Source organism: Podarcis vaucheri, assembly GCF_965113315.1.
Source record: "Podarcis vaucheri genome assembly, chromosome: 15".
Lineage (NCBI taxonomy): Eukaryota > Metazoa > Chordata > Lepidosauria > Squamata > Lacertidae > Podarcis > Podarcis vaucheri.
In genome coordinates, this window is record NC_138753.1 from 39,249,868 (window position 1) to 39,321,956 (window position 72,089).

The window sequence follows — 72,089 nt, forward strand, 5'->3', positions numbered from 1 at the left end:
GTGTGGGTGTGGCTGGAATGTGGTTTGTTTGGTTGTTGTTGTTGTCTTGCTTTTGTTGTTTTAAGGGATGGCATCCAATTTCGTTGCACTTTGTGCAATGTTGCACTTGTGTAATGACAATAAAGAATCTATCTATAACAAGGGAGAGGAGGAGGAGGATTGCTGGCGGTGCTCACAGAATCAGCGGCAGGTGAAGGGGGTTTCTGCCCACGCCACTCGCGGCTTGCATGCCCTCCAAAAAAACCCCCACATCCCCCCCCCCCAAAAAAAAACCCGGCCTGGCTCCTAGACAGCCACCCAGGAGCCTCTTTCCCCCTTTACTGACTTATCCTCTCGCCGCCGCTTTCGCAACACCGGAAGAAGCCAGGGGAGCTTTTTCAAGAGGGCACACGCTCCTTCCGGGCAATCCCCATGGCAACGGGGCAATCGGGCCCAGACGCGCTCCAACGCTAAGCGGCCTCCGGAAAGAAACAAGGGAGCGCAGGACAAAGGTTCCGCCAGAGCCGCTCAGCTCGAGGGCGTTAGAGATGCGGCGAGGCGGAGCATTTGTGTCTGGACTGAGGGGTTGTCAGATCTCCGGGAATGAGCTGAAGTTCCAGCCTTTTAAGCTCCTTTTCTCGGAGTTTATTCTTGGAATTTAATAAAAAAGTTTAAAAAACCAACAACACCAGGAAAGCTGAAGACTTCCTTTTCCATCTTTGTAGTAAACCGTCTATTAGCAGCCTACCTTTGTCTCATTTTCACCCTATCTTTCCTGATCTTTCGTTTAAAATAAGTTCCCCTTGGAATACTTGTAGATTTTTGAGTGGGGGAGACACCAGCTCCTTCTGTAACAGGGGGAAATATTAATATCAACACTTAGGACTGGAGACATACTCTTCAGTTCTAGCCATGTTGACTCAGGTTGTAGCCTTAATCTGGATTCAACCAAAATCTACCTTTCTGTGACTTAAATCTAGTCTTGCCCTCTAGGGAAGCAGAGAGCAAGTTCCTGCCCTATTCTTTTAGGGTATTTCAAGAGTGCTATGTCAAAGTAATGTCATATTCTGGATAGAACAATCAGACCGATCATTTAGCACTTTGATAATAGCTTCAGTGCTGTGCAGTTGCGCATGCTGTGGTTGTGAAACTGGCACCACATTTCCCAGACCTGATAAAAATAATCCTAGCAGCATAATGCTTCCACTTTGGGGAGACTGATGTTTATTAACAGTCAAACAGCTAAAACCTAAACCATTTGGTAAACCTAAAGCATGGGTAAACAACAATTCTTGCAACAGCAAGCGGAACCTGAAAGTTTTACTGTGGGGATGTGATTGCACATCTGTGCTATGGGACCTGTGGCATCTCCAAGAGAAGTATTACAAGACACTCTCTTCCATTCCTAGCCTAACTTGCACAAGCCCTCAACCTTCAGCAACCCTCATAGAAAGGAATGGGGGACTATAGAAACTTACATATGCACACACCATATACAGTTATGAGCCATGCACTGCACACAAAGGAATTTAATGCTGCGTTATTATGAACAAATTATGGATGAGCAAAACTCAAACCAACAGATGGCGCCCTTACTTTACACTTGGTGCTCTCCCTAAAAGTTGCTACATCACATTTCTATACATTTGTCCATTGGAAAAAGGTGTTAACCAGCTTAAATCTGATTTTTGTTGTAGCAGGGGACCCCAAAATTCCAAAATACAGCTGAAGCTCTAAGATGCTGCTACACACAGCAACTATAAGAGTGCAGCAGTGATGGGCATTCAGAATACAACAACTTCAAAAACGTTCTCATTTAAGCAATGCTTGAAATCTTGGAGGGCAGGGGGACAAGGGACAAGATTTTTTGAGGTTATAGGTGGAGAAGCAGTTTTGCACCAGTCCTGGCCTCTTCTGATAAACAGAAGCACAATTATGCGAGCAACAACAAAAAAGCAATGTGTTGTATCCAACATTAGACCTGCTGAGAGTAGGCCCATTGAAACGAATCAATATGACATATTCCCAGCATAGCTGTCAACTTTCAGATTTGAAAATAAGGGATCAGCAGCCTCACCTGTCCCAGGCACTCCTGTCTTCCACTGCTTCCCCCAATTTGGCCAAACTCATGCTGGTAGCTTCGAGAACACTGTCCAACCATCTCATCCTCATGGTTCAATGTTACTAGTGAGCAAAGTTACCCAGTCAGGATTTGAATCTTGGTCCTAGCTTTTGGGGTTAAGTTTCTATTTAGCTGTCCATTAATACTGACAACCCGTATCTCCCATTCATCTCTCAGATCCCCTTGTAAATCTAAAGTACTGACATCCTGCGTAAAAAACTTCCCTAATTACACATTGTGTGAAGGTAAGTGTGTGAAGCTACAGCATTCCTATTATCCGCTTAAGTGACAGTCACTCTCTCTCTCACTCTCTCTCTCTCTCACACACACACACACAAACACACACACACAGAGTAGAGCCCCTCCCAGCCAAAGGCCCAAAGGCAGAAAGCCCATCCAGCAGTCAAACGAAGCCTCAAGCGGTGGTTCGCACAGCGCAGCAACCCGGCAAAGGGGATGAAGCAAGGAAAACCACCATCACCTCTCCGCTGGGAAGCGCTGAGCAAAGTCGAGTCCCCAGGCAACGCGGCCGGGCACAAGGCATGCAAGCTCCACCCGCCAGTCATTCTCAGACTCCTTACTGGTGAGCAACACAGCCGAGCAAAGCAGTTGAGGAGCCTCCCTGGTCAGCAGGGAGGGAGAGGAGCTGCTTCCTTTGAAATCTGGGAAATTTACAGGATATCAACAGTGGGAAACGGCGCTGGAATAAGGGAGTTTCCCGCCAAATAAGGGAAGGTTGACAGCTATGATTCCCAGTACTGTTTTTCTAGAAAATGAGGTGCTGGAACTCACCATGAACTCCTCCCTTGTTCTCTTATAATGCAATGGTGCTCACCTGAGAGGTGCCGGAACTGAGTTCCTGTGAGTTCCGGCTAAAAAAACTCCTCTGCATCTTCCTATAGAGAGGAGGACAGATCAGGTGAGTTGTGTAGCTGCTGTCGAAGTATTAACTGGTGCTGGCAAATTCAAGGCCTCTGCTCTCCCTTGTGGTTCATCATCTTTAATCCATGCTTAGAACGTGCAACCTTCAATTGGAGGCTTGTCCTCTCTAATGAAGCACACAGGGCTACTCTAGCCTGCTTAGTTTTGATGCCACAATTATGGAATGCCCCACAGCAGGGCAAAGGTCTCTTCAGTTCAATTCCTACTCACCTCACCAGGCAATGGAAGTATCTGCCAAGCCATTCAGGGAAAGGTAAACATTCTGCTGCTGTTAGATAGATGTTGAACATAGTGGACCATTTTTGAATCATGCTGCACCGTGAGCGCACCTAGCCCCAAGGAGGACAAGCAATTGGAAGTTTAGGTCTTTATTGGCGAAACATTCGATCACATCAGGTCCTAAGGTACAAGGGATCTATGCTAGGATTGACATATGTCCTCTTTTGGGGGTCCTACGTGGCCATCCAGGGCAGGGTGGGATATTACATTTTAAAGGAAATGTCCTGGATTTTGGGTTTAAAAAAAGAAGCGCACGGGCAGCTCTGGCTCTGGTGTGAGCTGCTCAGGCGCAGCGGCAGTGGAGGGCCGATCGGGCAATTGCCCTAAAAAATAAAATAGTTTGTGTTATGTTCCACACCCAGTCTCTAGCGGGCTTCTGCGGGCTGTGCGTATTTTAGTTCAGAACGAAGCAAAGCAGCCCAGCCTCCAGAATGCTTAAGAAAGCAATAGCTGCTGTTGCAGGGCTGTGCCCAAGAGATATTAATGAGACTCTCAGACATAATAGCTTGTAGTTATAGCTCAGTGAAGGGTGAGCTGGTTCAAAGCATGCTATTTTGACAGGGGTGGAGACCATGTTGACAGTTATTATATAATTATGTCGTCAGCACAAAGCACTTGGTTTCTGAATCATTAAAGAGATGTCCTAAACCTGGTATTCCCAAAGGTATAGTAGATGACAGGCTGGAAAATAATTGGAATGAAGCCACCATTGATCATTGACGTCGTGACTTCATTCTAGGGTATGAGTGTATTTCCTTCAAAATATGAAACTAGTGTGGGTTCTAGACCAGAGATGGCCCTCCATGTGTTGGAGTAGGACTCCCACCATCCCTGACCATTCACCATGGAGGCGGATTCGGAAGGTCCCCCACCCCAATCTAGACTCTGTGAATTAAGGATGCTACGTCGCAGACTGGCAGTATTCTAATAGACACAGGTTTGAGCCACAGATGCCTCTATTGGCCCTTGGAAACAAGCAATTTGGGCATTCGGATCATAGCTGCGATCTCATTTGAAGCATACCATGCTTCCCCTGCCTTTCCACCTCAGTGCTGCTGCATCAGGTGATTCCATCTTTTCCTGATCTATTAAGTCTGAATCACAGTCTTGATCCAAATTGGTTCCGGCACATTCCTGCTTCACAGCACAGGGAAGTGAGTGGTGCCAAAGCTCAACTGTCACAGGGCTTCACAAGCTATGTGCTTCTTAAGCTGCAATGAGCTACGTTTATCAACCTGCTCTAGGTTTCGTGGAAGCATTTAGGAGCCAAAGCTGCCTCAAATTGTGGAATTTGAGTAGTTGAAAAGATTTCTTCTGCAAACAGCCATCGCCCCGCCCCCCGCAAAAAACAAAACAAAAACACATCTTGCTAGATTATTACCGGTATTTTTGTGTTCCATTACTTTCTTGCAGGAAGAGGGAGCCTGACCTTAGCCCCTGCTCCATATTCTGGAGTGGGCTTCAAAAATGATTTTAGAATTTGCTCTCTAGATTTAAATGACCGCCTTTTGAGTCTTCACTCAAAACATTTACAAGGGCACCCTTATGGGGGTTCACATTTTCTCCTAAGCCTATTTAATTTCCACAACAGCTGCACGCTGTACACTTTGGATGTGAAGCCTTGTCATCAAACAACAGGGGCACTGGGGTGGGTCAGGGGAAGGAAAAAGGCAGTAGTAAGGAAAAAAGGTGGTACAGAAATTTAATAGAAGAAAGGCATGCCAGAGAGACAGATGGTAGGAAGAAACTGCAGAGTGGAAGACACGAGAGAAGGCAAAGAGCTACTGTTCAATGGTTGAACACGTTTTGCCTGCAGAAGGTTCAAATAAGGCTGTGAATGCCCCTTTCTTGAACCCCTGGAGAGCTTCTCCCAGTTGGCATAGACAATTCTAAGCTAGATGGATCAATGATCTGTTTAAGGCAGCTTTCTATTTTGCTAAGGGAGCACTTGCAAAGATTCTCCCAGTGCTTACTGACTGGTTAGCTAGGAGGCAGAAGGGGAGAGGAAGCTTCTATGTAGGAACATAAGAAGAAGTCCTGGATCAGACGAAAGGCCCATTTAATCCAGCTCTGTTCTCATATCGGCCTACCAGATGCCTATGGGAAACCCACAAGCAGGATAGGAACACAGTAATACTGGAATTTACCAGCCAAAATCTTTGCTGCAAGCCTCTCTCTCTATCAACTTGCACAATCTTCAGTGGTAATTAAAACTAGACTATCTAAACCCAAACCTAAATTAAATCTGGCAAGCCAGTTTTAAATCTTTTGATATTTTGATATTTGCCTGCTGTCTTTGCCTAGCACTTCCACTTGCTGGCAACTATATTCCTATAACTGGGCACAGAGAAAACACTGACACTTTCCTTAGTTTCTTACCTTTTTCAGGGGCTTGTAGAAAAGGTGATAGCATACAGAGACTGTAAGAATGTTGGAGTAATCGAAGGTTCTTTTCAGGTTCTTTCAAGCCTACCAATTCTAAGATCATTGAGGAATGTCTGCTTCTTAAAACCCATAAGGCTTAATGTACAAACAGCTCTCACAATAGAAGTTTCAGTTGCATATGAAGCCCTTTTTCTTTCACACTTTGGAATCACCATGATGGAATCCAGTCCTTGTACAGCAGAGAATCATTTCTATCAGTATGGACTAAGGAACCATTCTGATATAGCGTGCAATAATGTGGATTGTATATACAGCATTCTTCACTTAAAGTTTGTGAAGATAGGCAAAGAAACACAAGTGTTCTCACAAGTTTAAATAACTTTATTTTTAACATTTCACAAGGATGAAGGTCTTCGTAAAAAAACCAAAAACACAATGGGATTAAGTACCAAGAGTAACAAGGCAGAATATAAATATACATTCAAATACTTCAACATTAAGCACTGAGCAAATGTTTGCACAAGGGGAAATATCCCTCACAATGTACCACACTTTTCACAAAATTCAGCATTTCGATGTCAGGATTGCGTAAGTCACAGATACCAAAGAGAAGGCACAGATACCAAAGAGAAGGCACAGATTGCAAGGTATCCTTGCTGTGTATTGCCCAAATCTCATCAAAATGTATACAACTGAGCAGACCTTTATATGAAGAATGGTCAGCAGATTTGGGCCCAGTGAGAATACTCCCTCTTGCATGTGGCACATTGTGTTGCCAGCTGCAGCCCCGTGGTCCCTGGAGATTTTAGGACAGGTTAGAAACTAGAAGATTTTCACCATCTGCTGGAAGCTGGTCCTGTACTATTTCTATTAAAACGGTCAACACTATTTGTTACTAGATCCATTCCTACTGAATATGTATTAAACACAAATGTCCACTGTACTTTGGGACCATAAAACCATCAGAAATAAACATTTTCTAGTCCACAGTAAAACTGTATTTCAATAAAATACTTGTTCCCAAAAGCATGATCCTGTGTGCTTATGGCTCCAGCAGGAGCAAAGAGACATGAAGCCTCTTAAAATAAACACCACAGGCCCTGGAGATTTTAGATACGGTAAACAACAGTTCCTCCCCTTTCAATCACCTGAATTCATTGACCTAGTTGAGGCAAGGTGACAGCATCAGCCAGAGGATTTCATCAAGAGAATTAGCACTATGCAAGAAGATCGACAAATCTATTCAACAAGCACCACATTCCATGTAGGGCAACAGGAACATGGAGTCCAAGCTCACAGTCCAAGTCTTATATTCAAACCTTACAGTATTAATTTTTCTACCAACCTCCAAACTATGTACTTAGGGCTCTCATTGCATAAATATTGCCATGTCAAATGAGGAATAAACTAGAGGAACCACTTAGCTGTTCCTATTCTTTGGTGTTTGCAAATGAGATTGCACAGTATCAAGAGCAATTAAGAGTGCACCATTGAGAAAAAGTCAAGATGTATGGGTGATATCGGATCATGTCATACTAAGAGCAGGCCCACAACAATCAAGAGTCCTTAGTCATTGATTACAAGAGGTCTACTCCCATGTATGACTTGCTTAGAATCAACCCCTCTTTGATTACCTGAGAAGTTTATAATCCAGTGTTGTGACTGAATACAAAGGGAGGGCTGAAGAGATATTCAGTGCCAAGCTCATCCCTCTTGAAAGTGCATAGGCAGAAAATGAAGAATGGCTACAGTCAAAAGCATGAAAATTAATCCGTCCACGTCTTCAGACATCACTTTGATTGCTGTTTGGCTGCCTGCATTTGTAGCTCAAATTTTCAACAAAATATTTTTTTTAATCACAGTTGATCTGACTGGAAGCCAAAAGTGCATATACAAGCTTACGCTTGCAAAAAGCCATGCTTTACCTTATAGTTGCTATCTTCAAATAGTTCAATTTCCCATACAATGGTCAATGTGGATTTCACCCCAAATGCCTAGTGATGGTGGATGTATTGTTTTATTAGGAAACCTACAAAAGTTAATCCTTTGGAAACTTTAAACTCATATACTGGGCTAGTGCCCCATCCAGAGTAAGGGACCACGATGTAAAGGTACCCTTTAAAAATTAAGGGGCAGATGGAGATACTGAAATTAAGAATTCAATCTTCAACCCAGGAATAAGATCCATAAAAAATAAAATCAGAAAAAGTCTCCAGTTTTTTTAGTCTGCAGCAGAAATCATATTGCAGTAATTCTGACTATTCACATCTTCCAACAATTTATGCAGCAGCATAAACAGAATCTTTTGTAACTGAAGAAAGTGTCGTCTGTCTACAGAAACTGTTCTATCATACAGATACAGAAACTGGAACCAAAAGAGGCACAGTGAGACATTGCACACATACAGCTTTGTGCTAAGCCTCTCTTATGGGGTTGAGAATCATGTGGTCATCCAGATACCTCTGGGCTCCCAATGGCCATCCTTGAGGAGGATGGGAGTCGAGTCCAAGCACATTGGGAGGGCCAGATTCCCTATGCCTGCCCTACTTATTCCTCCTAGTTGGTTTCAGCTACAAGGCAATGCATTCAAAAGCTGCTCAATGTAGTCTTGCAGCTCCCGCACCTGCTGATCTCGCTTTGCAATGACATCTTTCAGCTTCAAGACCAGCTGGATCAGCTCGCTGTGTGTCAGCTGGCCATAAGCATAGGCGGGATCTGAAGGAAGATCATATTTCTTTAGGAAGGAAGCATGAACAGGTTAAAGTCATTTTGATATCAAGAACTGTTGCAAGGATGGCGTCAAAGGATCAGAAAGAAACTATAGAAACCTTTGGTTTCAGGGATTACTGGGGAATCCCAGGAATGATTTCAGAGCAAAGAGGTACCATATTTTTCGTCCTATAGGGCGCACCGGCCCATAGGACGCACCTCGTTTTTTTTTGGGGGGGGGGGAAATGAATTTTAAAAAATTATTCCCCGCCCCCCGCCGCGGCTGCCGCCCCAAGCCTTGCGCACACCTGCCCGAAGCACGGGGCACCCTCCGGAGGGCTTCCCGTGCTTTAGGCGACAGGCTGCCACCCCAAGCCTCGCACGCTCGGCGGGACCTCCTGCCGGGTGCGCAAGGCTTGCGGACACTCGCCGGGGCTGCAGGCTGCTGCCCACAAGCCTTGTGAGCTCACGGGAACTCCCACCGGGCTTGCAACGCTTACGGATAGCTTCCTGAAGCCTGGAGAGCGAGAGGGGTCGGTGCGCACCGATGCCTCTCGCTCTCCAGGCTTCAGCGAAAGCCTGCATTCGCCCCATAGGACGCACCCAGATTTCCCCTTCATTTTTAGAGGGGGGAAAGTGCGTCCTATGGGGCGAAAAATACGGTAACCTGTCTAAGCATCTTAAAAGCTACTGAAGATTCACAAAAAACTAGAATTTCAGGATTTGCCAGTAAGTACTTTTATGGCATGCAGACAAATGTGCACACAAGGTTTCTGTACACCTGCCTTCAACTATTTCTTCCCAGTAATAAACATGGAAAAGTGAAGATAAGACCCTCCTCATAACATGCAAAAAGTACTAAATAAATACAAAGCAGCAGCAGTAGTGGTTGTTTCAGTTAAGTGATAATAATTCAGGTTCTGTGCTCAAACACCAAACAGATCATTTGCAATATTAGTTGGAGGCACTAAATCACTAAACCTTGCTTATCTGAAAACAAAAATCCCTTTCAGGCCAAAGTCCTTTGGTGAAGATAGCAAGTTTTGAGCCTGGGGAATTCATACCCACTCACAGATCTAAACTTGTGTCAGTAAAAGGCTCAGAAAATTGCCCAGATGGGTAGGATAGCAGGGGCAGGGGGAATCGTACAACTAGAAAACTTGAACACATTTCTGTCTCCAAACGACTATACCCCTTTGCAGTTTGTCTAATCCCGCCAATAAATTTACAAGCTTCCTAACTCAGGGCACAGACCACCCAATTAGGTTTTAAAATATAGTATGTCTTAAATTACCTCTATATCGGCTTCATTTTGGTTACCCAAGATCTTTGATGTTATGCTCTGGTTTTTTGCAGATGATTCGCTTGTTGTAGTATGCGTTGGTTTCATAGGATGAAGTCTGAAAGAAGCACACACAATTAGTTCAGGCAATCCTATAGTACTTTGTACCTGAACAATTTTGTGCAGTTCTCCTTTTGGTCTGAAGGGTTAAACCACAGAGCCTAGGACTTGCCAATCAGGTCAGTGGTTCGAATCCCCGCGACAGGGTGAGCTCCCGGGGCTCACTCCCTGCTCCTGCCAACCTAGCAGTTCGAAAACACACAGTGTAAGTAGATAAATAGGTACCCTTCCGGCGGGAAGGTAAATGGCATTTCCGTGCGCTGCTCTGGTTTCGCCAGAAGCGGCTTAGTCATGCTGGCCACATGACCTGGAAGCTGTACGCCGGCTCCCTTGGCCAAAAAAGTGAGATGAGCACCGCAACCCCAGAGTCGGCCACAACTGGACCTAATGGTCAGGGGTCCCTTTACCTTTACTTTTAGTCTTGCATGAAGCACTGCATGCACGCATGTTCCTGCTTTGGCTTCTAAAAAGAATAAAGTACATTTTCCTCTTCTACATACCTCTATTAGTGCAAGTTTAGATTTTATATTTACTGTTAAAACAGAAGATTTATTCTGCCCTCCTCTCTACACTTCAAGACTGATTAAGAAGCTCTCAAATGAAAAGTTTTACTTACCTATTTATTTATTTATATCCCTTCAAGGACCAGATGTTTAGCAAGTGTGAAAAATAGAGTTTTCAACAAAGTTTATTGCAAAAGTTTGCCTTGATTTCTTTTTTAGTTAAATTACACCCGTGGAACACTTCAGAAATCTAGGTAACACAAAACCTGTGCCGCAGTAAATTGCACTGCACTTATGATCACAACTAACACCGCTTTTAAAAAAAGTTAAGCATTTATCCAATTGCTGCTTTCACTTATTTTGGCAGAACATGAAAACTATATTTAGTATTTTAACAGGACAGTGGGTTTAAAAAATAAAGTAAAATTAAAGGTATAATATGAAGTGCTGATTCCTGTTTATGATACCTTTATTGTCATGTTACAACAATGTGAAAATAGAGTCTGATTACTGCCGAAGCAAAACAAACCTTTGCTCAGTTTTATTCCTTCATTGACACTGCTACAAGAAATAGATACAGATCAACAGGGAAAGATTTTCACCTGTCCATAGGACACAAAATCCCTTACTGCGTTAAAAAGGGGAGGGAAGAATCAAAGCCATGCACAGTATAGCACTTGAGCCTTTATCTTTGCTCCCCCCCCCAATTCCTCTCACCTGAGCTTAGCAGGATGTGTTTCAGTCTGCCTTTCACCAGTCGCCTTTTTATTTGCTGTCAGCTCTCCCCCCTCAATGGAGGACCGTAACTCTGTGGAACCATCTCCACTCCTGGACAAATCTCCAGAAACTGCATTCTTTTCAGTACCCTGGGAATAATCACCTAGCTGCTCATCATCTGAACCCACTTCTGGAATAACAGAAAGGGTGGTGGGTTTGAAGTGAAGCTTGTACCGTCTGTATAAATAAAGAACAGCAAAGGTTCAGCATCAGGGGCTTAAATATTTCCTACCCACCCTTTTCCCACAAGGCCTCAGGGTGTGTTACGTATAAAATAGTTAATTTTCAGTTCAAGCTAAACAGAGTCAGGTTCTCCATGTAAGCAAAATGCCAGATAGGTCTGTAGACTGATATTAGTGGCATTTAGCCAGCAAAGTCCATTTTCGAAAAAGAAAAGAAAAAGTAAAGGGGAAGAGGAAGAGAAGAGAAGAAATAGCCTATTTTAAAAGGAGAACATGCTGTTATGAAATAATTTATCCATATTACCACATGAGTCTCAGAAATAGTTACTTTGTTTGTTTTTTTTTTTTTTTGAAAGGCCAAGGTTTTATTTTTTTTTTTATAATAATTTTTATTACATTTTTTACAGAAATAACAGAACAGTCAAAGAATAAAAAGAAAAGACAAGAAGAAAGGAAATAAAAAAGAAAAGAAACACGACCACTTCAATGACTTATTTCAAATTTCCATTGGACTTCCCCCGTCCCCCGCACAATGCATTCTTAACAATAAATTTATCAGCAAATTATACCCTTATTTCGTGTATTTCTTTATATTTTCAATTGCAATTTAGATTTAAATCTCTTGATCACCATATACTCTAAAAATATACCATAATATCGTTTTTACCCATTTAAATCTTGGTTCTTTCATAAATCTTATCAAATTTCATAAATATTCAAGTTTCATTACTGGAGCTAAGTTCCCAATCATACGACATCTTATGTTTCATATAACTTATAATACTTTTGCAAATAGTCTTTAAATTTTTTCCAGTCCTCCTCCATTGCTTCTTCTCCCAAGTCCCGGATCCTTGCAGTCATCTCGGCTAGTTCCATGTAGTTCATCAATTGCGAGTGCCAGTCCTCCAGTGTGGGCAAATCTTGGGTCTTCCAATGCTTGGCGATAAGAATTCTTGCTGCTGTTGTAGCGTACATAAAAAAGGTTCTATCCTTTTTAAACACCTTCTGGCCGACAATGCCCAGAAGGAAGGCCTCTGGTTTCTTGGGAAAGGTGTACTTAAACACCTTTTTTAACTCATTGTAGATCGTTTCCCAGAAGGCCTTCAGTCTTGGGCAAGTCCACCAGAGGTGAAAGAATGTCCCCTCAGCTTCCTTGCATTTCCAACATTTGTTATCGGACAAATGGTAAATCTTAGCTAGCTTAACCGGGGTCATGTACCACCTGTATACCATCTTCATAATGTTTTCTTTCAAAGCATTACATGCAGTAAATTTCATACCGGTGGTCCATAACCTTTCCCAGTCTTCAGACATAATATTATAACCAATGTCCTGGGCCCATTTTATCATTGCTGATTTAACTGTCTCATCCTGAGTGTTCCATTTAAGCAGCAAGTTATACATTCTCGATAATAACTTGGTCTTTGGTTCAAGCAATTCTGTCTCAAGTTTCGATTTTTCCACCTGGAAACCTGTTTTTTTGTCTAACTTAAAAACCTCATTAATTTGGGCATAATGCAGCCAATTTTGCACCTTATCCTTTAGTTTTTCAAAGCTCTGCAGTCTCCAATTACCTCCAATATTTTCTATTATTTCCCAATATTTCGGCCAGTATGCCTCCATATTGGTTGTTTTCCGAGCTTTGGCCTCTATTGGTGAAATCCACCTCGGAGTTTTACTCTCCAATAAGTCTTTATATTTTTTCCAGACCATATATATTGCTTTTCTGACAATATGGTTTTTAAACATTCCATATGATTTACCCTTGTCATACCACAAATACGCATGCCAACCTAACGAATTGTTAAAGCCTTCCAGATCTAGGACATCAGTGTTTTCTAGTAAAATCCAATCTTTCATCCAGCAGAAGGCCGCCGCTTCATAATATAACCTTAAGTCCGGCAGGGCAAACCCCCCTCTCTCTTTTGCATCAGTTAATATTTTGAACTTTATTCGGGGCTTTTTGCCCTGCCAGACAAACCTAGAAATATCCTTCTGCCACTTTCCAAAGCATTCCACTCTGTCCACAATCTGCAGGGCCTGAAACAAAAACAACATCTTTGGCAAAACGTTCATCTTTATAGCTGCAATTCGGCCTAACAAGGATAATTTCAGTCTTGACCAAATTTCTAAATCTTTTTTAACTTCTAGCCAACATTTCTCATAATTGTCTTTAAATAAATTCAAATTCTTAGAAGACAGATTCACCCCCAGGTATTTCACTTTTTTAACAATGTTTAGTTCTGTCTCTTTCTGAAACCCTTCTGTTTCCATAGCCGTCAGATTTTTCCCTAACACCTTAGTTTTTTGCTTGTTCAGCTTAAAACCCGCCACCCGACCAAATTTCTGGATCAGATCCAAAACTCTTTTTGTACTGGGTTCTGGCTCCTGTAGTGTTAAAACCAGATCATCTGCAAATGCTTTCAGTTTATATTGTTTCGCTCCGACCCGTATTCCTTGTACCTGCCGATCCTCCCTTATCATGTTCAGCAAAACCTCCAGGACTGAAATAAACAATAAAGGGGATAGGGGGCACCCCTGGCGTGTTCCTTTTTCAATATGAAGTTCTTCTGTCACCACATTGTTCACTATCAACTTAGCTTTTTGTTCAGAATAGATTGCCTCTATTCCATTCTCAAACCCCCTTCCCACTCCCATCCCTTCCAAGTTTTTCTTCATAAATTTCCAAGAAATATTGTCAAAGGCCTTCTCCGCATCAATAAAAATTAACACTGCTTTGGTGTTAATATTTGTTTGTAAGAGTTCCAGAATATCGATAATATTCCTGGTGTTATCAAACAAATGTCTACCTGGGAGAAAGCCTGCTTGGTCCTTATGGATTACTTCATTTAATACTTTTTTAAATCTGTTAGCCAAAACATCCGCAAATATTTTGTAATCCACGTTTAGGAGTGAGATGGGGCGGTAGTTCTTAAGTTGAGTCTTTTCAGTTTCCACTTTAGGTATCAGTGTGATGAATGCTTCTTTCCACGTATCTGGTGCCTTCCCTCCCCCCATAATCTGGTTGCAAACCTCCTCTAGTGGTTGTATCAAATAGTCTTTTAACGTCCTATAATACTTGGAGGTGAGTCCATCCGGTCCTGGAGATTTGCCTAACTGCATATTCTGAATGGCATCCTCAATTTCCTGTTGTGTTATTTTGCAATTCAAGATTGATCTCTTCTCTTGAGATAGTTCTGGAAGGCCATTTTCTTTCAAAAATTGTTCTATCTCGGCTACATCCTCGGATCCTTGTGTGTATAGTTTTTTAAAATATTTCTGGAAGCACTTTCTAATTTCTCCGGGTTTCTGGATGTTCTTTCCTTCAACTTCTAGATTGGTAACATAATTTATTTTTTGTCTCTTTTTCAACTGCCAAGCTAGCAGTTTCCCACATTTATTTGCCGACTCAAATGATCTTTGTTTCATTTGTTTAATTCTCCATTCCACTTCTTGGTTGATCAGTTGCGCATATTGTGACTGGTGGAATTTAATTTCTCTTAGAGTCTCTTTTGATTTTGGATTCAATCTTAATTTTTTCTCACCGTCTCTTATCTTCTCCAATATCTTGTCTTTTTTACCATTCCAGAGTTTTTTCTTAATCGTATTCTGTTGTATCAGAAACCCTCTCATAACAGCTTTACTCGCGTCCCAGATTGTTCTTTTTTCCACCGAGGTATTTAAGTTGATTTCAAAATAGTCCTTTAAAGCTTTTTGGGCCTTCTTTACAATCTCTTGATCTCTTAGCAGGTTGTCATTCATTTTCCATCTGAAGGAATCGGCAGTAGTAAATCTCATTTCCATTTTCAAAGCGTTATGGTCGGAGCAAGTCTTTGGGCAGATTTCTATTTTTGTAGTCTTAGGTGCCAGCCCTCTAGTTGTCCAAATTTGGTCGATTCTTGTCCATGACAGGTGGGCTTCAGAAAAGAAAGTTCCTTCTTTACCTAGGGGGTTTCTCGTCCTCCATAGATCGATTAAATCCATATTGTCAGTTAGTTCAAAGAAAGTTTTTGGTAGTCTTCCATCTTTAGTCAAGTTCTGATTCTGTGACTTATCCATCAAAGTAGAGACAACCCCATTCATATCTCCCATCATAATGATGTTGGAATAGTCCAGATAGTCCAATAATGTCTCATGCAGCTTCTTATAAAATTCTGATTTCCCCTCATTTGGTGCATAAATTCCCAATATCAAAACTTTTTCTCCTTGGGTCGAAATTTCAATAGCCAGGATTCTTCCTTGTTCATCTTTAAACAAAAATTTTGGTGAAAGATTCTCTTTGGCGTAAATCACCACGCCTCTCTTCTTTACTCTGTCTGATGAGATAAATTCTTGGCCTAATCTTTTATTTATTAACACCTTCCTGTGTAGCCTGGTCACATGTGTTTCTTGCAAACAAATTATATCCAAATTCTCTTTCTTTAAAATATGGAAGATCCTTTTGCGTTTTTCAGGGGAATTCGCGCCATTAATGTTCCAACTATACAGCTGCAGAGACATCTTGTGTCAATCTGTTGTTACTCTTGTTGGGTATCTTCTTTTTTGTCCGAATCCGAGGGTGGTAACTCTTTTCCTGACTCTGGTGGTGGCCAAATAGCTGCCGCTCCTTTCTGTAAGTCTTCTCCGTGATCGTGTAGAAACTTCTGGCTATCCTCTTTCGTTTTGATTTTTATCTTCTTTCCTTTGTATTTAAACGAAAGACCTTGTGGAAACTCCCACCTGTAAGGTATTCCGTTACCTCTCAAAAGTCCAGCTAGGTCCGTATAGTTAGCTCTTAGATCCAGTAATTGTTTAGGAATATCCTTGTAAATTTGTGCTCTTCTGTCCTGGATCACAAGTGCTTTGTTGAAATGTAAATCAAGTAGCTTGTCTCTCTCCTGTTTAGTCCTTAAAATAATCAAACAGTCTCTAGGCCTGTCCTTCCCGGCAACTCTTCCCAATCTAAATGCAGTCGTTATTTTGAAGTCTGTATCTTGATTTATACCCCAGAATTTGGAAAATTCTGCCGTTAAGAAACCAGTCAAATCCTCTTTCTCAATCTCTGGGATAGAGCGTAATCTCAAATTATTTTCCCTGTTTCGCAATTCCACCAAAGACAGGTAGGCCTGCTGGTCCGTAATATGTTTGTGGAGCGGCCTTACCTCTCCTTTCAGTTCCTCCACTCCTTTGGCTGCAGCCTCTGCTTTCCCAATCGCAGCCTCCGCCAATTTTCGATTTTCAGATGTTACGTCGTTTAGATTACCAATATCTTGTGAGTGCTTAGCCACCTGTTCTGAAAGTTTGGTAATTGAGGATGTGGCTAAGTCAATTTTTGCAGTTTGATCATCCACTTTTTTATTCAAAATTGCGAATTGTTGTAGCATTTCCTCTAGCAAAGTGTTAGATCCTCCAGATGCCATATCCTCGCCTGTTAATTGTTCAGCTTCTTCAGCTGGAGTTGTTGGCGAGGGTGCAGTCTGTAAAACAGCAGGGACCGAAGATCTACGTCCCTGAGAAAACAGGGTTGTTTGTGTCAATTTGCCTTTCCCTGCCTTCGACGCAGCTCTTGTTTTCACTCTATCACTCATTCCACACCTGTCTTAGGATTCAAGGTCAAACTGTCAAAAGTTTCATGAGAAAGACAGGCCTTGGAATAAACAAGCAAACCACAGAGAGACAAAGCAAAGTTGGTTCCCAGAAAGTTGTAAATCCCAAACTCCACTAGAGGGAGTGATGTTACAGTTCAGGAAAGAAGAAACAAAGTTTCAGTCGCCATTAAAGTTCCTTCAGTTAAGTAAATTAACAATAATCCTTGGAAAAGACCTTTTCCCTCTGGCAGAGCTCTCACAATGTTGCCACAAGTTTTTTAAAAGGTGCAAGGTACAGTTGTTTAATTGTATCCAACAGTAATGCCTCTAAATATCCATTTCAGGTTGTAAATGTATCCGCAAAGTAGCCTTTTGTCCCGCTGCAAGTCCGGAGACTGGGGGTTTTAAAGTCTTTAAAGTTTTTAAAGGTCTAGCAGAGGAGAAAGTCCCCAGATAAGGTACAGAAAATAACAAGAAAATAAGAGTAACTTGCCTCCTTCAATTTCCGACTTCTCTGGACGTATGATGTCTCTCACTTTAAAACCTCTCTGTGCTGCTTCCAGCTTGTCAGATCTTTGCCTTTGATCACTAAGCATCGTCGGGAGACGGACTTCCTTTTTCTCGTCTCCCGCTTTCAGCCGAATTCATAAATTTGTAATCCAATTTTGAGTAAGTCTTACTCACGAGTAGTTGATTTGTAATCCAATGTAGAAGGAAGAAAGGTCGGCGCTCATCAGTAACAGCCGCGCGGCTTCACTCCCGCAGAAAGAGCGATGAATCCACAGCACCGCTTCCCCTCCGCGCTTCCGGAACCCCTTACGGGGTCCCTTCTTCGTTTCGGGGGTCGCTCTTGGTGCCCGCCGGATCCCACGGCCACGAGCTCACTCTGCTCGTGGTTTTTCTTAGTGGGTCGTCGCTTTGCCGCAGCGAACGACCCTTTCCTGCGGAGCCCCTCTTCGCAGCGCAAAGAGGACCGCCATTACTTGCTTCGCGCCGCCTCCGGACTCAGAAATAGTTACTTTGGAAGCATCATGCAAAGATTTCTAAAATGCTAAGGACGTCACTCCTGGAACAGGGGGCCTTTACAGATCTGTGATAAGAAACTGGTAGCCGGCATGCTACCAGTATGTTGGGCATGTTCCCAAGATGTCTAGAAAAAGTTTGTTTTCTCATCCAAGTGAATATTCACAGACATACTAACACAGGCATAGGCAAACAGCCCTCCAGATGTTTTGGGAATACAACTCCCATCATCCCTCACCACTGGTCCTGTTAGCTAGGAATGATGGGAGCTGTCAGCCGAAAACATCTAGAGAGCCATTTGCCTATGCCTGCACTAACAGAAGATATAATTACAGCTACCTCGCATCTTATGCAGTGGTTACATTCCTGGCCATTGCACATAAAAGCAAAATCGCGTAGAGCCAGGAACCCTCAGAACCAGGTGTCTCGCTTACCTGGTTCTCAGCAGGCAGCACGAGGGCTCTAGCATGCTGCTCTGTAATGTTTCCTCCACTCTCCATTTGTTTGTTTGTTCTGCTCCACCCCACCCCCCGGCCCAAATCAGCAATCACGTAGGTAAAATAAGCATTGCGAGTTACCTATATTTCTATTTCACCTTTTCTGTCACAGGACCTCAAAGCTAGATTAAGTGTGTCATGTGTCACATATTTACAGACTTTTGTCTAGAGCTTCATGGTTCTCAGTTAAGTCCTTGGAAGTGTGCTTCAATAAAGGGGATTACATTCTCTGCTAGACATCATTCCATCCTGGAGGCAGAAGAGGGACTGGCTCGCTCTCTTTGCCCTCCCCTCGCAAGAAAGTGGATCATCTTTGTTCTGAAGGCAGCATGCATTGTCATTTCTCTCCTTTCAAGAAGGCTAGAGACAGAAACCCTACAAATTACCGTATTTTTCGCACTATAACACGCACCAGACCATAACGCGCACATAGTTTTTAGAGGAGGAAAACAAGAAAAAAAATATTCTAAACGAAATAGTAGATATATGATTTTTGTGTGTTCATGCTGTGGCCACAGACATGTGATCTGACAGTGAGTTTGGAGTAGCCCAATGCAAAAATCCTGAGGATCCATGTGGATCCATGCTTTGTAACCACGGAGAAGGAAAGGAAGGGGAACTATGGATCCTCTGCTCACGACTGCAGCAGATCCCCCCCCCGCCCACCGCCGTCACCCGCAGGCATTCGCTCCATAACACGCACAGACATTTCCCCTTACTTTCTAGGAGGAAAAAAGTGAGTGTTTTGGTGCAAAAAATACGGTACCTGCAGAGTTACTAATCAACTGAAACCTACACAGGGCATGCCTGCCCTATCAGGAGGAAAGTTCTTACTCAGCCTGTAAATATTTTCTATGATGTGATGGGATGATTAGCTGCTTGTGCGTAAAATCGTGCTCCCTCAGAGTTTGTGCCACTCCACAAACCTCTGTGTGTGACAGAGCTCCTCAAACATGTCTGCCCTAGTCACTCGTAGATTCCGACAGTGGTTGTTTGCGGAAGCGCTTCCAGCAAAGAAGCTCCTTAACGGAAACGCGTCTTCTGGACTCACGACGTGGCAGCTTCCGGCGAAGAATGGGTCTCCCTATGGGAGCTTCTGACACCTCCCCGCTGTTCTCGCTGGACGTGTCCCTGATCCCTCCCTCTTCCCTGCTAGTTCCTGCTTTAGCTGCTGCGTCTCTCTCCGCATTCATGAGACCTTCCTCCAGAGACCCATCTCTCCCCCTGCTGGTCCCTGCTTTCGCTGCTGACTCCCTCCCAACCTCTGTGAGCCCTTCCACCACCTGTCCCTCCGATGGCAGTTCCCTGACATATGACATACAATGAAAACCACTGGGTAGCAATAGCCTTAAAGCATGTCAAGATCTCAAAATTCATTTCTCAAGACTAACCTTGGCCTGACGCGTTTGGTCTGAGATGGTTTCACAGAAGCTGAGTTTTTTTCTGGCTTCTCTTCTGCTGAGATGTTTTCATTAAAAGGGTTCAAGGATGCCTTTGTGATTCGGAGGTCCGCAGTGCTGCTCTTATCTGAGCTATGACCTCTTCTGTGACCCTCATTTGTGGAGGGTTCTGAAAAGAAAGAAATCAGCATCAGAATAGTGAAAGCACAAGTCCCAATACTACTGAAAATACTAATACCTAATCCAGCCCTAGATCAACTGATGGCTCTTAACAACAGCAGTACACTGAGACCCACCTGCATCCCACTCATTTACAACTATTAGGCACAATCATGAAGACACTTCACAGCTTCCAAGCACTGTCTTTAAATAATACAAGAAGTCCAGCTTTAACTATTATGAAGAAATGGCACATTTTACTACTTAGCACACTTTGTAAACTACACAACTGTTAAAACATATGAGAAATATATTCTCTTTTCAATAGACAATACTTACTCTCTGAAACAGGAGTTAAAGTGTCATCATCACTATCACTCCATCGCGATGAAAAGTCACTGGGATTAAGTCGAACTCTCTCTGTAACCGGTTGGAGAGAAGGTAACACAGACATGGACTGAGAGAGGTTGCTTTTCTGTAAACCACGTTTGGAGAATAAGGTCTTGAACTTTGATTTTTTCTTTTCTTTCTCATTTGACTCTTCCTCACTGTCAGCCGGAGAATGACTAATGCTAGGAACCATAGCTGAAGCTGTGTCTGGCAATCCATTGCCTCGTTTCCCCTTTAGCTTGTCTTTCAGCTTGCCAAATGGTCTCCGTGACTTATCTTTCATGGGCAGATCAAACATGCTGGCTGTCATGTTGCTCCTCATGAATTGGATATCCACCTCAATCTCACCTCTCTCTTTTTCCTTCTTTCCTGGTTTGGAGTGATGCCTGTACCATCTGTACAAATAAAGAACAGCAAAGGTTCAGCATCAGGGGCTTAAATATTTCCTACCCACCCTTTTCCCACAAGGTCTCAGATTCTGTTACGTATAAAATAGTTAATTTTCAGTTCAAGCTAAACAGAGTCAGGTTCTCCATGTAAGCAAAATGCCAGATAGGTCTGTAGACTGATATTAGTGGCATTTAGCCAGCAATTTCAATAAAGGGGATTATAATCATGTAATAATTATAAGCAAACAAAACAAGTGTTTCTCCAGAATTGCTTTCTGGGGCCTCCCCCCAGAGGATCAATGAGAACCATGCCAGGAAAGGGTTAATTTTGTACTGTAAATTTATCCATTGTCCAGGGCAATGGGTTCCCCCAAATATTCATATAATTTTGCAGGAAGACACAGGAAAGGCTCTGCTACTAAGCCGAGTCCCAAGATCGCTTAACAGCTCCACCTGACCTGTGCTGTTACGCTCTGGTATCATGCAATATCAGCAGGCCTTACTAGTTCATGAGTTATGGTAGAACAGCTCCACACCTTGTCCATTGCCAAACAGCTACCTCTCCATTTAAGGTTATGCCATGAAGACATCTGCATAAAAGGTATCAACAGTCAGAGGAACTCTGTAGAATAGACTGTTTCTGCACTAAAACCCAAGATGCAAGCCATCTTAGTGTGTCTAACCTTCTTACTCCCTGAAAGGCACCACATGAACCAAGACAAATTCTGCCGAACAGTCTTGAACGGAGCGGGATACAGCAGAGGATACAGAGCTAGAAAGAGAGAAAATGAGAAAGTCATTACCAGGAAAGTTTTAGAACAGAAACAGCAGCTTATGTACAAAAGCATGTAATTTCTCCCAAAATATTGAATTTTCCGACAATATTTTCAGAAAATTGCATGCCTTAAAAGCATACATATCAAAACAGAAAAGGAAACAAAAGAGAAGAACTAGAGGAGGGGAAAGCACTAGAACACAAGTGAGCGATTTTCTATATTCACATTTTGAAAGCTCATCATTTGGCCCAATTTCCTAAAACAGCGGATAGCACGGTGAAACTATTTCTAGACAAACTACAGGAAGTTATTGCATGGCTAAAAGATTACCCTTAAAAAACAAAAACAAAAAGCACACACAGTACTACCACATCAGGGAAAAGGCCTGACAGAAATAATCTCATTGACATCTAATTCTTTCAGTACAGGGAAGTGTTTCTGTTTTACAAATAAGCATCCAGTCTTGAGATCTGGCAACAGTTTCATCCAAATTTCAGATCTCCCTGCCTTCAGACGAAAAAATATTAACTGGTCTGAATTGCATCTTTGCATTGTCTGTCCACATGTTAAGGGTGTGGTGTTGATTAGTGAGCTACCTCTTAATTGATAGATTCCGCCATAAACCTTGAAGCCCCAATTTTCATCTGTAAAACTAATAAAGTGCTTCAACTCTGACTTGTGCTGTTTATTCTAACAATAAAGTGTTATGAACAAGACATTTGTTTCTAAAATGATTTGAATACTTATCATGGCTGCATAAAGCAGTCAAGACTGCCAAAGTAAACTTGGGAAGCCTGCTGGACTTGTTACGTTAAATATTTGAGTATGAGAGCTGCCATTATTCACAGTAAGACACTTTTAAAAGAGTTCTTTACAAACAGTGCTTTTGTAATACACTGACTTACAGTTTTAAAAACTAGGATGTTTAGCTCAGTCTAAACATATGTTTGCCAAACAGAAGGGTATTATGCATTCTTACGAAATGTTGCTTTTTGTACTCTTAACACAGATAGCCAAGAATCATGGTGCACATACACATTTTAATGGCAGGGTTTGTTCTACAATAGCTATGGAAGCAGGCATCAGTGGAAAATTACTATAGCACATTATTTATTTTATCAGTATTTATATTTGAATCTGTTGCTCTTCAGATGTGAAACTCAAATATCATTGCTGGCCAATAGAGCTATGTCCCCAACAGCTCACCTGACAGTACTAGATAAATTGCTTGAATAGCACAATGTGGCTAATTTTTTTTTTTTTTAAATTCTTACTCACTGGTTTAAACCTTATACATAAAATGGCACAATGTGAAGCATAACTGGGTAGGTGTGAAATCCCAAGAGCTATCAACCTATTGAAGAAAACTTAACTGATCATGAGTTTTAGTCAATTAACCTACTGAATAATTTGTACAAATATAAAACAAACTGTTCTGAAGCAAGCATATTTTGTTTTAAAATAATGCATGTGTTGCAGCACACATCTTAGAAAAAGAAATTCTTGCAAACCAAGATTTAAGGAGAAGACAAAGATGCCAACGTTTAGGGGATTCATGATTGGGAGATGGACCCTAGTTTAGGAGGCCCTATAAAGGAATTAACTAAATTCGTATCAGCTACTCACCTTGACAACTTTCGCTGAAGCCTGGAGAGCGAGAGGCATCAGTGCGCACCGACCCCTCTCACTCTCCAGGCTTCAGGAAGCTATCCGCAAGCCTTGCAAGCCCGGTGGGAGTACCCGCGGGCTCACAAGGCTTGCGGGCAGCAGCCTGCAGCCCCCGTGAGTGTCCGCAAGCCTTGCGCGCCTGGCAGGAGGTCCCACCGGGTGCGCGAGGCTTGGGGCGGCAGCCCGTCGCCCGAAGCACGGGGAGCCCTTCGGAGGGCTCCCCTTGCTTTGGGCGAGTTTCTGCAAGCCTCGCGCGCCCGGCAGGAGGTCCCGCCGGGTGCGCGAGGCTTGGGGCGGCAGCCTGTCACCCCGAAGCACGGGGAGCCCTCCGGAGGGCTTCCCCTGCTTCGGGCAGGTGAGCGCAAGGCTTGGGGCGGCAGCCAGGGCTGGGGGGGGGAAATAATTTTTTTAAAATTCATTTTCCCCCCAAAAAATGAGGTGCGTCCTATGGGCCGGTGCGCCTTATAGGACAAAAAATACGGTACATCTGTCATCTGGAGTAACATAGAACAAATCTGCTCCACCTTCTGCATCACAGTCTTTCAGTTCTTTGAGAACTATTCTCCTGCCTCCTTTCCTTTCCTTTCCTTTCCTTCTCCAAGATAACCATGCCCAGCTTTTTCAACTGTTCCTCATCGGACTTGGTTTCCAGACTCCTCACCATCTTTGGAATATGCTATAGTTCAGGGGTGCACAACCTCCGGCTCACAGACCAAACGTGACCCACCAGTCCCATTTGCCCACGAGGCCAATCTGGAGAAGCCACGCTCACCTGCCCAATAAGGGATGCCATTAAAGTAGGCTCCCATTCAACCATCGCTCCTGCTGTCCAAGCTGCAGCTCATTGAAGGCTTGCAAAAGGCTTTGAAAGCAATTCCGTGAAGCTCCTTTTGATCTCTGATCTCCTTTGATCTCGGAAAGGAGGAATGCAGGGAGGCTTACAAGGCTTAACACTGCCAAAGCCTCTTGCACTCTGGAACCCCAACATGGAACCCTACACAATTTATGTTGGCAGGTAGTCAAGGCAACCCACTTGCCAACATTTTGATGTCACAATGGCAGAATGTGATTTACTTGCTAGTTGCCCCACCCACACATCAAAGTCCCCCCCCCCCAGCCAGAAAGATTCCTCCTCTAGTTTGTCTATCTCCTCCTTAAAATGCAGCAACTGGAACTGGACAAAGTAATGAACCTGGCTAATCCTACAATGACCACAACACTCTGGCGTATTTCCTCTCTCCCTTTGAAGTTAAAGCATGCCCTTATCCGCATTTCTTCAGAAGTCCTGCTATGACTCCCTAAATAAAGAAGGAGCAAAAATCAGATGCAACGGGTCATATTTAGGAGGCCTCTCTGGGCAGCGCCTGGCACCAGCCCCCTCCCTCCCTCCCTGCATGTGCCCCGTGCCCCAGCAGGTAGACTGCCCCTGGCAGCGGGAGCTCCACGGGAGGCCCCTCGCTCGCTCGCTCGCTCGCTCCTCACCGTGTGCATGTAGGGACAAAAATTAACTAAGCAGCTCCATTAATCAGGGCGACTGACTCACCACCTATCTAGTGACACGGGCATCATGTTCAGGAACCACCATACCATGTTCTATAAAGAGATGCTTGCAAAGCCACAACTTTTTCTTCTGGATCTAGGTTTAAAGCATGAATGTCTGAAACAACTTGCAATTAGATTTTTACACTTCTCTTCCACTCTCTCATGCCTAACTATGAGGACCATAAGTAGACCAGACAAACATTAATTCAAGTCAAACGCCAACTCAAAGAGGTATTTGTTGCTCAGGCTGGCTGACTGACTCCACCCAACCCTTCAAGAGTGGATACTACTTCTCACCCAGAGATACGCATGGAAGCCTGCCAATCTTTACACCAAAAGTTGTCCTAAACAGCATGCAAACCACTGCAATGTGGCCACTTCCTATACCTCTTGTCAGAGTTGAAGGAAAATAATCAACCTCGCCAACTAGTTACTAGTGGTCCCTACCAGTAACCAAAGTTATCCAAGCCACCCAAACCTGTCTTTAATTATTACCACAGCAGGGTGGAAGGAGCCATGCCTGAAGGATGCGGGAGATTCTTAGTGGGACAGGAGAGCTGGGGGGGGGGGCAGGGGGCGGGAATCACATCTGGCAACCAATGAATCCCTTTGCTTCAGACAGTACATAGGTAGACAAGTCTAAAAAGCCCAGGACACAAATTTTCACAATCCTCTAGTGGTTATGATGGCTCATTTACCAGAAGTAATGTATTTAGCATTAACTCTGGAAGTGTATACTCTATTCCAGTGTTTTTCAACCACTGTTCCGCGGCACACTAATGTGCCGTGAGATGTTGCCTGGTGTGCCGTGGGAAAAATTGAAAAATTCGAAAGATTTTTTTAAAAAGTCAAATTTTCGCCCACTAGGCGGGCGCCGGACTGTGTCCACCCTATTTTCCATCCATCCTGGGTGGGGATCAGATCGGATGGGATCGGATGAGAGCGGACAGGCGGTCCGCTCTCATCCGATTCCCCATAGAGAGCAGCGGGGCTCTGACATCTCCCTCTCCGCACACAGTGGTGGTGTGCCTCGTGATTTTTTTCATGAAACAAGTGTGCCTTTGCCCAAAAAAGGTTGAAAAACACTGCTCTATTCTTACCAAACTAAGCCTCCTAGAGATAATATGTATCAGAAGGCTATTGCTTGCAAGCCTGTCTGAATCACTTGCAGCTTTGAGTTCACAGGCACGCTTGAGCCCTGCTAAACATCTCCTTTTCTTCTAGAGTCCGGATAGACTGCTCTATCTCACTGTCTAAAATGGGCTCATCCCCAGTGATAGCAGAATCTTCAAGGCTTAGCTGAGGAGTTCGTAGCCTCTTTGCGGGGTTCAAGACGCAGGGTGGGAGCAAAGGTTTCCGCTTGCTGAACTTCTGCTTCTCTCCTGAAAGGGAGGCCTCTTCTACTGTTGCAGCGCTCTCATCGATTAGCTGCAGCGGCGCAGCTGCTGAGTCTTCTAGGTCACGGTCTTCCGTAGTATCCACAATGCGGAAGGCAGCCTGAAGAAGCACACGGCGGTGCCGCAGAAGGTCACCGATGTACTTTGCCACACTCCGACGGTCCACTTTCAGCACTCGTAACCAGCCCAGCTGAGAAGCCATTTGCAGGAGGATGTTATGCAGCTCCCTCAGTCTCTGGTGGGCTGGCCGGGGAGCCTCCATACCAGCAAGCTTACAGAACTGAGAAAGGGTGCAAGTGAGGCGATCGACAGGCCGGAGAGACTGCCAAGCCAGGAAGGCTGCTGCTGTCACTAGGGGGGTGGGGTGCCGGCCGGTCCCCAGCCACGTGTCGCTGGCAAGTTCCACCATCTGGATAGTCCTTGCCACCAGCTGCTCCTTTTCTTCCACAAACTTAGTCGGGACGCTGGCTGAATTCTGGAAAATCTTGAAGCTCGAAAGATGAAAATGAAACAAGCCATTTAGATAGACTGCCTTGGGTTGGGAGATGTGGCAGGATGGAGAAGACAAATAGGTGAAAGAGGGACATGAGCAAAAAGAAGCATTCTGTAAAAGGGCAAAGGGCAGAAGGCCCTGCATTTTCCAAGGACACCAAAAAGGCAAGCTGAGCAGCTTGAATCAAAAAGGAAAGCATCTTCCATTAACCAGCACTATTTGGACAGGGCTGAATTTACACTCTTCCTAACTTGTGCTCAACAAAATTCTGTTTGTTGGCTTCTTGCCCTTAATAATAATAGGAAGGATTTCCAAGCAATCACGGGATTGGTAGCAGGAGCAGAATTCACAATTCTGAGAATTATTTGTTTAAAAAAGGAAGTTTGCTGCCCCTGTGGCTAAAGAGAAAAGCCTGGACCTGCCTGAAGTGCCTCAGATGAAATCTCAGAAATCAGGGAGTTGGAGTATACATGCACATATGAAAATACCCATTTCTTCCATGATGGAAGCACACAGCACACACAGGGTTCCTACATCCAAGCACTGACCACATCGATCCCTGCTGAACTTTAAGAAGCTTGCTGTTTCATCAGCCTTCCAATCAATATACCACACAGTCCGTATGATACTTGTAAATTCTGTCTCTGAAATATGGAAATTGCACACCAACTTTGAGAAGTATTGTCAAGGAAAGGGCATAAGAACTTCAACATACCCGTTTAGGTGGGTTTTCACCATATCCATCAAGCTGAGAGTAGGCACATCCAGTGCAGTTCCTTCAGGAAGCGTAGATAGGTCTTTGCAAACAACTCCTTGTCTCCATAGAGTAGCAGGCAGACTGTGCCCATGGTCAGGGGCCAGTTGTGCTGGCGGCAGGTCAAAAGACGCAACAGCCCACAAGCATCTCCTTCTTCTCCAAGCTGACTAAACTGAAGCAGGGACGTTTGATTGCCTGCTGGTAATAGGACAAGGCTGTATCTTCAAACAGAGAAGGAAGCCGCAGAACTTTGCAGAGATCCCGAACACGTTTGACTCCTGTGGGGGAAAATACCACAGCAGTACTTAAGAAATGTTTCCACATACACATTTATCAGTGACAAATCTAACCGCAGGGTAGGTCTCTGCCTGTATGAAGCTGCCCATATACTAAGATAATCTGTGGAGGCTCTGTTTCACATGCTCCCACTTTCAGAGGTTAGATGGGTGGCAATCATGGACAACGTATTTTCAATTGTGGTAGTGTAACTGGAGTGTCCAAACCAAGCCTACTTTGGCTTTTTTTTTATATTATGGAGAACTTTTTCCAATGAAAGTCTTTGGGGGCTCTAATTGAGAATGGCTGTTAGTATTGCTGTTTCAACTTCATATTTGATTTTAATTTGGCTTTTAGTTATGTACTGATTTTTATTTTTTGCAGCTGTACACACAATTATAATGACCATTTAATGGTAATGGAAACAGACTGGTCCATGGTTAACCAGTCTGTCAATGATTCAGGTGGGATTTGATCAGGCAATCAAACTGAACTGTGGACTCTATGTACCTCTAAAATTCTAAAATAGGTTGTTTTGATGTTGGTCCCACAGCAAATAGGTAAGACTGTTTTAAAAATGCAAATTTCTCTTTGCTTTTAGAAAGTGAAACAATGCAGCTCTTGTGGATGACAGACACATTAATTTCCACAAAGCATCAACAGAGTAATGCAGAATACGTACCTCGCTGTACACAACGGCTCGTTTGCTCATTCTGGCCAGTACTCCATGAATATGTGACTTCTACGAGATAAAAACACAGATATCAGCCAAACTTTGGTCCAAGCTCTCAAACATGCACCCATTTTTAAACTGTTGAATGGTGTAGGGCCTGTCTATATTTGAGAACTGCTTGCAAGTCGTATCTCAAATCCTATGTCTTTGTAAGATACAAAGAGTTTTGAGCTATTTTGCTATTCTTAGCCTCACCTTGTAAATGTTCTTCATCAGCATATGTGGTTGTGAGAAGCCCTTCAGTCAGAATGAAGCCACAGTCTGCGCACACCAGCTGGTTCTGAGCATAATGAGAGTCCTCTACAATTTCCAAGGAGCCACAGTCTGGACACTTCTTTTGGCTTGACATCTTAGCAGCCTGAAAGCATAAATCAGGTCCACAGTTGGTCACTGATATTTTGGTATTATTTAATTACTTCCATGTATTACATTTACCGTATATCCCACCTGTCCTTTGAAGAGCTCAAGGTGGTATAATGGTTCTCTCGCCACCCAATTTTTATTCTCACAACAACTCTGTGAAATTAGTTGGTTGTATTATTACTACAGGATGAAGTCTGAAAGAAGCACACACAATTAGTTCAGGCAATCCTATAGTACTTTGTACCAGAACAATTTTGTGCAGTTCTCCTTTTGGTCTGAAGGGTGGCGCTGTGGGTTAAACCACATAGCCTAGGACTTGCCGATCAGAAGGTCGCGGTTCGAATCCTCATGACGGGGTGAGCTCCCGTTGCTCGGTCCCTGCTCCTGCCCACCTAGCAGTTCGAAAGGACGTCAAAGTGAAAGTAGATAAATAGGTACCGCTCCGGCGGGAAGGTAAACGGTGTTTTTGTGCCCTGCTCTGGTTCGTCAGAGGCAACTTTGTCATGCTGGCCACATGACATGGAAGCTGTATGCTGGCTCCCTCGGCCAATAAAGCGAGATGAGCACCGCATCGGTCACGACTGGACCTAATGGTCAGGAGTCCCTTTACCTTTATTACTACTACTACTACTACTACTACTACTATTAATTGAGTTTATATACCATCCTATAGCCAGGGCTTTCAGGGCGGTTTAAAGAACAGTATCAACCTAACCAGTTGGAATTGCCCACAGAATTGTTGATTTTTTTTATCATTTACTAAGTATTAAAGTATATCAAATTCTATTCAAAAACCACACTCACTGCCGGGATGTTAGAAGATATAACAGGACAAAAAGTATGGAGAAGATAGAAAAACAAAGTCTTTTTATTTCCCTCAAAATCAAGGTGTCTCCTAGCTTGAAGGCCTACCATACTCTCACATTTCAAAAGTATCATCATAAAATCAGTCTGAGAATTCTACAGTACAGCGTTACATTTCTGAAAAGAGCTACAAAGACTACCAGAGATTTGTGGGGGCTCTGTCTTCAGTTCTGATATGCAGAATGCAGCTTTGATTAGGAGGGGAAGGAAACGCTCTCAAAGTACTCAGCTCAAATTACATAGGGCCTGATCCTGTCTTGTCATTGGAAACTACTGTATTCAAAGACTGTTGATGGGGGTGGGGTGTCACAGTTTGTCCAAAACCGGAGGGAGGGATCCAGGATGTGGGGCTTGCGGTTTTTCCTCTCGCATTTGAAGCATCACCAGCATTTCCATTAGAGCTTGGTGCTAAGAAAACACCTAGCACCACGAACACTTTTCTGGTGGCCTGGCAAGACTTGCCCCACAGCCATTCGCTAAACAAGTGCTTCATAATTTTAAAAAAGGGCACGGAGACAAAGTTGTTGTGGAAAGCTCCTCCTTTGTTTTTCCAGAGGCTCCTAAAGGCAAGTGAATAATGCCAGGGCAAGCTGGAGTGCGGGAAAGGGGAAGAGATGTGAACTGCTGGCTGGTTAGGGGACACAGAAAAAAGAGGGGGAAACTGACTTGTGTGATTTCGGTAATGGTGATGTAAAAATTGGGGTTTGGCTTTTGCTTCCCAACTCCCCATGGGAATCTGAGTCCCCTAAGTCCATGATGGGCCAGAGAAGAATGGATGGAGGCAGAATCCAGTGGAAAACAAGGCAGATGTTTATTTTTCTGTTGCAACAGAGTCCCCTCCCCTCCTTCCAAGGAGAGAGAGACCCTCAACAAAAGTGTGCAGGAACCTTTAAAGACTTTTGACATTGCCCAACCCCCTAAGCCAAAGACCACCCCAAAATCATCATACATATATCACTGGAGGCGGTCTACAGCAGAAACCCTGCCTAGCAGGATACCTGATAATGGTCGCCGATTGTATTACCTGGGCAGCCTGGCCATTCTTTCGTGATTATTAAAATTACTTTAGTTCCTGAATCCAGGTCACAGGCTCCCCCTATTCATACACAAATACACCCTTAAGACAGGATTTGCAAGCGCAAAGGCAACGGGGAGGCTTTCCCTATTTGCCTCCCTCACTGCAGGTGAGTATTTGAGGTCACTGAGAGTCAAAATGGCCTCAGGATTGCTCTCCCGTACTATTTCAGACACATGGTTTATATATATAGATATGTGTGCATTGATGAATATTTAGTCTACATTTGAGGCCTTAGAATTCTTATAACAAGGGAGAGGAGGAGGAGGATTGCTGGCGGTGCTCACAGAATCAGCGGCAGGTGAAGGGGGTTTCTGCCCACGCCACTCGCGGCTTGCATGCCCTCCAAAAAAATCCCACACCCCCCCCCCCAAAAAAAAACCCGGCCTGGCTCCTAGACAGCCACCCAGGAGCCTCTTTCCCCCTTTACTGACTTATCCTCTCGCCGCCGCTTTCGCAACACCGGAAGAAGCCGGGGGAGCTTTTTCAAGAGGGCACACGCTCCTTCCGGGCAATCCCCATGGCAACGGGGCAATCGGGCCCAGACGCGCTCCAACGCTAAGCGGCCTCCGGAAAGAAACAAAGGAGCGCAGGACAAAGGTTCCGCCAGAGCCGCTCAGCTCGAGGGCGTTAGAGATGCGGCGAGGCGGAGCATTTGTGTCTGGACTGAGGGGTTGTCAGATCTCCGGGAATGAGCTGAAGTTCCAGCCTTTTAAGCTCCTTTTCTCGGAGTTTATTCTTGGAATTTAATAAAAAAGTTTAAAAAACCAACAACACCAGGAAAGCTGAAGACTTCCTTTTCCATCTTTGTAGTAAACCGTCTATTAGCAGCCTACCTTTGTCTCATTTTCACCCTATCTTTCCTGATCTTTCGTTTAAAATAAGTTCCCCTTGGAATACTTGTAGAATTTTGAGTGGGGGAGACACCAGCTCCTTCTGTAACAGGGGGAAATATTAATATCAACACTTAGGACTGGAGACATACTCTGCAAATCTAGCCATGTTGACTCTGGTTGTAGCCTTAATCTGGATTCAACCAAAATCTACCTTTCTGTGACTTAAATCTAGTCTTGCCCTCTAGGGAAGCAGAGAGCAAGTTTCTGCCCTATTCTTTTAGGGTGTTTCAAGAGTGCTATGTCAAAGTAATGTCATATTCTGGATAGAACAATCAGACCGATCATTTAGCACTTTGATAATAGCTTCAGTGCTGTGCAGTTGCGCATGCTGTGGTTGTGAAACTGGCACCACATTTCCCAGACCTGATAAAAATAATCCTAGCAGCATAATGCTTCCACTTTGGGGAGACTGATGTTTATTAACAGTCAAACAGCTAAAACCTAAACCATTTGGTAAACCTAAAGCATGGGTAAACAACAATTCTTGCAACAGCAAGCGGAACCTGAAAGTTTTACTGTGGGGATGTGATTGCACATCTGTGCTATGGGACCTGTGGCATCTCCAAGAGAAGTATTACAAGACACTCTCTTCCATTCCTAGCCTAACTTGCACAAGCCCTCAACCTTCAGCAACCCTCATAGAAAGGAATGGGGGACTATAGAAACTTACATATGCACACACCATATACAGTTATGAGCCATGCACTGCACACAAAGGAATTTAATGCTGCGTTATTATGAACAAATTATGGATGAGCAAAACTCAAACCAACAGATGGCGCCCTTACTTTACACTTGGTGCTCTCCCTAAAAGTTGCTACATCACATTTCTATACATTTGTCCATTGGAAAAAGGTGTTAACCAGCTTAAATCTGATTTTTGTTGTAGCAGGGGACCCCAAAATTCCAAAATACAGCTGAAGCTCTAAGATGCTGCTACACACAGCAACTATAAGAGTGCAGCAGTGATGGGCATTCAGAATACAACAACTTCAAAAACGTTCTCATTTAAGCAATGCTTGAAATCTTGGAGGGCAGGGGGACAAGGGACAAGATTTTTTGAGGTTATAGGTGGAGAAGCAGTTTTGCACCAGTCCTGGCCTCTTCTGATAAACAGAAGCACAATTATGCGAGCAACAACAAAAAAGCAATGTGTTGTATCCAACATTAGACCTGCTGAGAGTAGGCCCATTGAAACGAATCAATATGACATATTCCCAGCATAGCTGTCAACTTTCAGATTTGAAAATAAGGGATCAGCAGCCTCACCTGTCCCAGGCACTCCTGTCTTCCACTGCTTCCCCCAATTTGGCCAAACTCATGCTGGTAGCTTCGAGAACACTGTCCAACCATCTCATCCTCATGGTTCAATGTTACTAGTGAGCAAAGTTACCCAGTCAGGATTTGAATCTTGGTCCTAGCTTTTGGGGTTAAGTTTCTATTTAGCTGTCCATTAATACTGACAACCCGTATCTCCCATTCATCTCTCAGATCCCCTTGTAAATCTAAAGTACTGACATCCTGCGTAAAAAACTTCCCTAATTACACATTGTGTGAAGGTAAGTGTGTGAAGCTACAGCATTCCTATTATCCGCTTAAGTGACAGTCACTCTCTCTCTCACTCTCTCTCTCTCTCTCACACACACACACACAAACACACACACACAGAGTAGAGCCCCTCCCAGCCAAAGGCCCAAAGGCAGAAAGCCCATCCAGCAGTCAAACGAAGCCTCAAGCGGTGGTTCGCACAGCGCAGCAACCCGGCAAAGGGGATGAAGCAAGGAAAACCACCATCACCTCTCCGCTGGGAAGCGCTGAGCAAAGTCGAGTCCCCAGGCAACGCGGCCGGGCACAAGGCATGCAAGCTCCACCCGCCAGTCATTCTCAGACTCCTTACTGGTGAGCAACACAGCCGAGCAAAGCAGTTGAGGAGCCTCCCTGGTCAGCAGGGAGGGAGAGGAGCTGCTTCCTTTGAAATCTGGGAAATTTACAGGATATCAACAGTGGGAAACGGCGCTGGAATAAGGGAGTTTCCCGCCAAATAAGGGAAGGTTGACAGCTATGATTCCCAGTACTGTTTTTCTAGAAAATGAGGTGCTGGAACTCACCATGAACTCCTCCCTTGTTCTCTTATAATGCAATGGTGCTCACCTGAGAGGTGCCGGAACTGAGTTCCTGTGAGTTCCGGCTAAAAAAACTCCTCTGCATCTTCCTATAGAGAGGAGGACAGATCAGGTGAGTTGTGTAGCTGCTGTCGAAGTATTAACTGGTGCTGGCAAATTCAAGGCCTCTGCTCTCCCTTGTGGTTCATCATCTTTAATCCATGCTTAGAACGTGCAACCTTCAATTGGAGGCTTGTCCTCTCTAATGAAGCACACAGGGCTACTCTAGCCTGCTTAGTTTTGATGCCACAATTATGGAATGCCCCACAGCAGGGCAAAGGTCTCTTCAGTTCAATTCCTACTCACCTCACCAGGCAATGGAAGTATCTGCCAAGCCATTCAGGGAAAGGTAAACATTCTGCTGCTGTTAGATAGATGTTGAACATAGTGGACCATTTTTGAATCATGCTGCACCGTGAGCGCACCTAGCCCCAAGGAGGACAAGCAATTGGAAGTTTAGGTCTTTATTGGCGAAACATTCGATCACATCAGGTCCTAAGGTACAAGGGATCTATGCTAGGATTGACATATGTCCTCTTTTGGGGGTCCTACGTGGCCATCCAGGGCAGGGTGGGATATTACATTTTAAAGGAAATGTCCTGGATTTGGGGTTTAAAAAAAGAAGCGCACGGGCAGCTCTGGCTCTGGTGTGAGCTGCTCAGGCGCAGCGGCAGTGGAGGGCCGATCGGGCAATTGCCCTAAAAAATAAAATAGTTTGTGTTATGTTCCACATCCAGTCTCTAGCGGGCTTCTGCGGGCTGTGCGTATTTTAGTTCAGAACGAAGCAAAGCAGCCCAGCCTCCAGAATGCTTAAGAAAGCAATAGCTGCTGTTGCAGGGCTGTGCCCAAGAGATATTAATGAGACTCTCAGACATAATAGCTTGTAGTTATAGCTCAGTGAAGGGTGAGCTGGTTCAAAGCATGCTATTTTGACAGGGGTGGAGACCATGTTGACAGTTATTATATAATTATGTCGTCAGCACAAAGCACTTGGTTTCTGAATCATTAAAGAGATGTCCTAAACCTGGTATTCCCACAGGTATAGTAGATGACAGGCTGGAAAATAATTGGAATGAAGCCACCATTGATCATTGACGTCGTGACTTCATTCTAGGGTATGAGTGTATTTCCTTCAAAATATGAAACTAGTGTGGGTTCTAGACCAGAGATGGCCCTCCATGTGTTGGAGTAGGACTCCCACCATCCCTGACCATTCACCATGGAGGCGGATTCGGAAGGTCCCCCACCCCAATCTAGACTCTGTGAATTAAGGATGCTACGTCGCAGACTGGCAGTATTCTAATAGACACAGGTTTGAGCCACAGATGCCTCTATTGGCCCTTGGAAACAAGCAATTTGGGCATTCGGATCATAGCTGCGATCTCATTTGAAGCATACCATGCTTCCCCTGCCTTTCCACCTCAGTGCTGCTGCATCAGGTGATTCCATCTTTTCCTGATCTATTAAGTCTGAATCACAGTCTTGATCCAAATTGGTTCCGGCACATTCCTGCTTCACAGCACAGGGAAGTGAGTGGTGCCAAAGCTCAACTGTCACAGGGCTTCACAAGCTATGTGCTTCTTAAGCTGCAATGAGCTACGTTTATCAACCTGCTCTAGGTTTCGTGGAAGCATTTAGGAGCCAAAGCTGCCTCAAATTGTGGAATTTGAGTAGTTGAAAAGATTTCTTCTGCAAACAGCCATCGCCCCGCCCCCCGCAAAAAACAAAACAAAAACACATCTTGCTAGATTATTACCGGTATTTTTGTGTTCCATTACTTTCTTGCAGGAAGAGGGAGCCTGACCTTAGCCCCTGCTCCATATTCTGGAGTGGGCTTCAAAAATGATTTTAGAATTTGCTCTCTAGATTTAAATGACCGCCTTTTGAGTCTTCACTCAAAACATTTACAAGGGCACCCTTATGGGGGTTCACATTTTCTCCTAAGCCTATTTAATTTCCACAACAGCTGCACGCTGTACACTTTGGATGTGAAGCCTTGTCATCAAACAACAGGGGCACTGGGGTGGGTCAGGGGAAGGAAAAAGGCAGTAGTAAGGAAAAAAGGTGGTACAGAAATTTAATAGAAGAAAGGCATGCCAGAGAGACAGATGGTAGGAAGAAACTGCAGAGTGGAAGACACGAGAGAAGGCAAAGAGCTACTGTTCAATGGTTGAACACGTTTTGCCTGCAGAAGGTTCAAATAAGGCTGTGAATGCCCCTTTCTTGAACCCCTGGAGAGCTTCTCCCAGTTGGCATAGACAATTCTAAGCTAGATGGATCAATGATCTGTTTAAGGCAGCTTTCTATTTTGCTAAGGGAGCACTTGCAAAGATTCTCCCAGTGCTCACTGACTGGTTAGCTAGGAGGCAGAAGGGGAGAGGAAGCTTCTATGTAGGAACATAAGAAGAAGTCCTGGATCAGACGAAAGGCCCATTTAATCCAGCTCTGTTCTCATATCGGCCTACCAGATGCCTATGGGAAACCCACAAGCAGGATAGGAACACAGTAATACTGGAATTTACCAGCCAAAATCTTTGCTGCAAGCCTCTCTCTCTATCAACTTGCACAATCTTCAGTGGTAATTAAAACTAGACTATCTAAACCCAAACCTAAATTAAATCTGGCAAGCCAGTTTTAAATCTTTTGATATTTTGATATTTGCCTGCTGTCTTTGCCTAGCACTTCCACTTGCTGGCAACTATATTCCTATAACTGGGCACAGAGAAAACACTGACACTTTCCTTAGTTTCTTACCTTTTTCAGGGGCTTGTAGAAAAGGTGATAGCATACAGAGACTGTAAGAATGTTGGAGTAATCGAAGGTTCTTTTCAGGTTCTTTCAAGCCTACCAATTCTAAGATCATTGAGGAATGTCTGCTTCTTAAAACCCATAAGGCTTAATGTACAAACAGCTCTCACAATAGAAGTTTCAGTTGCATATGAAGCCCTTTTTCTTTCACACTTTGGAATCACCATGATGGAATCCAGTCCTTGTACAGCAGAGAATCATTTCTATCAGTATGGACTAAGGAACCATTCTGATATAGCGTGCAATAATGTGGATTGTATATACAGCATTCTTCACTTAAAGTTTGTGAAGATAGGCAAAGAAACACAAGTGTTCTCACAAGTTTAAATAACTTTATTTTTAACATTTCACAAGGATGAAGGTCTTCGTAAAAAAACCAAAAACACAATGGGATTAAGTACCAAGAGTAACAAGGCAGAATATAAATATACATTCAAATACTTCAACATTAAGCACTGAGCAAATGTTTGCACAAGGGGAAATATCCCTCACAATGTACCACACTTTTCACAAAATTCAGCATTTCGATGTCAGGATTGCGTAAGTCACAGATACCAAAGAGAAGGCACAGATACCAAAGAGAAGGCACAGATTGCAAGGTATCCTTGCTGTGTATTGCCCAAATCTCATCAAAATGTATACAACTGAGCAGACCTTTATATGAAGAATGGTCAGCAGATTTGGGCCCAGTGAGAATACTCCCTCTTGCATGTGGCACATTGTGTTGCCAGCTGCAGCCCCGTGGTCCCTGGAGATTTTAGGACAGGTTAGAAACTAGAAGATTTTCACCATCTGCTGGAAGCTGGTCCTGTACTATTTCTATTAAAACGGTCAACACTATTTGTTACTAGATCCATTCCTACTGAATATGTATTAAACACAAATGTCCACTGTACTTTGGGACCATAAAACCATCAGAAATAAACATTTTCTAGTCCACAGTAAAACTGTATTTCAATAAAATACTTGTTCCCAAAAGCATGATCCTGTGTGCTTATGGCTCCAGCAGGAGCAAAGAGACAGGAAGCCTCTTAAAATAAACACCACAGGCCCTGGAGATTTTAGATACGGTAAACAACAGTTCCTCCCCTTTCAATCACCTGAATTCATTGACCTAGTTGAGGAAAAGTGACAGCATCAGCCAGAGGATTTCATCAAGAGAATTAGCACTATGCAAGAAGATCGACAAATCTATTCAACAAGCACCACATTCCATGTAGGGCAACAGGAACATGGAGTCCAAGCTCACAGTCCAAGTCTTATATTCAAACCTTACAGTATTAATTTTTCTACCAACCTCCAAACTATGTACTTAGGGCTCTCATTGCATAAATATTGCCATGTCAAATGAGGAATAAACTAGAGGAACCACTTAGCTGTTCCTATTCTTTGGTGTTTGCAAATGAGATTGCACAGTATCAAGAGCAATTAAGAGTGCACCATTGAGAAAAAGTCAAGATGTATGGGTGATATCGGATCATGTCATACTAAGAGCAGGCCCACAACAATCAAGAGTCCTTAGTCATTGATTACAAGAGGTCTACTCCCATGTATGACTTGCTTAGAATCAACCCCTCTTTGATTACCTGAGAAGTTTATAATCCAGTGTTGTGACTGAATACAAAGGGAGGGCTGAAGAGATATTCAGTGCCACGCTCATCCCTCTTGAAAGTGCATAGGCAGAAAATGAAGAATGGCTACAGTCAAAAGCATGAAAATTAATCCGTCCACGTCTTCAGACATCACTTTGATTGCTGTTTGGCTGCCTGCATTTGTAGCTCAAATTTTCAACAAAATATTTTTTTTAATCACAGTTGATCTGACTGGAAGCCAAAAGTGCATATACAAGCTTACGCTTGCAAAAAGCCATGCTTTACCTTATAGTTGCTATCTTCAAATAGTTCAATTTCCCATACAATGGTCAATGTGGATTTCACCCCAAATGCCTAGTGATGGTGGATGTATTGTTTTATTAGGAAACCTACAAAAGTTAATCCTTTGGAAACTTTAAACTCATATACTGGGCTAGTGCCCCATCCAGAGTAAGGGACCACGATGTAAAGGTACCCTTTAAAAATTAAGGGGCAGATGGAGATACTGAAATTAAGAATTCAATCTTCAACCCAGGAATAAGATCCATAAAAAATAAAATCAGAAAAAGTCTCCAGTTTTTTTAGTCTGCAGCAGAAATCATATTGCAGTAATTCTGACTATTCACATCTTCCAACAATTTATGCAGCAGCATAAACAGAATCTTTTGTAACTGAAGAAAGTGTCGTCTGTCTACAGAAACTGTTCTATCATACAGATACAGAAACTGGAACCAAAAGAGGCACAGTGAGACATTGCACACATACAGCTTTGTGCTAAGCCTCTCTTATGGGGTTGAGAATCATGTGGTCATCCAGATACCTCTGGGCTCCCAATGGCCATCCTTGAGGAGGATGGGAGTCGAGTCCAAGCACATTGGGAGGGCCAGATTCCCTATGCCTGCCCTACTTATTCCTCCTAGTTGGTTTCAGCTACAAGGCAATGCATTCAAAAGCTGCTCAATGTAGTCTTGCAGCTCCCGCACCTGCTGATCTCGCTTTGCAATGACATCTTTCAGCTTCAAGACCAGCTGGATCAGCTCGCTGTGTGTCAGCTGGCCATAAGCATAGGCGGGATCTGAAGGAAGATCATATTTCTTTAGGAAGGAAGCATGAACAGGTTAAAGTCATTTTGATATCAAGAACTGTTGCAAGGATGGCGTCAAAGGATCAGAAAGAAACTATAGAAACCTTTGGTTTCAGGGATTACTGGGGAATCCCAGGAATGATTTCAGAGCAAAGAGGTACCATATTTTTCGTCCTATAGGGCGCACCGGCCCATAGGACGCACCTCGTTTTTTTTTGGGGGGGGGGGAAATGAATTTTAAAAAATTATTCCCCGCCCCCCGCCGCGGCTGCCGCCCCAAGCCTTGCGCACACCTGCCCGAAGCACGGGGCACCCTCCGGAGGGCTTCCCGTGCTTTAGGCGACAGGCTGCCACCCCAAGCCTCGCACGCTCGGCGGGACCTCCTGCCGGGTGCGCAAGGCTTGCGGACACTCGCCGGGGCTGCAGGCTGCTGCCCACAAGCCTTGTGAGCTCACGGGAACTCCCACCGGGCTTGCAACGCTTACGGATAGCTTCCTGAAGCCTGGAGAGCGAGAGGGGTCGGTGCGCACCGATGCCTCTCGCTCTCCAGGCTTCAGCGAAAGCCTGCATTCGCCCCATAGGACGCACCCAGATTTCCCCTTCATTTTTAGAGGGGGGAAAGTGCGTCCTATGGGGCGAAAAATACGGTAACCTGTCTAAGCATCTTAAAAGCTACTGAAGATTCACAAAAAACTAGAATTTCAGGATTTGCCAGTAAGTACTTTTATGGCATGCAGACAAATGTGCACACAAGGTTTCTGTACACCTGCCTTCAACTATTTCTTCCCAGTAATAAACATGGAAAAGTGAAGATAAGACCCTCCTCATAACATGCAAAAAGTACTAAATAAATACAAAGCAGCAGCAGTAGTGGTTGTTTCAGTTAAGTGATAATAATTCAGGTTCTGTGCTCAAACACCAAACAGATCATTTGCAATATTAGTTGGAGGCACTAAATCACTAAACCTTGCTTATCTGAAAACAAAAATCCCTTTCAGGCCAAAGTCCTTTGGTGAAGATAGCAAGTTTTGAGCCTGGGGAATTCATACCCACTCACAGATCTAAACTTGTGTCAGTAAAAGGCTCAGAAAATTGCCCAGATGGGTAGGATAGCAGGGGCAGGGGGAATCGTACAACTAGAAAACTTGAACACATTTCTGTCTCCAAACGACTATACCCCTTTGCAGTTTGTCTAATCCCGCCAATAAATTTACAAGCTTCCTAACTCAGGGCACAGACCACCCAATTAGGTTTTAAAATATAGTATGTCTTAAATTACCTCTATATCGGCTTCATTTTGGTTACCCAAGATCTTTGATGTTATGCTCTGGTTTTTTGCAGATGATTCGCTTGTTGTAGTATGCGTTGGTTTCATAGGATGAAGTCTGAAAGAAGCACACACAATTAGTTCAGGCAATCCTATAGTACTTTGTACCTGAACAATTTTGTGCAGTTCTCCTTTTGGTCTGAAGGGTTAAACCACAGAGCCTAGGACTTGCCAATCAGGTCAGTGGTTCGAATCCCCGCGACAGGGTGAGCTCCCGGGGCTCACTCCCTGCTCCTGCCAACCTAGCAGTTCGAAAACACACAGTGTAAGTAGATAAATAGGTACCCTTCCGGCGGGAAGGTAAATGGCATTTCCGTGCGCTGCTCTGGTTTCGCCAGAAGCGGCTTAGTCATGCTGGCCACATGACCTGGAAGCTGTACGCCGGCTCCCTTGGCCAAAAAAGTGAGATGAGCACCGCAACCCCAGAGTGGGCCACAACTGGACCTAATGGTCAGGGGTCCCTTTACCTTTACTTTTAGTCTTGCATGAAGCACTGCATGCACGCATGTTCCTGCTTTGGCTTCTAAAAAGAATAAAGTACATTTTCCTCTTCTACATACCTCTATTAGTGCAAGTTTAGATTTTATATTTACTGTTAAAACAGAAGATTTATTCTGCCCTCCTCTCTACACTTCAAGACTGATTAAGAAGCTCTCAAATGAAAAGTTTTACTTACCTATTTATTTATTTATATCCCTTCAAGGACCAGATGTTTAGCAAGTGTGAAAAATAGAGTTTTCAACAAAGTTTATTGCAAAAGTTTGCCTTGATTTCTTTTTTAGTTAAATTACACCCGTGGAACACTTCAGAAATCTAGGTAACACAAAACCTGTGCCGCAGTAAATTGCACTGCACTTATGATCACAACTAACACCGCTTTTAAAAAAAGTTAAGCATTTATCCAACTGCTGCTTTCACTTATTTTGGCAGAACATGAAAACTATATTTAGTATTTTAACAGGACAGTGGGTTTAAAAAATAAAGTAAAATTAAAGGTATAATATGAAGTGCTGATTCCTGTTTATGATACCTTTATTGTCATGTTACAACAATGTGAAAATAGAGTCTGATTACTGCCGAAGCAAAACAAACCTTTGCTCAGTTTTATTCCTTCATTGACACTGCTACAAGAAATAGATACAGATCAACAGGGAAAGATTTTCACCTGTCCATAGGACACAAAATCCCTTACTGCGTTAAAAAGGGGAGGGAAGAATCAAAGCCATGCACAGTATAGCACTTGAGCCTTTATCTTTGCTCCCCCCCCCCCAATTCCTCTCACCTGAGCTTAGCAGGATGTGTTTCAGTCTGCCTTTCACCAGTCGCCTTTTTATTTGCTGTCAGCTCTCCCCCCTCAATGGAGGACCGTAACTCTGTGGAACCATCTCCACTCCTGGACAAATCTCCAGAAACTGCATTCTTTTCAGTACCCTGGGAATAATCACCTAGCTGCTCATCATCTGAACCCACTTCTGGAATAACAGAAAGGGTGGTGGGTTTGAAGTGAAGCTTGTACCGTCTGTATAAATAAAGAACAGCAAAGGTTCAGCATCAGGGGCTTAAATATTTCCTACCCACCCTTTTCCCACAAGGCCTCAGGGTGTGTTACGTATAAAATAGTTAATTTTCAGTTCAAGCTAAACAGAGTCAGGTTCTCCATGTAAGCAAAATGCCAGATAGGTCTGTAGACTGATATTAGTGGCATTTAGCCAGCAAAGTCCATTTTCGAAAAAGAAAAGAAAAAGTAAAGGGGAAGAGGAAGAGAAGAGAAGAAATAGCCTATTTTAAAAGGAGAACATGCTGTTATGAAATAATTTATCCATATTACCACATGAGTCTCAGAAATAGTTACTTTGGAAGCATCATGCAAAGATTTCTAAAATGCTAAGGACGTCACTCCTGGAACAGGGGGCCTTTACAGATCTGTGATAAGAAACTGGTAGCCGGCATGCTACCAGTATGTTGGGCATGTTCCCAAGATGTCTAGAAAAAGTTTGTTTTCTCATCCAAGTGAATATTCACAGACATACTAACACAGGCATAGGCAAACAGCCCTCCAGATGTTTTGGGAATACAACTCCCATCATCCCTCACCACTGGTCCTGTTAGCTAGGAATGATGGGAGCTGTCAGCCGAAAACATCTAGAGAGCCGTTTGCCTATGCCTGCACTAACAGAAGATATAATTACAGCTACCTCGCATCTTATGCAGTGGTTACATTCCTGGCCATTGCACATAAAAGCAAAATCGCGTAGAGCCAGGAACCCTCAGAACCAGGTGTCTCGCTTACCTGGTTCTCAGCAGGCAGCACGAGGGCTCTAGCATGCTGCTCTGTAATGTTTCCTCCACTCTCCATTTGTTTGTTTGTTCTGCTCCACCCCACCCCCCGGCCCAAATCAGCAATCACGTAGGTAAAATAAGCATTGCGAGTTACCTATATTTCTATTTCACCTTTTCTGTCACAGGACCTCAAAGCTAGATTAAGTGTGTCATGTGTCACATATTTACAGACTTTTGTCTAGAGCTTCATGGTTCTCAGTTAAGTCCTTGGAAGTGTGCTTCAATAAAGGGGATTACATTCTCTGCTAGACATCATTCCATCCTGGAGGCAGAAGAGGGACTGGCTCGCTCTCTTTGCCCTCCCCTCGCAAGAAAGTGGATCATCTTTGTTCTGAAGGCAGCATGCATTGTCATTTCTCTCCTTTCAAGAAGGCTAGAGACAGAAACCCTACAAATTACCGTATTTTTCGCACTATAACACGCACCAGACCATAACGCGCACATAGTTTTTAGAGGAGGAAAACAAGAAAAAAAATATTCTAAACGAAATAGTAGATATATGATTTTTGTGTGTTCATGCTGTGGCCACAGACATGTGATCTGACAGTGAGTTTGGAGTAGCCCAATGCAAAAATCCTGAGGATCCATGTGGATCCATGCTTTGTAACCACGGAGAAGGGAAGGAAGGGGAACTATGGATCCTCTGCTCACGACTGCAGCAGATCCCCCCCCCGCCCACCGCCGTCACCCGCAGGCATTCGCTCCATAACACGCACAGACATTTCCCCTTACTTTCTAGGAGGAAAAAAGTGAGTGTTTTGGTGCAAAAAATACGGTACCTGCAGAGTTACTAATCAACTGAAACCTACACAGGGCATGCCTGCCCTATCAGGAGGAAAGTTCTTACTCAGCCTGTAAATATTTTCTATGATGTGATGGGATGATTAGCTGCTTGTGCGTAAAATCGTGCTCCCTCAGAGTTTGTGCCACTCCACAAACCTCTGTGTGTGACAGAGCTCCTCAAACATGTCTGCCCTAGTCACTCGTAGATTCCGACAGTGGTTGTTTGCGGAAGCGCTTCCAGCAAAGAAGCTCCTTAACGGAAACGCGTCTTCTGGACTCACGACGTGGCAGCTTCCGGCGAAGAATGGGTCTCCCTATGGGAGCTTCTGACACCTCCCCGCTGTTCTCGCTGGACGTGTCCCTGATCCCTCCCTCTTCCCTGCTAGTTCCTGCTTTAGCTGCTGCGTCTCTCTCCGCATTCATGAGACCTTCCTCCAGAGACCCATCTCTCCCCCTGCTGGTCCCTGCTTTCGCTGCTGACTCCCTCCCAACCTCTGTGAGCCCTTCCACCACCTGTCCCTCCGATGGCAGTTCCCTGACATATGACATACAATGAAAACCACTGGGTAGCAATAGCCTTAAAGCATGTCAAGATCTCAAAATTCATTTCTCAAGACTAACCTTGGCCTGACGCGTTTGGTCTGAGATGGTTTCACAGAAGCTGAGTTTTTTTCTGGCTTCTCTTCTGCTGAGATGTTTTCATTAAAAGGGTTCAAGGATGCCTTTGTGATTCGGAGGTCCGCAGTGCTGCTCTTATCTGAGCTATGACCTCTTCTGTGACCCTCATTTGTGGAGGGTTCTGAAAAGAAAGAAATCAGCATCAGAATAGTGAAAGCACAAGTCCCAATACTACTGAAAATACTAATACCTAATCCAGCCCTAGATCAACTGATGGCTCTTAACAACAGCAGTACACTGAGACCCACCTGCATCCCACTCATTTACAACTATTAGGCACAATCATGAAGACACTTCACAGCTTCCAAGCACTGTCTTTAAATAATACAAGAAGTCCAGCTTTAACTATTATGAAGAAATGGCACATTTTACTACTTAGCACACTTTGTAAACTACACAACTGTTAAAACATATGAGAAATATATTCTCTTTTCAATAGACAATACTTACTCTCTGAAACAGGAGTTAAAGTGTCATCATCACTATCACTCCATCGCGATGAAAAGTCACTGGGATTAAGTCGAACTCTCTCTGTAACCGGTTGGAGAGAAGGTAACACAGACATGGACTGAGAGAGGTTGCTTTTCTGTAAACCACGTTTGGAGAATAAGGTCTTGAACTTTGATTTTTTCTTTTCTTTCTCATTTGACTCTTCCTCACTGTCAGCCGGGGAGTGACTAATGCTAGGAACCATAGCTGAAGCTGTGTCTGGCAATCCATTGCCTCGTTTCCCCTTTAGCTTGTCTTTCAGCTTGCCAAATGGTCTCCGTGACTTATCTTTCATGGGCAGATCAAACATGCTGGCTGTCATGTTGCTCCTCATGAATTGGATATCCACCTCAATCTCACCTCTCTCTTTTTCCTTCTTTCCTGGTTTGGAGTGATGCCTGTACCATCTGTACAAATAAAGAACAGCAAAGGTTCAGCATCAGGGGCTTAAATATTTCCTACCCACCCTTTTCCCACAAGGTCTCAGATTCTGTTACGTATAAAATAGTTAATTTTCAGTTCAAGCTAAACAGAGTCAGGTTCTCCATGTAAGCAAAATGCCAGATAGGTCTGTAGACTGATATTAGTGGCATTTAGCCAGCAATTTCAATAAAGGGGATTATAATCATGTAATAATTATAAGCAAACAAAACAAGTGTTTCTCCAGAATTGCTTTCTGGGGCCTCCCCCCAGAGGATCAATGAGAACCATGCCAGGAAAGGGTTAATTTTGTACTGTAAATTTATCCATTGTCCAGGGCAATGGGTTCCCCAAAATATTCATATAATTTTGCAGGAAGACACAGGAAAGGCTCTGCTACTAAGCCGAGTCCCATGATCGCTTAACAGCTCCACCTGACCTGTGCTGTTACGCTCTGGTATCATGCAATATCAGCAGGCCTTACTAGTTCATGAGTTATGGTAGAACAGCTCCACAGCATGACCTTGTCCATTGCCAAACAGCTACCTCTCCATTTAAGGTTATGCCATGAAGACATCTGCATAAAAGGTATCAACAGTCAGAGGAACTCTGTAGAATAGACTGTTTCTGCACTAAAACCCAAGATGCAAGCCATCTTAGTGTGTCTAACCTTCTTACTCCCTGAAAGGCACCACATGAACCAAGACAAATTCTGCCGAACAGTCTTGAACGGAGCGGGATACAGCAGAGGATACAGAGCTAGAAAGAGAGAAAATGAGAAAGTCATTACCAGGAAAGTTTTAGAACAGAAACAGCAGCTTATGTACAAAAGCATGTAATTTCTCCCAAAATATTGAATTTTCCGACAATATTTTCAGAAAATTGCATGCCTTAAAAGCATACATATCAAAACAGAAAAGGAAACAAAAGAGAAGAACTAGAGGAGGGGAAAGCACTAGAACACAAGTGAGCGATTTTCTATATTCACATTTTGAAAGCTCATCATTTGGCCCAATTTCCTAAAACAGCGGATAGCACGGTGAAACTATTTCTAGACAAACTACAGGAAGTTATTGCATGGCTAAAAGATTACCCTTAAAAAACAAAAACAAAAAGCACACACAGTACTACCACATCAGGGAAAAGGCCTGACAGAAATAATCTCATTGACATCTAATTCTTTCAGTACAGGGAAGTGTTTCTGTTTTACAAATAAGCATCCAGTCTTGAGATCTGGCAACAGTTTCATCCAAATTTCAGATCTCCCTGCCTTCAGACGAAAAAATATTAACTGGTCTGAATTGCATCTTTGCATTGTCTGTCCACATGTTAAGGGTGTGGTGTTGATTAGTGAGCTACCTCTTAATTGATAGATTCCGCCATAAACCTTGAAGCCCCAATTTTCATCTGTAAAACTAATAAAGTGCTTCAACTCTGACTTGTGCTGTTTATTCTAACAATAAAGTGTTATGAACAAGACATTTGTTTCTAAAATGATTTGAATACTTATCATGGCTGCATAAAGCAGTCAAGACTGCCAAAGTAAACTTGGGAAGCCTGCTGGACTTGTTACGTTAAATATTTGAGTATGAGAGCTGCCATTATTCACAGTAAGACACTTTTAAAAGAGTTCTTTACAAACAGTGTTTTTGTAATACACTGACTTACAGTTTTAAAAACTAGGATGTTTAGCTCAGTCTAAACATATGTTTGCCAAACAGAAGGGTATTATGCATTCTTACGAAATGTTGCTTTTTGTACTCTTAACACAGATAGCCAAGAATCATGGTGCACATACACATTTTAATGGCAGGGTTTGTTCTACAATAGCTATGGAAGCAGGCATCAGTGGAAAATTACTATAGCACATTATTTATTTTATCAGTATTTATATTTGAATCTGTTGCTCTTCAGATGTGAAACTCAAATATCATTGCTGGCCAATAGAGCTATGTCCCCAACAGCTCACCTGACAGTACTAGATAAATTGCTTGAATAGCACAATGTGGCTAATTTTTTTTTTTTTTAAATTCTTACTCACTGGTTTAAACCTTATACATAAAATGGCACAATGTGAAGCATAACTGGGTAGGTGTGAAATCCCAAGAGCTATCAACCTATTGAAGAAAACTTAACTGATCATGAGTTTTAGTCAATTAACCTACTGAATAATTTGTACAAATATAAAACAAACTGTTCTGAAGCAAGCATATTTTGTTTTAAAATAATGCATGTGTTGCAGCACACATCTTAGAAAAAGAAATTCTTGCAAACCAAGATTTAAGGAGAAGACAAAGATGCCAACGTTTAGGGGATTCATGATTGGGAGATGGACCCTAGTTTAGGAGGCCCTATAAAGGAATTAACTAAATTCGTATCAGCTACTCGCCTTGACAACTTTCGCTGAAGCCTGGAGAGCGAGAGGCATCAGTGCGCACCGACCCCTCTCACTCTCCAGGCTTCAGGAAGCTATCCGCAAGCCTTGCAAGCCCGGTGGGAGTACCCGCGGGCTCACAAGGCTTGCGGGCAGCAGCCTGCAGCCCCCGTGAGTGTCCGCAAGCCTTGCGCGCCTGGCAGGAGGTCCCACCGGGTGCGCGAGGCTTGGGGCGGCAGCCCGTCGCCCGAAGCACGGGGAGCCCTTCGGAGGGCTCCCCTTGCTTTGGGCGAGTTTCTGCAAGCCTCGCGCGCCCGGCAGGAGGTCCCGCCGGGTGCGCGAGGCTTGGGGCGGCAGCCTGTCACCCCGAAGCACGGGGAGCCCTCCGGAGGGCTTCCCCTGCTTCGGGCAGGTGAGCGCAAGGCTTGGGGCGGCAGCCAGGGCTGGGGGGGGGGAAATAATTTTTTTAAAATTCATTTTCCCCCAAAAAAATGAGGTGCGTCCTATGGGCCGGTGCGCCTTATAGGACAAAAAATACGGTACATCTGTCATCTGGAGTAACATAGAACAAATCTGCTCCACCTTCTGCATCACAGTCTTTCAGTTCTTTGAGAACTATTCTCCTGCCTCCTTTCCTTTCCTTTCCTTTCCTTCTCCAAGATAACCATGCCCAGCTTTTTCAACTGTTCCTCATCGGACTTGGTTTCCAGACTCCTCACCATCTTTGGAATATGCTATAGTTCAGGGGTGCACAACCTCCGGCTCACAGACCAAACGTGACCCACCAGTCCCATTTGCCCACGAGGCCAATCTGGAGAAGCCACGCTCACCTGCCCAATAAGGGATGCCATTAAAGTAGGCTCCCATTCAACCATCGCTCCTGCTGTCCAAGCTGCAGCTCATTGAAGGCTTGCAAAAGGCTTTGAAAGCAATTCCGTGAAGCTCCTTTTGATCTCTGATCTCCTTTGATCTCGGAAAGGAGGAATGCAGGGAGGCTTACAAGGCTTAACACTGCCAAAGCCTCTTGCACTCTGGAACCCCAACATGGAACCCTACACAATTTATGTTGGCAGGTAGTCAAGGCAACCCACTTGCCAACATTTTGATGTCACAATGGCAGAATGTGATTTACTTGCTAGTTGCCCCACCCACACATCAAAGTCCCCCCCCCCCAGCCAGAAAGATTCCTCCTCTAGTTTGTCTATCTCCTCCTTAAAATGCAGCAACTGGAACTGGACAAAGTAATGAACCTGGCTAATCCTACAATGACCACAACACTCTGGCGTATTTCCTCTCTCCCTTTGAAGTTAAAGCATGCCCTTATCCGCATTTCTTCAGAAGTCCTGCTATGACTCCCTAAATAAAGAAGGAGCAAAAATCAGATGCAACGGGTCATATTTAGGAGGCCTCTCTGGGCAGCGCCTGGCACCAGCCCCCTCCCTCCCTCCCTGCATGTGCCCCGTGCCCCAGCAGGTAGACTGCCCCTGGCAGCGGGAGCTCCACGGGAGGCCCCTCGCTCGCTCGCTCGCTCTCCCCTCACCGTGTGCATGTAGGGACAAAAATTAACTAAGCAGCTCCATTAATCAGGGCGACTGACTCACCACCTATCTAGTGACACGGGCATCATGTTCAGGAACCACCATACCATGTTCTATAAAGAGATGCTTGCAAAGCCACAACTTTTTCTTCTGGATCTAGGTTTAAAGCATGAATGTCTGAAACAACTTGCAATTAGATTTTTACACTTCTCTTCCACTCTCTCATGCCTAACTATGAGGACCATAAGTAGACCAGACAAACATTAATTCAAGTCAAACGCCAACTCAAAGAGGTATTTGTTGCTCAGGCTGGCTGACTGACTCCACCCAACCCTTCAAGAGTGGATACTACTTCTCACCCAGCGATACGCATGGAAGCCTGCCAATCTTTACACCAAAAGTTGTCCTAAACAGCATGCAAACCACTGCAATGTGGCCACTTCCTATACCTCTTGTCAGAGTTGAAGGAAAATAATCAACCTCGCCAACTAGTTACTAGTGGTCCCTACCAGTAACCAAAGTTATCCAAGCCACCCAAACCTGTCTTTAATTATTACCACAGCAGGGTGGAAGGAGCCATGCCTGAAGGATGCGGGAGATTCTTAGTGGGGCAGGAGAGCTGGGGGGGGGGGCAGGGGGCGGGAATCACATCTGGCAACCAATGAATCCCTTTGCTTCAGACAGTACATAGGTAGACAAGTCTAAAAAGCCCAGGACACAAATTTTCACAATCCTCTAGTGGTTATGATGGCTCATTTACCAGAAGTAATGTATTTAGCATTAACTCTGGAAGTGTATACTCTATTCCAGTGTTTTTCAACCACTGTTCCGCGGCACACTAATGTGCCGTGAGATGTTGCCTGGTGTGCCGTGGGAAAAATTGAAAAATTCGAAAGATTTTTTTAAAAAGTCAAATTTTCGCCCACTAGGCGGGCGCCGGACTGTGTCCACCCTATTTTCCATCCATCCTGGGTGGGGATCAGATCGGATGGGATCGGATGAGAGCGGACAGGCGGTCCGCTCTCATCCGATTCCCCATAGAGAGCAGCGGGGCTCTGACATCTCCCTCTCCGCACACAGTGGTGGTGTGCCTCGTGATTTTTTTCATGAAACAAGTGTGCCTTTGCCCAAAAAAGGTTGAAAAACACTGCTCTATTCTTACCAAACTAAGCCTCCTAGAGATAATATGTATCAGAAGGCTATTGCTTGCAAGCCTGTCTGAATCACTTGCAGCTTTGAGTTCACAGGCACGCTTGAGCCCTGCTAAACATCTCCTTTTCTTCTAGAGTCCGGATAGACTGCTCTATCTCACTGTCTAAAATGGGCTCATCCCCAGTGATAGCAGAATCTTCAAGGCTTAGCTGAGGAGTTCGTAGCCTCTTTGCGGGGTTCAAGACGCAGGGTGGGAGCAAAGGTTTCCGCTTGCTGAACTTCTGCTTCTCTCCTGAAAGGGAGGCCTCTTCTACTGTTGCAGCGCTCTCATCGATTAGCTGCAGCGGCGCAGCTGCTGAGTCTTCTAGGTCACGGTCTTCCGTAGTATCCACAATGCGGAAGGCAGCCTGAAGAAGCACACGGCGGTGCCGCAGAAGGTCACCGATGTACTTTGCCACACTCCGACGGTCCACTTTCAGCACTCGTAACCAGCCCAGCTGAGAAGCCATTTGCAGGAGGATGTTATGCAGCTCCCTCAGTCTCTGGTGGGCTGGCCGGGGAGCCTCCATACCAGCAAGCTTACAGAACTGAGAAAGGGTGCAAGTGAGGCGATCGACAGGCCGGAGAGACTGCCAAGCCAGGAAGGCTGCTGCTGTCACTAGGGGGGTGGGGTGCCGGCCGGTCCCCAGCCACGTGTCGCTGGCAAGTTCCACCATCTGGATAGTCCTTGCCACCAGCTGCTCCTTTTCTTCCACAAACTTAGTCGGGACGCTGGCTGAATTCTGGAAAATCTTGAAGCTCGAAAGATGAAAATCAAACAAGCCATTTAGATAGACTGCCTTGGGTTGGGAGATGTGGCAGGATGGAGAAGACAAATAGGTGAAAGAGGGACATGAGCAAAAAGAAGCATTCTGTAAAAGGGCAAAGGGCAGAAGGCCCTGCATTTTCCAAGGACACCAAAAAGGCAAGCTGAGCAGCTTGAATCAAAAAGGAAAGCATCTTCCATTAACCAGCACTATTTGGACAGGGCTGAATTTACACTCTTCCTAACTTGTGCTCAACAAAATTCTGTTTGTTGGCTTCTTGCCCTTAATAATAATAGGAAGGATTTCCAAGCAATCACGGGATTGGTAGCAGGAGCAGAATTCACAATTCTGAGAATTATTTGTTTAAAAAAGGAAGTTTGCTGCCCCTGTGGCTAAAGAGAAAAGCCTGGACCTGCCTGAAGTGCCTCAGATGAAATCTCAGAAATCAGGGAGTTGGCGTATACATGCACATATGAAAATACCCATTTCTTCCATGATGGAAGCACACAGCACACACAGGGTTCCTACATCCAAGCACTGACCACATCGATCCCTGCTGAACTTTAAGAAGCTTGCTGTTTCATCAGCCTTCCAATCAATATACCACACAGTCCGTATGATACTTGTAAATTCTGTCTCTGAAATATGGAAATTGCACACCAACTTTGAGAAGTATTGTCAAGGAAAGGGCATAAGAACTTCAACATACCCGTTTAGGTGGGTTTTCACCATATCCATCAAGCTGAGAGTAGGCACATCCAGTGCCAGTTCCTTCAGGAAGCGTAGATAGGTCTTTGCAAACAACTCCTTGTCTCCATAGAGTAGCAGGCAGACTGTGCCCATGGTCAGGGGCCAGTTGTGCTGGCGGCAGGTCAAAAGACGCAACAGCCCACAAGCATCTCCTTCTTCTCCAAGCTGACTAAACTGAAGCAGGGACGTTTGATTGCCTGCTGGTAATAGGACAAGGCTGTATCTTCAAACAGAGAAGGAAGCCGCAGAACTTTGCAGAGATCCCGAACACGTTTGACTCCTGTGGGGGAAAATACCACAGCAGTACTTAAGAAATGTTTCCACATACACATTTATCAGTGACAAATCTAACCGCAGGGTAGGTCTCTGCCTGTATGAAGCTGCCCATATACTAAGATAATCTGTGGAGGCTCTGTTTCACATGCTCCCACTTTCAGAGGTTAGATGGGTGGCAATCATGGACAACGTATTTTCAATTGTGGTAGTGTAACTGGAGTGTCCAAACCAAGCCTACTTTGGCTTTTTTTTTATATTATGGAGAACTTTTTCCAATGAAAGTCTTTGGGGGCTCTAATTGAGAATGGCTGTTAGTATTGCTGTTTCAACTTCATATTTGATTTTAATTTGGCTTTTAGTTATGTACTGATTTTTATTTTTTGCAGCTGTACACACAATTATAATGACCATTTAATGGTAATGGAAACAGACTGGTCCATGGTTAACCAGTCTGTCAATGATTCAGGTGGGATTTGATCAGGCAATCAAACTGAACTGTGGACTCTATGTACCTCTAAAATTCTAAAATAGGTTGTTTTGATGTTGGTCCCACAGCAAATAGGTAAGACTGTTTTAAAAATGCAAATTTCTCTTTGCTTTTAGAAAGTGAAACAATGCAGCTCTTGTGGATGACAGACACATTAATTTCCACAAAGCATCAACAGAGTAATGCAGAATACGTACCTCGCTGTACACAACGGCTCGTTTGCTCATTCTGGCCAGTACTCCATGAATATGTGACTTCTACGAGATAAAAACACAGATATCAGCCAAACTTTGGTCCAAGCTCTCAAACATGCACCCATTTTTAAACTGTTGAATGGTGTAGGGCCTGTCTATATTTGAGAACTGCTTGCAAGTCGTATCTCAAATCCTATGTCTTTGTAAGATACAAAGAGTTTTGAGCTATTTTGCTATTCTTAGCCTCACCTTGTAAATGTTCTTCATCAGCATATGTGGTTGTGAGAAGCCCTTCAGTCAGAATGAAGCCACAGTCTGCGCACACCAGCTGGTTCTGAGCATAATGAGAGTCCTCTACAATTTCCAAGGAGCCACAGTCTGGACACTTCTTTTGGCTTGACATCTTAGCAGCCTGAAAGCATAAATCAGGTCCACAGTTGGTCACTGATATTTTGGTATTATTTAATTACTTCCATGTATTACATTTACCGTATATCCCACCTGTCCTTTGAAGAGCTCTAGGTGGTATAATGGTTCTCTCGCCACCCAATTTTTATTCTCACAACAACTCTGTGAAATTAGTTGGTTGTATTATTACTACAGGATGAAGTCTGAAAGAAGCACACACAATTAGTTCAGGCAATCCTATAGTACTTTGTACCAGAACAATTTTGTGCAGTTCTCCTTTTGGTCTGAAGGGTGGCGCTGTGGGTTAAACCACATAGCCTAGGACTTGCCGATCAGAAGGTCGCGGTTCGAATCCTCATGACGGGGTGAGCTCCCGTTGCTCGGTCCCTGCTCCTGCCCACCTAGCAGTTCGAAAGGACGTCAAAGTGAAAGTAGATAAATAGGTACCGCTCCGGCGGGAAGGTAAACGGTGTTTTTGTGCCCTGCTCTGGTTCGTCAGAGGCAACTTTGTCATGCTGGCCACATGACATGGAAGCTGTATGCTGGCTCCCTCGGCCAATAAAGCGAGATGAGCACCGCATCGGTCACGACTGGACCTAATGGTCAGGAGTCCCTTTACCTTTATTACTACTACTACTACTACTACTACTACTATTAATTGAGTTTATATACCATCCTATAGCCAGGGCTTTCAGGGCGGTTTAAAGAACAGTATCAACCTAACCAGTTGGAATTGCCCACAGAATTGTTGATTTTTTTTATCATTTACTAAGTATTAAAGTATATCAAATTCTATTCAAAAACCACACTCACTGCCGGGATGTTAGAAGATATAACAGGACAAAAAGTATGGAGAAGATAGAAAAACAAAGTCTTTTTATTTCCCTCAAAATCAAGGTGTCTCCTAGCTTGAAGGCCTACCATACTCTCACATTTCAAAAGTATCATCATAAAATCAGTCTGAGAATTCTACAGTACAGCGTTACATTTCTGAAAAGAGCTACAAAGACTACCAGAGATTTGTGGGGGCTCTGTCTTCAGTTCTGATATGCAGAATGCAGCTTTGATTAGGAGGGGAAGGAAACGCTCTCCAAGTACTCAGCTCAAATTACACAGGGCCTGATCCTGTCTTGTCATTGGAAACTACTGTATTTAAAGGCTCTTGGTGGGGGTGGGGTATCACAGTTTGTCCAAAACCGGAGGGAGCCTGGATGTGGGGCTAGCGGTTTTTCCTCTCGCATTTGAAGCATCACCAGCCTGGTGGCCTGGCAAGACTTGCCCCACAGCCATTCGCTAAACAAGTGCTTCATAATTTTAAAAAAGGGCACGGAGACAAAGTTGTTGTGGAAAGCTCCTCCTTTGTTTTTCCAGAGGCTCCTAAAGGCAAGTGAATAATGCCAGGGCAAGCTGGAGTGCGGGAAAGGGGAAGAGATGTGAACTGCTGGCTGGTTAGGGGACACAGAAAAAAGAGGGGGAAACTGACTTGTGTGATTTCGGTAATGGTGATGTAAAAATTGGGGTTTGGCTTTTGCTTCCCAACTCCCCATGGGAATCTGAGTCCCCTAAGTCCATGATCGGCCAGAGAAGAATGGATGGAGGCAGAATCCAGTGGAAAACAAGGCAGATGTTTATTTTTCTGTTGCAACAGAGTCCCCTCCCCTCCTTCCAAGGAGAGAGAGACCCTCAACAAAAGTGTGCAGGAACCTTTAAAGACTTTTGACATTGCCCAACCCCCTAAGCCAAAGACCACCCCAAAATCATCATCCATATATCATTGGAGGCGGTCTACAGCGGAAACCCTGTAGCAGAGTCCCCTAAGTCCATGATCGGCCAGAGAAGAATGGATGGAGGCAGAATCCAGTGGAAAACAAGGCAGATGTTTATTTTTCTGTTGCAACAGAGTCCCCTCCCCTGCTTCCAAGGAGGGGAAGAGACCCTCAACAAAAGTGTGCAGGAACCTTTAAAGACTTTTGACATTGCCCAATCCCCTTAGCCAAAGACCACCCCAAAATCATCATACATATATCATTGGAGGCGGTCTACAGCGGAAACCCTGCCTAGCAGGATACCTGATAATGGTCGCCGATTGTATTACCTGGGCAGCCTGGCCATTCTTTCGTGATTATTAAAATTACTTTAGTTCCTGAATCCAGGTCACAGGCTCCCCCTATTCATACACAAATACACCCTTAAGACAGGATTTGCAAGCGCAAAGGCAATGGGGAGGCTTTCCCAATTTGCCTCCCTCACTGCAGCTGAGTATTTGAGGTCACTGAGAGTCAAAATGGCCTCAGGATTGCTCTCCCGTACTATTTCAGACACATGGTTTAAATATATAGATATGTGTGCATTGATGAATATTTAGTCTACATTTGAGGCCTTAGAATTCTTATAACAAGGGAGAGGAGGAGGAGGATTGCTGGCGGTGCTCACAGAATCAGCGGCAGGTGAAGGGGGTTTCTGCCCACGCCACTCGCGGCTTGCATGCCCTCCAAAAAAACCCCCACATCCCCCCCCCAAAAAAAAACCCCGGCCTGGCTCCTAGACAGCCACCCAGGAGCCTCTTTCCCCCTTTACTGACTTATCCTCTCGCCGCCGCTTTCGCAACACCGGAAGAAGCCAGGGGAGCTTTTTCAAGAGGGCACACGCTCCTTCCGGGCAATCCCCATGGCAACGGGGCAATCGGGCCCAGACGCGCTCCAACGCTAAGCGGCCTCCGGAAAGAAACAAGGGAGCGCAGGACAAAGGTTCCGCCAGAGCCGCTCAGCTCGAGGGCGTTAGAGATGCGGCGAGGCGGAGCATTTGTGTCTGGACTGAGGGGTTGTCAGATCTCCGGGAATGAGCTGAAGTTCCAGCCTTTTAAGCTCCTTTTCTCGGAGTTTATTCTTGGAATTTAATAAAAAAGTTTAAAAAACCAACAACACCAGGAAAGCTGAAGACTTCCTTTTCCATCTTTGTAGTAAACCGTCTATTAGCAGCCTACCTTTGTCTCATTTTCACCCTATCTTTCCTGATCTTTCGTTTAAAATAAGTTCCCCTTGGAATACTTGTAGATTTTTGAGTGGGGGAGACACCAGCTCCTTCTGTAACAGGGGGAAATATTAATATCAACACTTAGGACTGGAGACATACTCTTCAGTTCTAGCCATGTTGACTCAGGTTGTAGCCTTAATCTGGATTCAACCAAAATCTACCTTTCTGTGACTTAAATCTAGTCTTGCCCTCTAGGGAAGCAGAGAGCAAGTTCCTGCCCTATTCTTTTAGGGTATTTCAAGAGTGCTATGTCAAAGTAATGTCATATTCTGGATAGAACAATCAGACCGATCATTTAGCACTTTGATAATAGCTTCAGTGCTGTGCAGTTGCGCATGCTGTGGTTGTGAAACTGGCACCACATTTCCCAGACCTGATAAAAATAATCCTAGCAGCATAATGCTTCCACTTTGGGGAGACTGATGTTTATTAACAGTCAAACAGCTAAAACCTAAACCATTTGGTAAACCTAAAGCATGGGTAAACAACAATTCTTGCAACAGCAAGCGGAACCTGAAAGTTTTACTGTGGGGATGTGATTGCACATCTGTGCTATGGGACCTGTGGCATCTCCAAGAGAAGTATTACAAGACACTCTCTTCCATTCCTAGCCTAACTTGCACAAGCCCTCAACCTTCAGCAACCCTCATAGAAAGGAATGGGGGACTATAGAAACTTACATATGCACACACCATATACAGTTATGAGCCATGCACTGCACACAAAGGAATTTAATGCTGCGTTATTATGAACAAATTATGGATGAGCAAAACTCAAACCAACAGATGGCGCCCTTACTTTACACTTGGTGCTCTCCCTAAAAGTTGCTACATCACATTTCTATACATTTGTCCATTGGAAAAAGGTGTTAACCAGCTTAAATCTGATTTTTGTTGTAGCAGGGGACCCCAAAATTCCAAAATACAGCTGAAGCTCTAAGATGCTGCTACACACAGCAACTATAAGAGTGCAGCAGTGATGGGCATTCAGAATACAACAACTTCAAAAACGTTCTCATTTAAGCAATGCTTGAAATCTTGGAGGGCAGGGGGACAAGGGACAAGATTTTTTGAGGTTATAGGTGGAGAAGCAGTTTTGCACCAGTCCTGGCCTCTTCTGATAAACAGAAGCACAATTATGCGAGCAACAACAAAAAAGCAATGTGTTGTATCCAACATTAGACCTGCTGAGAGTAGGCCCATTGAAACGAATCAATATGACATATTCCCAGCATAGCTGTCAACTTTCAGATTTGAAAATAAGGGATCAGCAGCCTCACCTGTCCCAGGCACTCCTGTCTTCCACTGCTTCCCCCAATTTGGCCAAACTCATGCTGGTAGCTTCGAGAACACTGTCCAACCATCTCATCCTCATGGTTCAATGTTACTAGTGAGCAAAGTTACCCAGTCAGGATTTGAATCTTGGTCCTAGCTTTTGGGGTTAAGTTTCTATTTAGCTGTCCATTAATACTGACAACCCGTATCTCCCATTCATCTCTCAGATCCCCTTGTAAATCTAAAGTACTGACATCCTGCGTAAAAAACTTCCCTAATTACACATTGTGTGAAGGTAAGTGTGTGAAGCTACAGCATTCCTATTATCCGCTTAAGTGACAGTCACTCTCTCTCTCACTCTCTCTCTCTCTCTCACACACACACACAAACACACACACACAGAGTAGAGCCCCTCCCAGCCAAAGGCCCAAAGGCAGAAAGCCCATCCAGCAGTCAAACGAAGCCTCAAGCGGTGGTTCGCACAGCGCAGCAACCCGGCAAAGGGGATGAAGCAAGGAAAACCACCATCACCTCTCCGCTGGGAAGCGCTGAGCAAAGTCGAGTCCCCAGGCAACGCGGCCGGGCACAAGGCATGCAAGCTCCACCCGCCAGTCATTCTCAGACTCCTTACTGGTGAGCAACACAGCCGAGCAAAGCAGTTGAGGAGCCTCCCTGGTCAGCAGGGAGGGAGAGGAGCTGCTTCCTTTGAAATCTGGGAAATTTACAGGATATCAACAGTGGGAAACGGCGCTGGAATAAGGGAGTTTCCCGCCAAATAAGGGAAGGTTGACAGCTATGATTCCCAGTACTGTTTTTCTAGAAAATGAGGTGCTGGAACTCACCATGAACTCCTCCCTTGTTCTCTTATAATGCAATGGTGCTCACCTGAGAGGTGCCGGAACTGAGTTCCTGTGAGTTCCGGCTAAAAAAACTCCTCTGCATCTTCCTATAGAGAGGAGGACAGATCAGGTGAGTTGTGTAGCTGCTGTCGAAGTATTAACTGGTGCTGGCAAATTCAAGGCCTCTGCTCTCCCTTGTGGTTCATCATCTTTAATCCATGCTTAGAACGTGCAACCTTCAATTGGAGGCTTGTCCTCTCTAATGAAGCACACAGGGCTACTCTAGCCTGCTTAGTTTTGATGCCACAATTATGGAATGCCCCACAGCAGGGCAAAGGTCTCTTCAGTTCAATTCCTACTCACCTCACCAGGCAATGGAAGTATCTGCCAAGCCATTCAGGGAAAGGTAAACATTCTGCTGCTGTTAGATAGATGTTGAACATAGTGGACCATTTTTGAATCATGCTGCACCGTGAGCGCACCTAGCCCCAAGGAGGACAAGCAATTGGAAGTTTAGGTCTTTATTGGCGAAACATTCGATCACATCAGGTCCTAAGGTACAAGGGATCTATGCTAGGATTGACATATGTCCTCTTTTGGGGGTCCTACGTGGCCATCCAGGGCAGGGTGGGATATTACATTTTAAAGGAAATGTCCTGGATTTTGGGTTTAAAAAAAGAAGCGCACGGGCAGCTCTGGCTCTGGTGTGAGCTGCTCAGGCGCAGCGGCAGTGGAGGGCCGATCGGGCAATTGCCCTAAAAAATAAAATAGTTTGTGTTATGTTCCACATCCAGTCTCTAGCGGGCTTCTGCGGGCTGTGCGTATTTTAGTTCAGAACGAAGCAAAGCAGCCCAGCCTCCAGAATGCTTAAGAAAGCAATAGCTGCTGTTGCAGGGCTGTGCCCAAGAGATATTAATGAGACTCTCAGACATAATAGCTTGTAGTTATAGCTCAGTGAAGGGTGAGCTGGTTCAAAGCATGCTATTTTGACAGGGGTGGAGACCATGTTGACAGTTATTATATAATTATGTCGTCAGCACAAAGCACTTGGTTTCTGAATCATTAAAGAGATGTCCTAAACCTGGTATTCCCACAGGTATAGTAGATGACAGGCTGGAAAATAATTGGAATGAAGCCACCATTGATCATTGACGTCGTGACTTCATTCTAGGGTATGAGTGTATTTCCTTCAAAATATGAAACTAGTGTGGGTTCTAGACCAGAGATGGCCCTCCATGTGTTGGAGTAGGACTCCCACCATCCCTGACCATTCACCATGGAGGCGGATTCGGAAGGTCCCCCACCCCAATCTAGACTCTGTGAATTAAGGATGCTACGTCGCAGACTGGCAGTATTCTAATAGACACAGGTTTGAGCCACAGATGCCTCTATTGGCCCTTGGAAACAAGCAATTTGGGCATTCGGATCATAGCTGCGATCTCATTTGAAGCATACCATGCTTCCCCTGCCTTTCCACCTCAGTGCTGCTGCATCAGGTGATTCCATCTTTTCCTGATCTATTAAGTCTGAATCACAGTCTTGATCCAAATTGGTTCCGGCACATTCCTGCTTCACAGCACAGGGAAGTGAGTGGTGCCAAAGCTCAACTGTCACAGGGCTTCACAAGCTATGTGCTTCTTAAGCTGCAATGAGCTACGTTTATCAACCTGCTCTAGGTTTCGTGGAAGCATTTAGGAGCCAAAGCTGCCTCAAATTGTGGAATTTGAGTAGTTGAAAAGATTTCTTCTGCAAACAGCCATCGCCCCGCCCCCCGCAAAAAACAAAACAAAAACACATCTTGCTAGATTATTACCGGTATTTTTGTGTTCCATTACTTTCTTGCAGGAAGAGGGAGCCTGACCTTAGCCCCTGCTCCATATTCTGGAGTGGGCTTCAAAAATGATTTTAGAATTTGCTCTCTAGATTTAAATGACCGCCTTTTGAGTCTTCACTCAAAACATTTACAAGGGCACCCTTATGGGGGTTCACATTTTCTCCTAAGCCTATTTAATTTCCACAACAGCTGCACGCTGTACACTTTGGATGTGAAGCCTTGTCATCAAACAACAGGGGCACTGGGGTGGGTCAGGGGAAGGAAAAAGGCAGTAGTGAGGAAAAAAGGTGGTACAGAAATTTAATAGAAGAAAGGCATGCCAGAGAGACAGATGGTAGGAAGAAACTGCAGAGTGGAAGACACGAGAGAAGGCAAAGAGCTACTGTTCAATGGTTGAACACGTTTTGCCTGCAGAAGGTTCAAATAAGGCTGTGAATGCCCCTTTCTTGAACCCCTGGAGAGCTTCTCCCAGTTGGCATAGACAATTCTAAGCTAGATGGATCAATGATCTGTTTAAGGCACCTTTCTATTTTGCTAAGGGAGCACTTGCAAAGATTCTCCCAGTGCTCACTGACTGGTTAGCTAAGGAGGCAGAAGGGGAGAGGAAGCTTCTATGTAAGAACATAAGAAGTCCTGGATCAGACTAAAGGCCCATTTAATCCAGCTCTGTTCTCATATCGGCCTACCAGATGCCTATGGGAAACCCACAAGCAGGATAGGAACACAGTAATACTGGAATTTACCAGCCAAAATCTTTGCTGCAAGCCTCTCTCTCTATCAACTTGCACAATCTTCAGTGGTAATTAAAACTACACTATCTTTTCAGGTTCTTTCAAGCCTACCAATTCTAGGATCATTGAGGAATGTCTGCTTCTTAAAACCCATAAGGCTTAATGTACAAACAGCTCTCACAATAGAAGTTTCAGTTGCATATGAAGCCCTTTTTCTTTCACACTTTGGAATCACCATGATGGAATCCAGTCCTTGTACAGCAGAGAATCATTTCTATCAGTATGGACTAAGGAACCATTCTGATATAGCGTGCAATAATGTGGATTGTATATACAGCATTCTTCACTTAAAGTTTGTGAAGATAGGCAAAGAAACACAAGTGTTCTCACAAGTTTAAATAACTTTATTTTTAACATTTCACAAGGATGAAGGTCTTCGTAAAAAAACCAAAAACACAATGGGATTAAGTACCAAGAGTAACAAGGCAGAATATAAATATACATTCAAATACTTCAACATTAAGCACTGAGCAAATGTTTGCACAAGGGGAAATATCCCTCACAATGTACCACACTTTTCACAAAATTCAGCATTTCGATGTCAGGATTGCGTAAGTCACAGATACCAAAGAGAAGGCACAGATACCAAAGAGAAGGCACAGATTGCAAGGTATCCTTGCTGTGTATTGCCCAAATCTCATCAAAATGTATACAACTGAGCAGACCTTTATATGAAGAATGGTCAGCAGATTTGGGCCCAGTGAGAATACTCCCTCTTGCATGTGGCACATTGTGTTGCCAGCTGCAGCCCCGTGGTCCCTGGAGATTTTAGGACAGGTTAGAAACTAGAAGATTTTCACCATCTGCTGGAAGCTGGTCCTGTACTATTTCTATTAAAACGGTCAACACTATTTGTTACTAGATCCATTCCTACTGAATATGTATTAAACACAAATGTCCACTGTACTTTGGGACCATAAAACCATCAGAAATAAACATTTTCTAGTCCACAGTAAAACTGTATTTCAATAAAATACTTGTTCCCAAAAGCATGATCCTGTGTGCTTATGGCTCCAGCAGGAGCAAAGAGACATGAAGCCTCTTAAAATAAACACCACAGGCCCTGGAGATTTTAGATACGGTAAACAACAGTTCCTCCCCTTTCAATCACCTGAATTCATTGACCTAGTTGAGGCAAGGTGACAGCATCAGCCAGAGGATTTCATCAAGAGAATTAGCACTATGCAAGAAGATCGACAAATCTATTCAACAAGCACCACATTCCATGTAGGGCAACAGGAACATGGAGTCCAAGCTCACAGTCCAAGTCTTATATTCAAACCTTACAGTATTAATTTTTCTACCAACCTCCAAACTATGTACTTAGGGCTCTCATTGCATAAATATTGCCATGTCAAATGAGGAATAAACTAGAGGAACCACTTAGCTGTTCCTATTCTTTGGTGTTTGCAAATGAGATTGCACAGTATCAAGAGCAATTAAGAGTGCACCATTGAGAAAAAGTCAAGATGTATGGGTGATATCGGATCATGTCATACTAAGAGCAGGCCCACAACAATCAAGAGTCCTTAGTCATTGATTACAAGAGGTCTACTCCCATGTATGACTTGCTTAGAATCAACCCCTCTTTGATTACCTGAGAAGTTTATAATCCAGTGTTGTGACTGAATACAAAGGGAGGGCTGAAGAGATATTCAGTGCCAAGCTCATCCCTCTTGAAAGTGCATAGGCAGAAAATGAAGAATGACTACAGTCAAAAGCATGAAAATTAATCCGTCCACGTCTTCAGACATCACTTTGATTGCTGTTTGGCTGCCTGCATTTGTAGCTCAAATTTTCAACAAAATATTTTTTTTAATCACAGTTGATCTGACTGGAAGCCAAAAGTGCATATACAAGCTTACGCTTGCAAAAAGCCATGCTTTACCTTATAGTTGCTATCTTCAAATAGTTCAATTTCCCATACAATGGTCAATGTGGATTTCACCCCAAATGCCTAGTGATGGTGGATGTATTGTTTTATTAGGAAACCTACAAAAGTTAATCCTTTGGAAACTTTAAACTCATATACTGGGCTAGTGCCCCATCCAGAGTAAGGGACCACGATGTAAAGGTACCCTTTAAAAATTAAGGGGCAGATGGAGATACTGAAATTAAGAATTCAATCTTCAACCCAGGAATAAGATCCATAAAAAATAAAATCAGAAAAAGTCTCCAGTTTTTTTAGTCTGCAGCAGAAATCATATTGCAGTAATTCTGACTATTCACATCTTCCAACAATTTATGCAGCAGCATAAACAGAATCTTTTGTAACTGAAGAAAGTGTCGTCTGTCTACAGAAACTGTTCTATCATACAGATACAGAAACTGGAACCAAAAGAGGCACAGTGAGACATTGCACACATACAGCTTTGTGCTAAGCCTCTCTTATGGGGTTGAGAATCATGTGGTCATCCAGATACCTCTGGGCTCCCAATGGCCATCCTTGAGGAGGATGGGAGTCGAGTCCAAGCACATTGGGAGGGCCAGATTCCCTATGCCTGCCCTACTTATTCCTCCTAGTTGGTTTCAGCTACAAGGCAATGCATTCAAAAGCTGCTCAATGTAGTCTTGCAGCTCCCGCACCTGCTGATCTCGCTTTGCAATGACATCTTTCAGCTTCAAGACCAGCTGGATCAGCTCGCTGTGTGTCAGCTGGCCATAAGCATAGGCGGGATCTGAAGGAAGATCATATTTCTTTAGGAAGGAAGCATGAACAGGTTAAAGTCATTTTGATATCAAGAACTGTTGCAAGGATGGCGTCAAAGGATCAGAAAGAAACTATAGAAACCTTTGGTTTCAGGGATTACTGGGGAATCCCAGGAATGATTTCAGAGCAAAGAGGTACCATATTTTTCGTCCTATAGGGCGCACCGGCCCATAGGACGCACCTCGTTTTTTTTTGGGGGGGGGAAATGAATTTTAAAAAATTATTCCCCGCCCCCCGCCGCGGCTGCTGCCCCAAGCCTTGCGCACACCTGCCCGAAGCACGGGGCACCCTCCGGAGGGCTTCCCGTGCTTTAGGCGACAGGCTGCCACCCCAAGCCTCGCACGCTCGGCGGGACCTCCTGCCGGGTGCGCAAGGCTTGCGGACACTCGCCGGGGCTGCAGGCTGCTGCCCACAAGCCTTGTGAGCTCACGGGAACTCCCACCGGGCTTGCAACGCTTACGGATAGCTTCCTGAAGCCTGGAGAGCGAGAGGGGTCGGTGCGCACCGATGCCTCTCGCTCTCCAGGCTTCAGCGAAAGCCTGCATTCGCCCCATAGGACGCACCCAGATTTCCCCTTCATTTTTAGAGGGGGGAAAGTGCGTCCTATGGGGCGAAAAATACGGTAACCTGTCTAAGCATCTTAAAAGCTACTGAAGATTCACAAAAAACTAGAATTTCAGGATTTGCCAGTAAGTACTTTTATGGCATGCAGACAAATGTGCACACAAGGTTTCTGTACACCTGCCTTCAACTATTTCTTCCCAGTAATAAACATGGAAAAGTGAAGATAAGACCCTCCTCATAACATGCAAAAAGTACTAAATAAATACAAAGCAGCAGCAGTAGTGGTTGTTTCAGTTAAGTGATAATAATTCAGGTTCTGTGCTCAAACACCAAACAGATCATTTGCAATATTAGTTGGAGGCACTAAATCACTAAACCTTGCTTATCTGAAAACAAAAATCCCTTTCAGGCCAAAGTCCTTTGGTGAAGATAGCAAGTTTTGAGCCTGGGGAATTCATACCCACTCACAGATCTAAACTTGTGTCAGTAAAAGGCTCAGAAAATTGCCCAGATGGGTAGGATAGCAGGGGCAGGGGGAATCGTACAACTAGAAAACTTGAACACATTTCTGTCTCCAAACGACTATACCCCTTTGCAGTTTGTCTAATCCCGCCAATAAATTTACAAGCTTCCTAACTCAGGGCACAGACCACCCAATTAGGTTTTAAAATATAGTATGTCTTAAATTACCTCTATATCGGCTTCATTTTGGTTACCCAAGATCTTTGATGTTATGCTCTGGTTTTTTGCAGATGATTCGCTTGTTGTAGTATGCGTTGGTTTCATAGGATGAAGTCTGAAAGAAGCACACACAATTAGTTCAGGCAATCCTATAGTACTTTGTACCTGAACAATTTTGTGCAGTTCTCCTTTTGGTCTGAAGGGTTAAACCACAGAGCCTAGGACTTGCCAATCAGGTCAGTGGTTCGAATCCCCGCGACAGGGTGAGCTCCCGGGGCTCACTCCCTGCTCCTGCCAACCTAGCAGTTCGAAAACACACAGTGTAAGTAGATAAATAGGTACCCTTCCAGCGGGAAGGTAAATGGCATTTCCGTGCGCTGCTCTGGTTTCGCCAGAAGCGGCTTAGTCATGCTGGCCACATGACCTGGAAGCTGTACGCCGGCTCCCTTGGCCAATAAAGTGAGATGAGCACCGCAACCCCAGAGTCGGCCACAACTGGACCTAATGGTCAGGGGTCCCTTTACCTTTACTTTTAGTCTTGCATGAAGCACTGCATGCACGCATGTTCCTGCTTTGGCTTCTAAAAAGAATAAAGTACATTTTCCTCTTCTACATACCTCTATTAGTGCAAGTTTAGATTTCATATTTACTGTTAAAACAGAAGATTTATTCTGCCCTCCTCTCTACACTTCAAGACTGATTAAGAAGCTCTCAAATGAAAAGTTTTACTTACCTATTTATTTATTTATATCCCTTCAAGGACCTTGAATACATGCCCACCCAACCCCAATTTTCCTCACTACCACCCTGTGAAGGAGGTTAGACATAGAGATAAGAGACTGGCCCATCACTGAGTGGAATCCTAGTCTGACACTCTTGCTGGTTCTAAACATCTGTCTCCCCCCCCCCAATAAAATATGGTTGGTTCCTTGGATATTTGTGCAGTTACCCAGATGTTTAGCAAGTGTGAAAAATAGAGTTTTCAACAAAGTTTATTGCAAACGTTTGCCTTGATTTCTTTTTTAGTTAAATTACACCCGTGGAACACTTCAGAAATCTAGGTAACACAAAACCTGTGCCGCAGTAAATTGCACTGCACTTATGATCACAACTAACACCGCTTTTAAAAAAAGTTAAGCATTTATCCAACTGCTGCTTTCACTTATTTTGGCAGAACATGAAAACTATATTTAGTATTTTAACAGGACAGTGGGTTTAAAAAATAAAGTAAAATTAAAGGTATAATATGAAGTGCTGATTCCTGTTTATGATACCTTTATTGTCATGTTACAATAGAGTCTGATTACTGCCTAAGCAAAACAAACCTTTGCTCAGTTTTATTCCTTCATTGACACTGCTACAAGAAATAGATACAGATCAACAGGGAAAGATTTTCACCTGTCCATAGGACACAAAATCCCTTACTGCGTTAAAAAGGGGAGGGAAGAATCAAAGCCATGCACAGTATAGCACTTGAGCCTTTATCTTTGCTCCCCCCCCCAATTCCTCTCACCTGAGCTTAGCAGGATGTGTTTCAGTCTGCCTTTCACCAGTCGCCTTTTTATTTGCTGTCAGCTCTCCCCCCTCAATGGAGGACCGTAACTCTGTGGAACCATCTCCACTCCTGGACAAATCTCCAGAAACTGCATTCTTTTCAGTACCCTGGGAATAATCACCTAGCTGCTCATCATCTGAACCCACTTCTGGAATAACAGAAAGGGTGGTGGGTTTGAAGTGAAGCTTGTACCGTCTGTATAAATAAAGAACAGCAAAGGTTCAGCATCAGGGGCTTAAATATTTCCTACCCACCCTTTTCCCACAAGGCCTCAGGGTGTGTTACGTATAAAATAGTTAATTTTCAGTTCAAGCTAAACAGAGTCAGGTTCTCCATGTAAGCAAAATGCCAGATAGGTCTGTAGACTGATATTAGTGGCATTTAGCCAGCAAAGTCCATTTTCGAAAAAGAAAAGAAAAAGTAAAGGGGAAGAGGAAGAGAAGAGAAGAAATAGCCTATTTTAAAAGGAGAACATGCTGTTATGAAATAATTTATCCATATTACCACATGAGTCTCAGAAATAGTTACTTTGGAAGCATCATGCAAAGATTTCTAAAATGCTAAGGACGTCACTCCTGGAACAGGGGGCCTTTACAGATCTGTGATAAGAAACTGGTAGCCGGCATGCTACCAGTATGTTGGGCATGTTCCCAAGATGTCTAGAAAAAGTTTGTTTTCTCATCCAAGTGAATATTCACAGACATACTAACACAGGCATAGGCAAACAGCCCTCCAGATGTTTTGGGAATACAACTCCCATCATCCCTCACCACTGGTCCTGTTAGCTAGGAATGATGGGAGCTGTCAGCCGAAAACATCTAGAGAGCCGTTTGCCTATGCCTGCACTAACAGAAGATATAATTACAGCTACCTCGCATCTTATGCAGTGGTTACATTCCTGGCCATTGCACATAAAAGCAAAATCGCGTAGAGCCAGGAACCCTCAGAACCAGGTGTCTCGCTTACCTGGTTCTCAGCAGGCAGCACGAGGGCTCTAGCATGCTGCTCTGTAATGTTTCCTCCACTCTCCATTTGTTTGTTTGTTCTGCTCCACCCCACCCCCCGGCCCAAATCAGCAATCACGTAGGTAAAATAAGCATTGCGAGTTACCTATATTTCTATTTCACCTTTTCTGTCACAGGACCTCAAAGCTAGATTAAGTGTGTCATGTGTCACATATTTACAGACTTTTGTCTAGAGCTTCATGGTTCTCAGTTAAGTCCTTGGAAGTGTGCTTCAATAAAGGGGATTACATTCTCTGCTAGACATCATTCCATCCTGGAGGCAGAAGAGGGACTGGCTCGCTCTCTTTGCCCTCCCCTCGCAAGAAAGTGGATCATCTTTGTTCTGAAGGCAGCATGCATTGTCATTTCTCTCCTTTCAAGAAGGCTAGAGACAGAAACCCTACAAATTACCGTATTTTTCGCACTATAACACGCACCAGACCATAACGCGCACATAGTTTTTAGAGGAGGAAAACAAGAAAAAAAATATTCTAAACGAAATAGTAGATATATGATTTTTGTGTGTTCATGCTGTGGCCACAGACATGTGATCTGACAGTGAGTTTGGAGTAGCCCAATGCAAAAATCCTGAGGATCCATGTGGATCCATGCTTTGTAACCACGGAGAAGGGAAGGAAGGGGAACTATGGATCCTCTGCTCACGACTGCAGCAGATCCCCCCCCCCCGCCGCCGCCGTCACCCGCAGGCATTCGCTCCATAACACGCACAGACATTTCCCCTTACTTTCTAGGAGGAAAAAAGTGAGTGTTTTGGTGCAAAAAATACGGTACCTGCAGAGTTACTAATCAACTGAAACCTACACAGGGCATGCCTGCCCTATCAGGAGGAAAGTTCTTACTCAGCCTGTAAAGTAAATATTTTCTATGACATACAATGAAAACCACTGGGTAGCAATAGCCTTAAAGCATGTCAAGCTCTCAAAATTCATTTCTCAAGACTAACCTTGGCCTGACGCGTTTGGTCTGAGATGGTTTCACAGAAGCTGAGTTTTTTTCTGGCTTCTCTTCTGCTGAGATGTTTTCATCAAAAGGGTTCAAGGATGCCTTTGTGATTCGGAGGTCCGCAGTGCTGCTCTTATCTGAGCTATGACCTCTTCTGTGACCCTCATTTGTGGAGGGTTCTGAAAAGAAAGAAATCAGCATCAGAATAGTGAAAGCACAAGTCCTAATACTACTGAAAATACTAATACCTAATCCAGCCCTAGATCAACTGATGGCTCTTAACAACAGCAGTACACTGAGACCCACCTGCATCCCACTCATTTACAACTATTAGGCACAATCATGAAGACACTTCACAGCTTCCAAGCACTGTCTTTAAATAATACAAGAAGTCCAGCTTTAACTATTATGAAGAAATGGCACATTTTACTACTTAGCACACTTTGTAAACTACACAACTGTTAAAACATATGAGAAATATATTCTCTTTTCAATAGACAATACTTACTCTCTGAAACAGGAGTTAAAGTGTCATCATCACTATCACTCCATCGCGATGAAAAGTCACTGGGATTAAGTCGAACTCTCTCTGTAACCGGTTGGAGAGAAGGTAACACAGACATGGACTGAGAGAGGTTGCTTTTCTGTAAACCACGTTTGGAGAATAAGGTCTTGAACTTTGATTTTTTCTTTTCTTTCTCATTTGACTCTTCCTCACTGTCAGCCGGGGAGTGACTAATGCTAGGAACCATAGCTGAAGCTGTGTCTGGCAATCCATTGCCTCGTTTCCCCTTTAGCTTGTCTTTCAGCTTGCCAAATGGTCTCCGTGACTTATCTTTCATGGGCAGATCAAACATGCTGGCTGTCATGTTGCTCCTCATGAATTGGATATCCACCTCAATCTCACCTCTCTCTTTTTCCTTCTTTCCTGGTTTGGAGTGATGCCTGTACCATCTGTACAAATAAAGAACAGCAAAGGTTCAGCATCAGGGGCTTAAATATTTCCTACCCACCCTTTTCCCACAAGGTCTCAGATTCTGTTACGTATAAAATAGTTAATTTTCAGTTCAAGCTAAACAGAGTCAGGTTCTCCATGTAAGCAAAATGCCAGATAGGTCTGTAGACTGATATTAGTGGCATTTAGCCAGCAATTTCAATAAAGGGGATTACAATCATGTAATAATTATAAGCAAACAAAACAAGTGTTTCTCCAGAATTGCTTTCTGGGGCCTCCCCCCAGAGGATCAATGAGAACCATGCCAGAAAACGGTTAATTTTGTACTGTAAATTTATCCATTGTTCAGGGCAATGGGTTCCCCCAAATATTCATATAATTTTGCAGGAAGACACAGGAAAGGCTCTGCTACTAAGCCGAGTCCCATGATCGCTTAACAGCTCCACCTAACCTGTGCTGTTATGCTCTGGTATCATGCAATATTAGCAGGCCTTACTAGTTCATGAGTTATGGTAGAACAGCTCCACAGCATGACCTTGCCCATTGCCAAACAGCTACCTCTCCATTTAAGGTTATGCCATGAAGACATCTGCATAAAAGGTATCAACAGTCAGAGGAACTCTGTAGAATAGACTGTTTCTGCACTAAAACCCAAGATGCAAGCCATCTTAGTGTGTCTAACCTTCTTACTCCCTGAAAGGCACCACATGAACCAAGACAAATTCTGCCAAACAGTCTTGAACGGAGCGGGATACAGCAGAGGATACAGAGCTAGAAAGAGAGAAAATGAGAAAGTCATTACCAGGAAAGTTTTAGAACAGAAACAGCAGCTTACGTACAAAAGCATGTAATTTCTCCCCAAATATTGAATTTTCCGACAATATTTTCAGAAAATTGCATGCCTTAAAAGCATACATATCAAAACAGGAAAGGAAACAAAAGAGAAGAACTAGAGGAGGGAAAAGCACTAGAACACAAGTGAGCGATTTTCTATATTCACATTTTGAAAGCTCATCATTTGGCCCAATTTCCTAAAACAGCGGATAGCACGGTGAAACTATTTCTAGACAAACTACAGGAAGTTATTGCATGGCTAAAAGATTACCCTTAAAAAACAAAAACGAAAAGCACACACAGTACTACCACATCAGGGAAAAGGCCTGACAGAAATAATCTCATTGACATCTAATTCTTTCAGTACAGGGAAGTGTTTCTGTTTTACAAATAAGCATCCAGTCTTGAGATCTGGCAACAGTTTCATCCAAATTTCAGATTTCCCTGCCTTCAGACGAAAAAATATTAACTGGTCTGAATTGCATCTTTGCATTGTCTGTCCACATGTTAAGGGTGTGGTGTTGATTAGTGAGCTACCTCTTAATTGATAGATTCCGCCATAAACCTTGAAGCCCCAATTTTCATCTGTAAAACTAATAAAGTGCTTCAACTCTGACTTGTGCTGTTTATTCTAACAATAAAGTGTTATGAACAAGACATTTGTTTCTAAAATGATTTGAATACTTATCATGCCTGTATAAAGCAGTCAAGACTGCCAAAGTAAACTTGGTAAGCCTGCTGGATTTGTTACGTTAAATATTTGAGTATGAGAGCTGCCATTATTCACAGTAAGACACTTTTAAAAGAGTTCTTTACAAACACTGTTTTTGTAATACACTGTGACTTACAGTTTTAAAAACTAGGATGTTTAGCTCAGTCTAAACATATGTTTGCCAAACAGAAGGGTATTATGCATTCTTACGAAATGTTGCTTTTTGTACTCTTAACACAGATAGCCAAGAATCAAGGTGCACATACACATTTTAATGGCAGGGTTTGTTCTACAATAGCTATGGAAGCAGGCATCAGTGGAAAATTACTATAGCACATTATTTATTTTATCAGTATTTATATTTGAATCTGTTGCTCTTCAGATGTGAAACTCAAATATCATTGCTGGCCAATAGAGCTATGTCCCCAACAGCTCACCTGACAGTACTAGATAAATTGCTTGAATAGCACAATGTGGCTAATTTTTTTTTAATTCTTACTCACTGGTTTAAACCTTATACATAAAATGGCACAATGTGAAGCATAACTGGGTAGGTGTGAAATCCCAAGAGCTATCAACCTATTGAAGAAAACTTAACTGATCATGAGTTTTAGTCAATTAACCTACTGAATAATTTGTACAAATATAAAACAAACTGTTCTGAAGCAAGCATATTTTGTTTTAAAATAATGCATGTGTTGCAGCACACATCTTAGAAAAAGAAATTCTTGCAAACCAAGATTTAAGGAGAAGACAAAGATGCCAACGTTTAGGGGATTCATGATTGGGAGATGGACCCTAGTTTAGGAGGCCCTATAAAGGAATTAACTAAATTCGTATCAGCTACTCGCCTTGACAACTTAATGGAACTTCCATGTTCACAAGCACAACGGCGTAGTGTGGGTTGTCAGCACCCGGGGCAAGGCAAGTAATTTGCGCCCCCTAACCCCTAACCTGCTGCCGCTGCCAGCTTCTTCTTGCTGCTGCCTGGGCTGGTCTGCTGTGGTTCTCTCCCGCGCTCAGTGCTGCGCTGGGCGGCCGCTGCACTGTCCCTCCCCCAGATAGTCCCTCGCTCTCTCTCCGCACCACACGCCTGGCACCCACCCCCTCCACAGTGGGCGGCTCGG

The 72,089-nt window shown here is 43.9% G+C and overlaps 1 protein-coding gene and 2 pseudogenes across 4 annotated transcripts in view; all 3 read right to left on the reverse strand.

Moving 5' to 3' along the window:
- Positions 1–11,069: 11,069 nt before the first annotated feature.
- On the reverse strand, positions 11,070–30,959 carry LOC309519507 (transcription factor IIIB 50 kDa subunit-like; annotated as a pseudogene). The gene is made up of 9 exons: positions 30,937–30,959; positions 28,543–28,705; positions 28,297–28,356; positions 27,297–27,616; positions 25,792–26,579; positions 21,389–21,477; positions 20,266–20,711; positions 19,759–19,936; positions 11,070–11,275 (listed from the first exon to the last, which is right to left on the reverse strand). The product of its transcript is annotated as a transcription factor IIIB 50 kDa subunit-like (transcript).
- A 10,872-nt stretch (positions 30,960–41,831) lies between these two features.
- LOC309519506 (transcription factor IIIB 50 kDa subunit-like) overlaps positions 41,832–72,089 on the reverse strand; it is a 39,402-nt pseudogene continuing 9,144 nt past the window's right edge. Inside the window, exons 2-9 of the transcript in view lie at positions 53,055–53,217; positions 52,809–52,868; positions 51,808–52,128; positions 50,303–51,090; positions 45,899–45,987; positions 44,770–45,215; positions 44,263–44,440; positions 41,832–42,037 (exon numbers count right to left, since the gene is read on the reverse strand). The product of the transcript in view is annotated as a transcription factor IIIB 50 kDa subunit-like (transcript). The remainder of the gene's footprint in view (positions 42,038–44,262; positions 44,441–44,769; positions 45,216–45,898; positions 45,988–50,302; positions 51,091–51,807; positions 52,129–52,808; positions 52,869–53,054; positions 53,218–72,089) is intronic.
- LOC309519501 (transcription factor IIIB 50 kDa subunit-like) overlaps positions 66,484–72,089 on the reverse strand; it is a 13,420-nt gene continuing 7,814 nt past the window's right edge. The window contains exons 5-8 of one of the 2 annotated variants that reach the window (XR_014213844.1): positions 70,099–70,187; positions 68,970–69,415; positions 68,463–68,640; positions 66,484–66,689 (exon numbers count right to left, since the gene is read on the reverse strand). The gene's annotated coding sequence lies outside the window, so the exon portion shown is untranslated. The remainder of the gene's footprint in view (positions 66,690–68,462; positions 68,641–68,969; positions 69,416–70,098; positions 70,188–72,089) is intronic. The other variant, XR_014213843.1, reaches the window with a different exon arrangement.